The sequence below is a fragment of the Acartia tonsa genome, chromosome 2, assembly GCF_053477335.1.
Source record: "Acartia tonsa isolate MP-2025a chromosome 2, ASM5347733v1, whole genome shotgun sequence".
NCBI lineage: Eukaryota > Metazoa > Arthropoda > Copepoda > Calanoida > Acartiidae > Acartia > Acartia tonsa.
Window position 1 is genome coordinate 4,370,554 of NC_137261.1, and position 69,125 is coordinate 4,439,678.

The 69,125-nt window shown below is 33.3% G+C and overlaps 2 protein-coding genes across 6 annotated transcripts; one reads left to right on the forward strand and one right to left on the reverse strand.

Annotated features, from left to right (window-relative positions):
• Nucleotides 1-4,697: 4,697 nt before the first annotated feature.
• LOC145334272 (uncharacterized) lies at nucleotides 4,698-58,585 on the reverse strand. Of its 5 annotated transcripts, XM_080179694.1 has the most exons (4): nucleotides 17,535-17,620; nucleotides 7,946-9,633; nucleotides 7,826-7,882; nucleotides 4,698-5,638 (listed from the first exon to the last, which is right to left on the reverse strand). In XM_080179694.1, exons 1-3 carry the CDS (start codon nucleotides 17,552-17,554, stop codon nucleotides 7,836-7,838), a joined length of 1,755 nt encoding a protein of 584 aa, XP_080035820.1. In that variant the 5' UTR covers nucleotides 17,555-17,620; the 3' UTR covers nucleotides 4,698-5,638; nucleotides 7,826-7,835. The 5 variants fall into 5 exon arrangements, with proteins under 5 accessions (XP_080035820.1, XP_080035807.1, XP_080035792.1 ...); XM_080179681.1 differs by lacking the exons at nucleotides 7,826-7,882; nucleotides 17,535-17,620 and adding an exon at nucleotides 58,144-58,585; XM_080179666.1 differs by lacking the exon at nucleotides 7,826-7,882 and having other exon boundaries at nucleotides 17,535-17,605.
• On the forward strand, nucleotides 45,528-48,194 carry LOC145312364 (uncharacterized). Its single transcript, XM_080151603.1, has one exon. The coding sequence runs from the start codon at nucleotides 45,528-45,530 to the stop codon at nucleotides 48,192-48,194; it is 2,667 nt and encodes an 888-aa protein (XP_080007729.1).
• Nucleotides 58,586-69,125: the final 10,540 nt, after the last annotated feature.

The window sequence follows — 69,125 nt, forward strand, 5'->3', positions numbered from 1 at the left end:
GTTGTCTATAATACGATTCGATTAATAACTATTACAGAACACAAAAACATCGCCAAACTTATGTGTCAGAATAATTCTTATTTATCTAGGTTTGGTGATTATAATGAAACTTAAATATAGTAAAATACAAGGATGACAACATCCATAAGTAGCAAAGCATAAACAATTAAATAAGAATTTAGATATTAGTAGACAAAAGCATGTATATTAGGAAAAAATCACGAAACCTTTTCAAAATTTGTTTTTAATTTCCTAATATTTATTTATATTTCAGTACTATGACTAACAGACTGACGGTCTAAGTAAATGACATACTGGATGCTCAGAACAACGGGAAATTTAATTTTGATATGTTTAACTACAAAAATTTAAAAAAAACGGACCAAAGATATGAAGAAAATGTGAAAAATATAAAAATAGCCAAAAACCTGCAAAAAGGCAGTCTGACCGCCATTGATGTGTTCTTGAAACGAAAGAAAATTTAATTTTGATATCTATAACTGAAAAACTTTGGAAATTGGGCCATAAACACCAAAGGTATGGAGAAAAATGTAAAAAATACAAAAATAGCCTAAAACCTGCTTAAAGGCAGTCTGACCGTCATAGTTGTTTTCTTGAAACGACAGGAAATTTAATTTTAATTCTTTAACGGAAAAAATTTTGGAAATCGGACCATAAACACTTAGAGATATAAGTTTTCCGGAATTTTAATGTAGGGAGTAGATTTGAAATCTGCATCAAATTTTAAGGATTTTTTATAAAATTCGTTTTTTGTAAAATTCTTTATCTAAAAGCGGAAATACATTTTAAGTTATTTAATTTTGACCAATAGGATAGGTGGATTTTAAACTACCTGCGCTCTAATTGGTTGAATGATGTACGACATCCAATCAGAGCGCAGATTTTTTAAATCCACCAATCACAGATGCCAAAATTAATTAACTTAATTTGTATTTCCGCTTTTAGATAAAGAATTATACAAAAAACGAATTTTATAAAAAATCCTTAAAATTTGATGCAGATTTCAAATCTACTCCCTACATTACAATTCCGGAAAACTTATATCTCTTAATAAACACCAAAGATATGGAGAAAAATACAAAAATAGCCTAAAACCTGCTAAAAAACGGTCCTATCGCCATTGATATTTTATAGTTAATTGTGCTCCTTGATAATGGAAATGTTGTCAAAAAATTCAGCCTTTTATCTTTTATAGGAGCCGAGAAAATCACGTTTCCCCCAAACTAAGACGGACATTTCAAATTATAGAGTAGCTTCGCTACTAATAACTAAGTCACCTTACTTAAGTCTCACATTGATTCTAAGGGACCTCTGTCACTGTTAAAGTAAAGTCTATTCTTTATTATTTCAACAATATATTGGTACGGTGTTATCCAAATTTAGATGTTGACACAGCTTGGTTATAACTTGCTGTTGAAACCATGAACGTGCAGTATGGATGTATCAATATTGTTCATTAAACACTCCATAAATTAAGAAATTGGGTATGACAGCACGCCAGTGATTAAAACCAACGGCTCTGTCAAGGATGTAATTTCAAATCTTTTCAGAAATCTAGGAAAATTCACGAGACTCAAATCTTCTTCAAATATAACCTTTTCGGAAAACAAGGAAGGGGAGTTCTAGCGTACTTGTCAAACTATTGAAAGTTGTAATTAATGCTTCGCCTTTTTCAAAATGTTAACATGCTCAAAAATCTGATTGAAGCTCCCAAATAAAAACAGCGTTTGCCATGATTTTGTGTCTGAAGTGAACGTACCAAAATTCAAGTGCATAGACGACTTTAAAATACTGGATCCTTCGCTTTATGTAGAGGGCTGGAAGAGAGATGACTAAAACCAACCTAAGAAGTTGATAAAGCAACACATCATCCGATCAAACTTGAATATTTTTTTTAGCGCGTAGACTTTTTCGTAGCGGTTCTTTGCTGGTGGTCGGACACAGCCTAATTATAGAGCAGCAAGCTATTAAAAACAAAGAAAACAAAAACAAAATTCGTCAAAGAAATTTATTTGACTGTAATTTAAGTAGATAATAGCAAAGGTCATAATAATAATAATTATAATAATAGCGATAATTAATCTTACCAATAATATTAAGAATTTTATCATCAATTATAAGTGAGGTTTTATGTTATTCATAATGGAGTTACAAAAAAGTGGAATGATTTCAAAACTGGAAAGAATAATTTTTTATAATAGTAAGAATAATAAAAATTAACTACAATATGCAGCTTTTAATTATTAAACAAAATATTATTTCTAACAAGGTATTTCTAAATTATATAACCCATCAATTTTAGAAATCATGATTTTTCAAAATTAAAAGGTCTTATAATTTGAATTTTTTAACTTTAACAATGGCTGAAAAATGGAAAAAAAGTAAAAAAATCAAAGTTTAACCCGTAAGAACAAGGAAGTATTTTTTTCAAACTTTTATTTGATACTTTTTAGTATCTGGAACTAGGGTAAAAACTCTTTTTCTATTAGGCTTTCAGACATAATAAAATCAAATAAAATAATTTGTCTCGTTTTGGAAAACTATTTAACATTAACATACAAACAAGTTTTCATATAAAAATGAGAATATTAAAACTATTCTTTATTTTGATTTTATTACATCCGTCTCTCTATATGTGTTGATTATTTGACAATATATGACAGTTAGGGAGTTGAATCCATTTTTATAAAAGCAGAAATATAATCTATGATTATGGTTTGGACCCTCTAAAACTGTAATCTACCTTTCCACTTTCCCCTCTCTTGGTGAAGATATCTTCAACGCCGATACGATTTTTGAAATATAAGATTCTACTTTCCCTTCTCTTGGTGAAGATATCTTCAACGCCGATATGATTTTTGAAATTTAAGATTCCACTTTTGCCTCTCTTGGTGAAGATATCTTTAACAAGAGAGACAAAAGTGGAATCTTATATTTCAAAATCGTATCGGCGTTGAAGATATCTTCACCAAGAGAGGGGAAAGTGGAAGGGTAGATTACAGTTTTAGAGGGTCCAAACCATAATCATAGATTATATTTCTGCTTCTATAAAAATGGATTCAACTCCCTAACTGCTATATGTGTTGATTATTTGACAATATATGATGATAATAAATGGATAAATCACAGATTTTTGGAAGAAATTAAACAGAATTCTTGATATTTATTTATGAGTTACAAATTTGTTTTTTTTAATTGTAATGGTGAAAAAAATGTTTTCTTCTATTTGATAAAAAAATTCACAAATCACAAGAAAAAGGGATCTCCATTTTGTCGCAGATTTGGAGATTTTAATGAACAAGAAATAGTAAAAGGGCAGAAATTATAAAAAAAAGTTACTTTTATGAGATTCTCAACTCCCTAAAAAAATTGCATAGATTTTTTTTTTATAATTTTGCATATTTAATTATTAATTTTTGTTTAATTATTATTGCTTGCTATCCAATATATCGGCTATTTATTTAATACACAATTAAACAAATTATTTTGATGATATGCTTCAGAAATAAATATTCACATTTTAATAAAAATCAAATTTAATGCCGCGGGTTTATAAGCTTCAAATAAAATGTCAACTATGACAATAATTACATGGTTTATGGAATAACTTCTATACCTAAATTTTCAAGTATGAAATAAAAAGAAATGCCCAAATGTAGGTAGTTAATTAAATAGAATAATATAATTTGATATTTTAAATAGGAAAATAAAAAAATAAGCACCTAATTTTCTATTTCTATTATCTAGATCTACTTCAATAAGTGAATGATATAGAATGATAAAAATTGTTAATATGACAATAAGGCTCCAGTTTTTTGTCATTTCTACTAAAATATTTCTAACTGATCATGATTATCTTTGAGGTCTTGAAGTAAATTATATTTAGGTTACAACCAATTACAGAACTATAATATAAAGTTTATAATAAGAAGGCTTAATATTAGGAAAATGGCACATAAAAAGGTCTTGTGTTCTGTGTTATTTATTTTTAACAATGCGGGTTTTTAACTGTTTTTTTTTTTTATTCAGAAAAGTAATTTTAAATATTTAACTTTTTAACAATTTTTAAAGGATAACAAATGAATAAAATAAAATTAACATGCATTGATTAATACCCAAGTCTAAAGTAGATATTTAATTGAAATAAATATTTTAAAATCTAAAATAAGCAAACTTTAGTAACAATATTTTTTTATGAAAAAAAGTGCCCTAACTACATGTAATATCAGTTTTTTAAAACTTTGCATAGTATAAGGTAATCAAGTCTCATATTGTGATTATGAATATTATTAAAGGGAAATAAAGGCACAATATTTAGTTAGATTTGGTAATATCTTCGGCTTTTCTAAGGAAGACTATATAGCAACTATTTTGATTTTTTTTAAAAAACCTAGATCCAATATGAATTATAGAAATGTGTGATTTTAACTCTTGCTTAGAAATGTGAAGAGAGAAAGAGAGAGAGAGGTATATAAATAGATAATACAAGCACCTGGTACTAATTTAATATTATTTTAACACAAATATCAAGTATCAAAAATTATAGAAAAACAATTGTTAAAAACTACAGGGAAAACAGGTGGTTTGGGGAATTTTACTTACTTGTACATGGTCATTTTTATATTTTGTTCACTAGCTTTACATCGGGTTCAGGGGTGGGGGGGGGCGGGGGGGTATGTTTAGGCAGGGGGGCGGCCAGGGGTATTTATAACAAGTTAATAATAAAAATAGAGAAATAGAACGCAAGGCTACGAACCCAGCACAGCCTTGACTATTGTCTCGTAATTGCCAAGGGTATTAAAAATCTGTGCCTCAAGGCATTAAAACACTGCTCCCCTCCTTCCAAGCAGGCCCTTTTAAGGGGAGGGGTATGGGGAAGGAAGCGGTCAACTTTGAAATGAGGTTTCGTGATGATTGTATTTACAGAGACAGGCCAAACTTTTTAATTTTATAATAATATTAATAGTTATAATTTTGAATAATATGCAACATTCTAGAACTGGTTTAAGTGCAAATATAAAGAATTTTCTTTATCGTCTGTTTTTTGTTTGAAAATAAGAATTAGGCTTTGCCGGGAAATATTCATTTTTTTCTGTCTGGAAGTCAGCCGGTTTTTCTTAGATATCGGCTGTTTATTGTTCTTTAACAGCCTCTGATTGTATATTTGCTGGTCAGACTTCTAGTATTTACATTCTAGAAGATTTGGCTGGTCACATATATTTTTGTGGAAGTTTCTAGTGTGTAAAATAGAAGAGCCTGTTCTAGACAACAAGCGCGGTATTGAGCTGAGGTCGGGCAGCGGGAGCAGCCGTCGGATAATTATCCTTCTCATCTCCCTTCTCCAGGGTGATCACCAGCTTGTTGGTCGACTCCAGCGCCTCCAGGGGTGGCGAGGGCGAGTTCCTGCCCTGACCCTTCTCCTCAGCAACCATCTTGAGCATGGCCTGGTGCTTGGCCTTCCACTTGTCTATCCTGGACACGTGGTTCGTCGACAGACCCTCGGGTTCAGGGCTGCTCAGGTGACCGTTGTTGGTGCCCGCGGGGGTTATGCTTGTGGTCACGGTCACTGGCGAGTGGGAGGGGGAGCTACTGGTCAACAACAAATTTCCGGTTGTACCTGAAAATTAAATATTATGTTAAACTTTTCCAATTAAACAAACACATTTCATGGAGAGATAGGATATTTAAAAAAAGGAATTTATCATACATTGTCATATCCCTAATTCTATTACAACAAAAATTAAAATATTAGGTAGGTATATTAAAATTATAAATGTACCAGATCAATAAAATTAAATTTGTTAGAAATGTTAAAAAAATAAGCGAAAAAATGTGAAAAGGGCGGAGTGAAAATGCCTTAAAAATGCATAAAAAATGTTGAAAAGAAACTAAAAACGGCCTATAGGAATGTTGGTGCTTATTGCAGCCAAGGATAATTTACTAAACATTGAAAAATAACGCAATAGGCTGTTTATTGAAAACAGTAAAAGTGTCTGACTATGACGTCATAAAAAATTAACAATTAACCAATGAGAGGCCGCTATATATTTTACCATTGTGAATACTGGCTTCTCATTGGTTAATTGTTAATTTTTTCTGACGTCATAGTCAGACACTTTTACTGTTTTCCTGTTTATTTCATTTTGCCTGTAAAGCATATTAGGATGTTTTTGTCCATTAGTGGCGAACAAACTGCAATGAATGGCACTAAATTAAAATCCTTGTGGCATATTTAGTGAAGGTAAAGTTTAAATGATAATTAATTCAGTTGAAGCAGTATCTCTTCCCAATGCAAAGTATTTTACCGGAGTGTTGAGTTCACTTTTAGAGTAGCTGCACCATTGATACTTAACTATAAAAATATGACATGTTGTTATTTTCCAACTGTTTGTAAAAACACCTTTGACTGCAGCATTATAGCATAGCACAGGATATCTGTTAGCGTGCCCATTTAAAAAATAACCTTAAATTCACGTATGCACACCCACTCACACCCACCAACGCACGCACGCACGTACACGCCCACACGTGAATAAACAGGACCCCGTCCTTTAAATCTGGCGCAGCCACTCTTTAGCATATTTTTTTAAGGATTCTTTTATTTAAGTTGTATAAAATTTTTCAGCGCTAGGACATTGGACAATACAATATACTGGGATTTTATTTTCCAGTACCCCCTTATAACCGATTCAAATCCGCTGGATTAGAACAGGATTTCAGCCAAACTTAAATTCATGTATAACACAAAATTACAGACAATTTTCCACAAATATTAAAATAAAAATCTTAAAATTAATACTAGTTTTGTTAGCTAAAACATCTAGTTTTAATCTTAATTCTTAATTTCAATATTCCCGAAAAGCTGTCTATAATACGATGAGTTAAATAACTATTTTTTTGTTTCTGAAGCTTTCTTGAAATGGAATTTGCGATGCTTGTTAAGAAACGGCCCAACCTATTTTACGTTAAACATAAAAAATGCATAGGATATCGGAGAAAGCTAAAAAACATTTTTTTTCTTAGCTCATTGTTTAAACTTATTGTTGCGAAGCTAATGAAACATCTATGGGAAACTTTTTAAAATTATATAAGTAGGAAACTCAAATGTGCGCAATTCTTTAACTAAATCTGTATCATTAAACCCAAAGCAACATTTACAAAATATATCAATACTCGTTCTCAATCTCCTGGAATTTAAAATAAACTTATGCTACAAAATAATTACTTAATATTCTTATGAAATTATGTTATTTTCAAGAAGGGATGGTACATTGGCAAGTAAAATTACACAAGTTCCCAAAGTTCTATAACCACGTCATTCTATTTGGGTACTTTAATTCAATTTTGATTGGTTGATTTCAAACTGATAATGTTCAAATTTTGAACCAAAAATTTAATCTAAAGAAGGGGTAATCTTGATTATCATCATTAGAGATGTATATCAATCAATTTTTCGTCTACTTTTTATCCTTTAAGATTATTTTGTGCTTTTTATTTTAGCAACTTTTATATAAAAATTTCCATTGTCCACCTTAACGTTAACTGCAAGGTTAGGTACTTTTTTATTTTAAATATTCCAAGGTGCACAAATGTGCCCTATTACACGCCCAACACACACACACACACGCTCACGCCCAACAAAAAAAAATATCTAAAGTTCGCTCATTGATATTTTTTCGCCTAAAATATTTAAATTATATACCCGTGGACTTTTGCAGTAAAATACACTAGTTAAATTAAAACAAATTATTTATAATTTTAAAAAATCCTCTTGCCTCGCTCAATTACTAAAATGATTACATACTTAGTATTTGCTACCATCTCTTTCCCATCCATCCCATCTCTACCCTTTCATCACAAACTACAAATAAAATATTTCTTTTTATGTTTAATTCTAATATGATAAAAAATGTTTAAAACTTACCAATCATATGACTATAAGGAGAAGATCTATCCCTGGTGTCCTCGACAAATGTATCTCCAGCCACAGAAGCCAACCTGGCCAGGTCCACCCCGCTGTAGATAGTGGCCTGCTCACCGGTCGTGCTGTTCACCAGTGTACTCGACACAATACCCGCGCTACAAGAAACATTTACAGCGGCTGCTGCTACCGCGGCGGCTGCTGCAGCATTTGCTGCTGCTGAGGGTGGCGGTGGCCGTCTGTGGGTGTCCATTTGGCAGCGGCGATGAAGACACTTTTGGCGCAGTCTGTTTTGGCCGCCGAATTTTGTTTTGTCACGGCAGTAGCGGCACTGACCACAATCGTCGTTTTTCAAACAGCCAGGGCAGTCGCCGCAAAACACGCGGTTCCTAATACCTTTGCCGCCTTTAGTAGCTTTTCTAGTGGGTGCTGTTGAGCTGCTGCAGTCATCCGGCGAGGCCTGTTTCAGTCTCTTGGCCTCTGGCGGACTTGAGTCGCTTGTGATGGTCAGATCTCTGCTAATGACAGTCTTGCGGGACAACATGGAAGGTGAGTCGTTGATCAACATCTCTTTTGTAAATGGCTGCAGCCTGATTGGCTTGATGGTTGTCTGCGGCTCCAGAATAGTCTGGTGGTGCTCCATGTTTGTGTTGGTGTGCTGTTGATGATGCATCTCTTTCTGTTTGTTGTTGGCAGCTGTCGAGTTAATATGATACTCCTCTTGAACTGGTTTCTGTTCTTGTCTCACTAGCTTGTGCTCATTCTGTTGTTGTTGTTGAATATGTCCATTAAGAGCATGTTGATGCACTGGGGAGGTGATGTTCAATATCAGCTTCTCTTCAGCAGCCTGTTGTTGCTGCTGTTTTGTAATATTAACAAGGGTTACTATTTCTTGAAGGCGGGAAAAAATGGCGCTCAGTTGACCGTCCACCTTGCTCTCTACAGCCTTGTCGGTCAGTCCGTTTATTGAGAAGAGAAGTGCATTGAGCTGTGCAACAATTTGGCCCGCCAACAGCGGAATTGTCGACGAATTTTGGCCGTTAATATGAGGCTTCAGGTTGACAAGGCCGAGTGGGGAGCCGTTTGCTGTTAGGCGGCCGCCGAGACCCGAGTCTGTGACAGTTGTGGTGATTTTATCAGAGTTGTTTGAAGAGTCTGTCTCCAGCTGCTGAATCTTGCCCATCAACAAGTTTTGTAGGAGGTATGAGGGGGGCAGAGAGGTGAGGCTACTGGGCAGGGAGGTGAGTGTGGTTGGTAGTGAGGTCAAGGGAGAGGTCAGGGGAGAGCTTGTGGACAAGCTTTTAGTTGTGGGAGAGGTAGGCAGGGGGAACAGTGTGTAGGGGCTCTGAGACACGGTTATACCCACTGAGGAGGAGCTTACTTTGTTATTATGTATTGTTGAGCTGGTTTTGTTTATATTATTATTGTTGTTGGACTTGGATAAGTCGATGGCAACATCCGGATCCTGGCGGCTGATGTTGTGGACCTGCACAGAGTTGTTGACAGCCTCCTTGTGCTTCTCTGTTGTTCTGGAGGCGAGGTTGAGCAGCAGCGTGGCTATCTCATGATTCACCGCGTTCTCCTCCTCCGTTCTGTCCATCATGGTCGTGGCAATTGTGGGGGATAGCGGGGCCGAGTATGGTGTGTGGGAGGCCCGGGGAAGATTGATCCACTGCTTCAATAGCTCAGCTCTGAAAATAGAAATATTATTAGAAAAAAATAAAAATAATGTAATATAATAGTTATAGGTAAAAAGTTCGAGTCTCTCACTTATTTGTGATGATATGAAATGCTCTATTTATTACAATGTTGGGTGATATTGAGTAAGCAATTAGGATCTGACATTTGAGGTTGAATCGTCCATCTTATTTCAGGAAGTGGAGCGAAAATCATTCCTTTATATCCTATGTTTGTATCTTATTCCATTTCCATTTCACGAAAACGGCATCAAGCAATAACTTTAAATCATAAAGCTGGTAATACATATAAAATGTAAAAAAATCAAATGTTTTATGTATTTGTTTCTTACTTTTGTATGAGATAGATTATAAACAATAATGTATTATACAAAGTCTAGCCGCTACTTTTACAGATATTTTTATGAATATATCAAGTATCATCAAAGGGTGGAAAAGAATCATTTCTATACATAAAACTTTTTAAGGGAAAAAAGATCTTGTATTATTAAATTAGTTTTAAATATGCAGCTATAGATCCCAAAAAATGCTGGTTTCAATGGGTCGAACTTTTCAGAGAGGCCTTATAACTGTTTAAAGGTGGTTTTAGACTATTTTTATACCATCCCCCCCCCCCATTTCAACGTAATATTATTTAAAAAATCATATTTTTATAACCTTTTAAGTTACTTGCGACGACTACTTGTTTTTGTAACCTTGATTCTTTTGGCCAAACAACTAAAGACAATTTGCTTACATGAACAATAACATATCAAAGAAAAGACATTTTTACACAAGTCTAAGAAATAACATTATCAAAAACTATTAGAAAATCATAGCAGCCATATATTTTTTATAAAGAAGGAAATACGTTTGTTATATTGTTAATACATCCCCAATGCTTATAAACAAAATTAACCTTTCTGTAGATAAGAATTATTGGTTGAAAAGTTTTGAACCATCCAATCAAAATTAACTAAAAGTGCTCAAAGTTTTTGAGCCAACGAATAAGATAATGGGGTTATACAACTTTGGGTACCAATTTAATTTTCCTAGCTCAATTTCTACAATTACTTTATAAGTATATTAGTTGCTTCACCCCTAGCATCTAGGGGCTCTATTCCGAAGGAATATGGAAGGGCAGAAAAATAGTCTAAAACTATACCTAACCAGACTTTTTTATAAAAGTAAAATATCCTAAAACCATCCCGAGACCTATAAGTAGCTTCCCTGTAAAGGAGGACCATATCGGTTCAGCGGTTAGCGAGATCCTTCGCTACAAACAAAAAAGGTTACTACTTTATATATACGAATATGAAGCCTATCATTGAAGAAAATAAATAAAAAGAAGTGGATGTTGCAGATAGCTGTAGAAGAAAATAAGACTTAATATTGGGAATGAAGAAGAAAAAAAATCGCTGACAAGAATTTTGTTTTACTAAATTTGTACGGAGATCTTTCAGGGAATGGGAGGGGTCAATTGTGGATAAAACCATCCACAATCTTTTCTTTCAAATAATTCTTTCTTTCATTCTTAATATTTGGAAGAAATGATAATTTATTGTCTTATCCCCAAGTCCCTGTTCTCTCTTTTCTTTACTTTGCTGACCATGTTCATTAGATAAATTGTTGCGGTCAATCAACAAAACTTTTATATTTTGTACAACAATTCTTCGTGATAATACTTTTTTTTTCAAAGCAGTCAATAAGCGTTCCGATTGTTAATGTCATAAGAGGTTAAAAATATCATATAAATGGGGGAATATACACTTAAAATATCAGATATCTATCTTTAAACGGTAAACGAAAAAAAATTAATTTGAGTTCATATATCCACAATATATTGTTCGCAAGTTTTTCGTCGTAATACACCTTAACTCTTTAGTAAATTTGAAATGGGGTCATTTTTGTTTAGGACCTGTAGGGTGTATTCCCCCCCTCACACACACACACACACACAACCAGCTGTCAAATATCCCCCTCCACCCACCCTAGCTTAACTTGTGTGTCCTAATATTAGACCTACATAACTTTACCGGGGAAATATCCGCCCTCTCTTTTTCTTGTGTTTTTCCCTATTGATTTTGTTGTAGTAGTAAGTATGGGAGTTGTAATAGCACAGTTTATTCTGAAAACCAAGTGTTACGTGCTATTGGGTGTGCCAATAATGTTGCATATATGGTTCCGCGCATTTTGCAACATAATTATTTTTTACTGGTGGGAAAAAATATCGAAGGATTATAGAAAACAGAAGGTTTAATAAACTAATTGGTTTTATTTAAAATGCCTTACAAACGATTAATATTTAAAACATAAATTGTCTTACAAAGACTAGAACTTGTTTTGGATCATGATAGGAAAACGAAGTAGCGGGTTTCGTCGTATTTTCACAGTAGCTTTTCTTCTATTTCCAGCCTCTGCGGGAAGCTCTAAACCTGTGAGGCCTATTTCCTAACTCTGAAGGGCAATCATTAACATTTACCTTACCTAAAATTACCTATTAAAAGCTGCTGTGAAAATACGACGAAACCCGCTACTTCGTTTTCTTTCCATGATCCCTAATTTTTTTATCATCATAAAATTTAAGCCCCCTTGGTAGTTTATAAGAAACCACGTTACAAAATCAGATTTTTTTAAATATATTTTTTTCTAGTTTTGAATGAATACTGCGTGGTCCCTCTATGTCGAAGAATTCTTATAGAAGAAAAGTAGAATTAGGGAGATTTTGTTTCGTAGGGGAGGATAGGCTCTGACATCAGAGTTGGTAATATACAGGTTAAACAAAAGTTTGTAGGGCTGTCAGGGAATATTATATTACTATCATTGCAAGGACAATAATCTTCATAAGTAGCGCAGTATGTAGACAAAAACTGTTGCTATTATTCATACACTTGGAGAAAAAACACTCAAGATAAAAGCGGCAAAAAAGCAGCCAAAAAGATCTTCTATCTCCCATAGAAGCAGAGAAAATATAATTTTATAAGAAACCCGGTTTTGATTGACGAACAGAAATACTGAGGGCTATAGGGTAGATGCGATACTAAAAACAAAGTTAATAACAGGTATTATTTAGTATTTATATAGGGATTGGAAAATAAACAATTATAATAACTAATACAAATAAACTTTAAGGGTATGCAAGGGAATTAGGATATAATAAAATATTTCTTTCTTAGTTTTACAGCCAGTTGTCCGTGGATACATAAATAAAATAAATCAAGGGTTGTTAAATTTTTATTAACTTAAGCATTTTGGACAGTTTTCATGCCGTTACGCAAGGCATGGTTTTTCTACACGGATTTTATCTAGGCATTTCAGAGATATTTTTGGTATAAGATTTCCAAGTATAATGTTTAACCTTAGGTATTAACCGTGGCTGTTCTCAACTAATGCATTATGGGGGCGATAATACGTAAGAAAAGAGGACATGACTAGGGGGCAGGCGGACAGGGGGACGGGGTTTACCAGGGACTTTTGTAGGGAGGGGAATAACGTAAGAAGTTTAATACTTCACTCTCTCTCTCTCTCCCTCTCTCTTTCTCTCTCAATCTTTCTGTATGGTAAGATTGGAAGGAATTAAAAGGGATACGGTTCTATTATATGAAATACAATTAGTACTAGATCATTAAAAAAAAGAATCAAGTAATGCATGCAAAGAGATTGTACCTAGCAATATTAAGAATACGTTTTTTTATATTTTAACTTTTTTGTGTCACCTATATTAAATAGATAATTAGTGGTCATTGCTGATATATTTTTGACATGTCGTTATACCTCTGACGTGTCTTCTAAATGGAATCAAATAAAGTAATCACTAGTTATATGTCCCCTATAAATTTTGAAATGTTTATCAGAATACAAATGCCTTTCCCTGAAATTAGTGGATGGTAAAAGTCTGCAGTAACGGAGTTTTTTTCTCTCTCTCTCTTACACTTACTTACTTTACTATAAAGTAGTAAATATTATGCAGGGCTTTTATTAATTAATAATCAAAATTTAAAATGCAGTAATTTCAAAGCATTTAAACCAATTTCATGAAATAATGAATAAAAAACTGGACAGTCTAAATAAATGGATTAATCGCTAAAAACTAAAGAAAATAAATGAATAAATGTCAGTTAATTTCACTTGAAGACGTGTTGATACTTGGATATTTAGCACAACATTTGTTGAAACATAAAAAAAGTAAATTAACTTGTTGTAATTTGATACGGTAAACACATATTTACAAATTTGTTTTTTTGTTTAGATTTAATACAAAAATAGAAACGTTCATTAAAACTTATTCAAACATTTAAATTGCTATGTTAATAACTATGACTAAAAGAAGCTACTCTGTAAAGAATATAGCTAAATTGACTTCAAATTTTAGTAAACCATACATAAATATTTTACTATTCATCACCTAGTACTTTAATTGTGAACAGTTAGACTTTAAAACAGCATTCAATATAATATTCAAATTCATGGTTTATCTTTTCTTGTAAAAGCTAACAGTTGGTGCTACTTGCAGCCCGAAACCGGTTTTCAACAGTAGGAAAAAAAAACAATTTGAATATTTTTGAGTTAAAATTAATTGACTTATTTTTCATTTTAAATGAATTTAATTTTAGATGAATTGATGGTTGTTCACATGTATAGAACAAGAAATGCGCATTAAAAATTTAGGAAAGTGTGACTTTTGACCATTTATCTTCCAACCCTTCTGAATTTGTGTAGATGTGCACAGAAAACACACACACACAAAATTGTTATCTCGCTACGTATGGTGCAAAGGGCGCGGACACACACACAGACACACTGGCACAGAACCATACCTGGAACCTGGTGGCGTCCTGCAGTACTACTACTCCTGGTCCCATCAAATACATCCACTCAATTCATTATAATTATTATCACAACAACACAAATTATATCTTCTTTACACAGATAAAACAGCCCAAACACAACTGGATGCTGGAGAGAGGGGAGAATAATTTACGTGTGTTTTCGTATTACGAAAATTTACTAGCAATTAAAACACTGACTTGGGAATGCAGGATAAGCGGATTCCAGAAATTTGTGTATTATACCTGGACGATGCTATTTTATCTACACATTTAAAAATGCACACACTCTCCCGGACACATTGAGTGTGTCACACGCCGGATGGAGCAGACGTGTGGGCAGCTTGACGTGATGTGGCAGACTAACTACACAACTAAAGTAAGAGGAAGGACCGGGGGGGAGGACCACCGCCGTAGGGAAATGTATGGGAGGGAGGGCAGGAGGTTATTATATATATACCGTCAGTCACCGGTAGTGCGGTCTTAGGAGGATCATACGCGCTAACTGCCACAGTTCTCTACAACCCCCCACAAAATACCTTAATATCTTCCCTGTCCACTCCCTCCCTTCATCCCAAGACCCGCTACTTCCTTAATCTATCGCTCTCTACTGTCCTCTCTCCTCTCTCTCTACTTTTCTATTTATATGTATATATATAATATATAATGTTCGCTACTAAGGCAAATATCGAGGGAGGAGGTTGGTGGACATGATCAAAAAATAACGCCAGAACACACTACAGGGAAATTATGTCGGAGATTTACAGAAAGGGAAAGTTTTAAGAAGGGGAATTTTTATTGTGGTCAACTAATATGTTTGATAAAATAATGTTGCCTGTAAAACCCCTTCTATTTAGAAAGTTTATGCTATTTCTATCAGTTGCTTAAAATCAAATATCGTTAGAGACCCTTTGGGGTTTATAAAATGAATATGACTCAAATGAGTTTATAATATAACATTTGCTTGATTATGTCTAAAATTACTTATTTGACTTTGAATTGAATAAAAATGGTCTAACATTAAGATTTGGATTTGGATATTGGATTCTGGTGTTTATTTGCTTGCAGTATATTTCGTCCGCGTATAAAGAGGGCCACACACACACACACACACAATAGTGGATGTAGTAATTTGGGAGGAGCGGAGGTTCAGAAGGGAGAGATAGATAGATAACCCTAAGACACGGATAAGAAATACGGGAAAAAAACACTTTAAAACGTAAAGATTATGCTAAATCTATAAAAAGCTTAGTTTCTTTTTTGTTGTCCCTTAAAGATTTAAAGTAAAAAAGTGAATCAACCCCTAAAGGAAAAACTTTATTAATCATACAAACATTTTTTTCGAATCTATTTGCCTATCGCTAGAAAATATATTGTAGAGGTGAGGAGAGTAGATAGATAGATAGGCAAGAGTAGATAGTAGGTAGATAGATAGAGTATGTCCGGGGACTTGAAGAAATATCATTGAGGATGCTCGAAGCTCCTTCCTATATACATATACTATATATATATTTGTATGTAAAGCATGTATATTATATATAAATATATGTAAATATGAGAAGAGAAGAATAATTATATGCACAGATTCTTTTTCCTTTTAAACACTATAACTACTAGAACCATAACCCGGCTAAGAAATAATAAATTATTTGGAAATTGAAGAGTTTTTCAGCTTTTCAAACAGTCCAATATTAAAAGACAGTTGATTTTTTATACAACAAGGATGACAACATACATAAAAGCGAAGCTCTGAAACGGTAGGACAAACGGACATTAACACTTGTATAATGTCAGAACTGAATAATTAGAATGCGAATGTATAAGAGTCAAAGCAAAATTGTAAGTAAATTTGTTGAAAAACTGCTTGATACAGGATAATGTTTATGGACATACTTACATTTTTAGGACTTGATTATAGAGTTGCTTCGCTTATAATATTGTACTTTGTTGTCCCAGGAATCAGTATACCAAAAATCAGACAAATCGGATAATTAGGTCACATATAAATTTGTTGTTAAAAATGTAAAAAAAATCAACATGTTTAAAATAGACGTACGGACATTATGGTGATGGTTATAGAGTTGCTACGCTTTCTAACTCGTACCTAACTATTATAGGAATCACCATGCAAAATTTGAAATCGATAGGACAATTCTAACATGCCTAAATTAACGAAAAAAGCTATTTAAAAAGTAAAAAAATCAACATGTTTAAAATGGACGTAGGGACATTTTGGTAATGATTATAGAGTTGCTACGCTTTCTAAATCGTACCTAACTACTAAAGGAATCACCATGCAAAATTTGAAATCGATAGGACAATTCTAACATGTCTAAATTAACGAAAAAAAGCTATCCGTTACGGACGGACGGACCGACCCTAATTATAGAAAAGCTTCGCTTTTAAAAAGTATCATACAAATAGACAAAACTTAATTAAGGCACATATGAAACTTTCCTGAAAGAAACAATCCGTTTGAACTCAACATTTCCCAAATATTTTGCATACGACATAAGATATAAGACATGCTAAATATAAAGCTTTACTTTTAAATCCTATTACATAAAGTAGTAAGGTTTTTTTGTCTGTAGCGTAAGATTTTGATTAAAATGGTTTTAGGATATTTTTTTTATATAGAAGTTTTAGGTTGGTTTTATGCTTTTCTGCCCATCCTCTCCCCCTTTGAATGCAGAGCCTCTAGATGCTAGGATAAAGTATTATACTGAAACTATTTCTAGGTGAGGGAATTAATCTAATTCTAAAAAGATATTAAAAGATATGAATCATTGTGATGCAAGCAAGGACAAATATGTCCAAATCTAGAATATATGTATGAAATTATTTCAATTTTGCTAAAATAATCCAATAAAGGTATGAAGCCAACTAATAAACGATCCTAAAAAATGCCTATTGAACTGACGAACATTTTGTATTATTGAGAAGCTTAACTCCTCAATAATTGTGCATGTGTTTGTGTAGGCAGAGAGTGTGCATTGTAAGATAATTGAAATGCAAAAAGTTGATCAGCTACGTTGCATCTATCCATCTATCTTTCTATCTTATTGTATACTCTATCTATCTAAAATATACCTTATATCAGAGGGTAGCATTTTGTCGACTTTTGGTCTTTTTTAGGTGTAAATTTAGGTTTCTTTTCTCACTATATTTCAAATGTTATATCCAGTTGTATATTGTCACTTAACAAATGACATCACGTAAGTATATGTGTATGTGTAAAAGATGTAATGTAAGTATAAATGTATGTATGTATGTATACCACTTAATCTAAGTAACTGGCTATCAGATACCAACAAAGTATATGGTTACGAATTTAATCAACGGCACTTAATCCGCTTAAAACCCATGTTTGTGGCTCTATCCAGCCAGCTAGGACCACACGGTCAACATATAAACCTGCCTTCCCTCTTCTAGCCTACCCCCCCCCCCCCTACTCTCCTCATTCCCACTCCCGTACGGGCAAGTCGTAGCGTAGCGGTCAATCGTTCGGATTAGAGATTAATGGTATTTGTTAGTTAAGGGCGGAGACTTTTTTTTCTCACATGCGATGTTTAGTTTTGGGGTGGGGCTTGTTAGGAGGAGGAGAGTAGGACAGGTATGCTAACGTAATAATTAGATTGCATGTTTTTAAAATATAACAAATATTTTTTTGCGATTCTTTATGTCTGTCTTTACTAAAAACTTGCAATAAATACCTTTACAATACACATAAATCAATATTGAAGGATTGTTTTATTACGAATTATTTGATATTTTTTCAATTCTTATCAAACAGCAAAAGAATTTTTTTCTAAAATGTATGCACACTAAAAAACCTACTCAGGTGCAGTGTAAAATAATAAGGAATTAGGGTGTTCATTTAAAAAATACAAAAATTTTATTTATTAATAGCGAATGAACTTAACACTAATCACATAATAATGACAATTTTGTTAATAATTAGCGCAGAAATAAAAAACATTTTACTCTATTCTAAGTCATAAGGTTTTTTTGCCTATCAGATCACACAGGCCCGGTCAAGGGAAGGTTTTTATCCATTTTTTTATTCTTAAATTAAAGATAAACTACGGACTTTAACTTCAAATTTGTCAAAGTGATAACAAACATTAAGCATACGTATGGATGTACTCTTGTTATATATTACTGCTCTACTAATATGTTTTCTTTTAAAGGAATTAATTTGAGGTATTGTAAAAACAGAAGTTATTTAAAATAAGACTGAAGAAAGGACATGAGATAACAGCGATAGGCTACAATTTAGTACGCTGACCGTTTTACTGTTTTACAGATAAAGTTTTTTGTCTAATTAAATTTTATCTAATTCTAATTGCGTAGTTATCGTATACTTAATATAAACAGGGTTTGTCCGTCTGACTTCAATACGCTGACCGTTTCAATTATAAAGGATATATTTCTATTTTAATAAACATTTCTGATAGAAACTAACATAAATCCCTTGTTTAGTCCCAGAAGTTTCATGACGACGTTTTCTTCTTCTATGGCTAGACAATTTAGGGATTTTTTATTAAATTCTTTATTTGGTTCATTAAGTTAAGTGTCCAAACGATTCAACAAATGATTGTAATCTACAAAAGGGGTAATTTTGTGTTATCGGCCTTTGTTCTAACCATTTAGATTCCTGCTATATTATAACTGGTTTTACTATTAAATATTAAATAACGGTTGGCTCCCCTAATTATGGAAATAACTATACATGTTTTTTAAACATTTTAATAAAAATTAGTAGATTTTTTTGCATTCGTTTAGAAGTACGTTTAGATACTTATATATTTGTAATTCGTAATTTTTCATTAGAAAAAAACACATTTAGAGTACAGATTTCAGAATAAAAAGCAAATCTGATCTTATACTTTGATTTTTTAGTTTGTTAAATAGTGACTTCTTCCCTATCCAATAGGGGATTTGACCATTTAAAAGATTGAGGTTTGTTTTGGACGATATTTCTAAAAAGTGTTGACTTATCCCACCATCTCCCTTTGGGAATAGCCTAAAACCTTACAAGATCTCTAATGACAAACAACAAGCTTAATAATAGATACTTAAATATTTTTCAAAATCTTTGTTCCTATTTCCGATTTACAAGAAATTTTCAGTGCAAAAATGTTGAAAAAATGTAAAAAAAAGTGTTGGGCTAATTGGCGTAGGCCCCTACACAAGTTTACGAGTTCAACAATTCAAAAAAACTTCAGTCTTTTTTAAAAGGAGAAATTTTAGAATATTTTTTTAATTTCCTAACACAGAAAAAGCTGTAACAATTGATGTCTTATTTGATAATTAAAATTCGCATAAGTCATAATCAGGTTTTATGCCGTTTTTGGCTCAGGTTGACTATCTAAAATGATTTCTAAGGGGAATTATTGTCCATTATCCTATCTCTTTATAGCCTAAAACCACCACCAAGACATAGATATGGCTTCACTGAAAAGTTATACCGATTCGGTCCAGCATTTTTCGAGATCTTTAGCTTCAAACAAAAAATCTTACTTTTCAATTATAGGATATAACTTTCAGAATAGACATACGGACAATACAAGTTGTACATCAGCTGTGCCTGTAAAAAGGGAAGTGTAACAATTTAGTGCAGAATGTGCGTATAAAGAGAAGTGCATATTTGCAAATATTTTCGCAGGTGTGTATTCACTTCCGCATATGATATGTTTTACAGGGTATTATTTCTATAGCAAAAAAGCAAATTCTTTCTGTTCGCTATAAGTCTTTATCCTATTAAGCTTTTTTGTATCTCGCTAACCACTGAACCGATATGGTTCTCCTTTAGAATGAAAAACTTCTTACAGGTCCCGGGATGGTTTAAGGCTGTTTTATTTTTTTTTATAAAAAAAGTCGTTTTATGGTTTTTAGCTATTTTTTGGTCTAAATACTAGATTCTAGGGATGCAACCGCTAGTGTGAATATAAAATAATACTATTCTGATAATATAATATACGGAATTCAATGCACTCCATATTCGCAACATTGCAACTTTATTTTTACTATTATTCGCATACTTCATTACAACTGACAAATTATTTACATTACATTTAATGTAGGATTAAGTGAATCTTTTTATACGGAAAATACTTTTCTAGTTGCGTTATTACTGACTCCTATTATCTAAGGATAAATATTCGAAGGAGGTACAGAAAACAGCCCAAAACCTGCCCAAGACATCAATTTTACAGTATTCTAGCTTACAAAACATCACAAGATCTTTATGAAGCTTTACTAAAATTTTGGAAAATAAACAGTCAACTACTTTAAATAATTGATGGAAAAGTTTGGACACTCAAGGACGAATTAATCAAGTTTTAACCCAAAGTACCCAATAAGTTTAATCAGAGTACCCAAAGTTTTAAAGCCAATAAACCAACACCTATAAGACAAGATGCCTCTTTGTTTGTCAAAAATTTTTTGCCCAGTTCACAAACAACTTTTAGAGGTCAACCGATTTATTCTGCAGGTCAACATAAACAAGTACAACTAATATATGCCTTTATAAAATCGGTCAACATAAAGCTTCTTTAGGTCGACCTATGTCTTTTGTGAACTAGGCTCATGTTTCTTAAACGACATTGAAAAAAATCTTTTTTTTTCAATATCACATACACGAAAAAGGTATATATTGTAAAAGTTATGATGAATTAAAATAGGCTTACGATTAAACATACACGCAATCCTAATATATCTCACCAGGGGTTAGGTAACAGTCATTCTAGTATATTTCTAAAAGTTTTACAACGAAGCTTTTATATAATAAGGATTGGTCTGTCCGTCTCAAATAGTTAATTTAGTTATGTTAAAATTATTTTATCGATTTCTAACTCAGCATGGTAAATCATATCACAGTTAGTAACGATTTTTCAATGCTATGATAAAAAGTAGTAGGGTTTTCTTGTCTGTAGCTTAGGATTTTGATAATTACAAACTGATTGAGTTCTCCATTTAAGAGAAGCTTTACGTAGCTCCTTTGATTCTATTTTAAGATTTAAGTCTTGGGATTGTTTGCCATTTTTACCCTTTCCTACCACTTCGAATACAGAGCCCCTATATCCTAAGGACTCTGATGGTGGTCCAGTTTAAATAACTAGCGGCATCGCCACGGGACCTGTGAGAAGCTACCCTGTAAAGGAGAACCCGATCGGTTCAGCGGTTAGCGAGATCCTTCGCTACAAACAAACAGACAGACAAACAAACATCGTTCTACTTTGTATTATAGATAGATACCAGGAAATTACATGTTTAATTTATTTATAAATACGGCAATATACTTCTTAATAAATAAAAAATAGTTTAGGCTTCATTTTAAAAGACATAGTTTTAAAGGTGTCAAATTATTTTTTTCGTTATATTTACTTAAAACTTTATTTCTGATTATACTAAAATACGATGAACTGAAAGTAGTTGCCGAATGTGTACGCAGTTTCCTGAGTGTTTCCTCATCCTAGCTAAATATTTACTACTAGCTAAAAAAGCTTCAAACTTTTCAAAAAAAAATCCAAATTTTAAAAATTCAAATTTATAATGTATAATGTATAAATCGTTTATACATTTAAATTTTGAATTTTTTGAGGAAAGTTTGAAGATTTTTAGCTAGTAGTAAATATTGAGCTAGGATGAGGAAACACCCAGGAAACTGCGTACACATTCGGCAACTATTTTCAGTTGACCTAAAATACAATACACTAAATGTAAGGTATATTATATTCGTAATTAATCATTGATTTTTCTTTTTTTTAAGAGCATAGCTACTATATGACAAGCTATCTACAATTGATAAAATGATAAATTTTCCTCTTTTTTCTTTATTTTTTTCTCTTTTGATTTTTTATCTTTTTTTCGTAATTATCCTTTTTCAACAGTAAAGATACTTTACGAAAAAAAGATTAAAAAAAGATTATACTTTTTTTATTATCGAATACTAATTAAAAGTCGGTTATGATATTGCATGATAGATAATGGTACAATCAAAGGACTGTACATTTTGAATAACTAAAGAATAATCCTATTATAGAAAGTACCAGCGCTTGGGCCACTATCATCTAGGTGCTCAGTATTCTAAGGGAGTAAAAAGGTAAGAAAAATAGCCTAAAACCATCCTGGATATTATGTAAAGCTTCCATAAAAATGAGAACTTAATATTGCATTATGTTTTTTTTTTGTCTAAAGCTTAAGATTTCATAAATACTGAACCATATAGTTCGCATCAAAGGATAGTATTAGCAAAACCTTTTAGGAAATTTCTAGATCGCAAGATAGTTTGAAGATATTTTTCAAATTGCATTGAAATAGATGCTATTGGCGTAGTCGCTAGTGAATATTTAAAAAATATTCTTTCTTTTTTACCAGACAATAACTTACTGATTGATTCCATTTTGAAATATTGATTCCTAAGAAAATTAGGCACGATGTTAAAAGGATAGTAAAACTTTTTTATATGAAATGGTTGCATCATAATATCGATTCTTTTAATGCTATAACATGTCAAAAATCTTTTATAAAACATAACTTGAAAACTTTAGTATTTAATAAAAGGAAAAACTACAGTCCTTTTACCAGCAATTTCTACTTTGTCGTATTGACGGTTTCCCCCCTATTGGTGATTATTAAAACTTTTCGACACTTTCCATAAGAATAATTATTAGGCAGACACTTCAATAATTATTACACAAACTTATATAAAAGTGTCAGGTACGTAGATAGAAGACACAGTTGATAATAAGGAAAAACAACATAAATGGACTTGACTTGAATTGACAAAAAAGATATATTCAATACAATATGTAGCGACATTATAATTATTAACACCGAAAAATCATGTATAGCATCGCAGTATGGACAATTTTCCACAATTATTAAAATAAAAATCCCCCTGGATTAACAAAACTGGTTTAAATCTTATGATTTTTCAATTTAATATTTGCTGAAAGCTGTCTATAATATGATGCGATAAATAACTATTATTTTCATGTTAAATTTACATTAATGGTTTAACGGACCGACTTGAATTAGACTTTTGTTAGACGGTTATTAGACTTTTAACATTAAACTTTAAAATCCGCTAATAAATAAGAAATATATATTCACTATATTATTATTATCATTCTTGGTTTAAATTTTGTGTAATGGAAACCTACCTATATTATTATTTATAAGATTTAGATTGTGCCTTGATTAAAGTGCCATAATGTTTTGCAAGTAATAAATAGATGTGCAAATATGCTTCTGCAAATCCGCCTAAAAATCTAGCAATTTTTAGCATCAAAGCTACTCCTTAACTACAAATGTTCTTCCGTCTGTCTAAAACTATTTAGGGTACATATGATTTTACTACTATTAAAGATAGTTGGCTCAAATTTTGTAAATAGTTGCTTTATACATTGATAATCTAGTCTATAGCTCACTTAGTTCTGTTGTCTGTCAAAATATCTATGTATGAAATTTGTTTCTATATTTCCAAAAAAGGTTTTCCCTTACCTACTCCCTAATTAATCAGGAACTTTGTCTAAACAGCCAAATCCGTTGTATTGTGCAAATTTTCTACCGTGCAAAAATACGTGCAAAATTGTATACACAACCATCATGATGAATTGCATAGAAACAAAACTTTCAACGATTTCGCATTCTTTATCACCTGGATCCTGCAGCACTTCTTCCAGCAAACCTCCAGAAGAAGGTATATCAATTTATTTACTTTAATGGTGGAAAATTAAGTGGTTTGATAACATTACCTGAAATAATAAAAAAAATCATCAATTAAAAATTTTGTAGGTACTATAAAAATTCGAGCTTTTAAAAAAAATTGTTTTATTAGCATTTATTTCAAAACCTTTATGTAAATTTCTTAAACTTTGAAGAAACTTAAGTTTGTAGTGAAATTGTCGCAACGCACAAAATTTAGAAAGTAAAGAGCGCAGCTGTGCTAAGGTTTATTTTGTCCGCATGCCATAAAAAAGTGCAATTAATTGCAATAAATTGTAAAAGTAAAAAATAGAGTTTTAAACTTCAAACGTTTTTCCCCTTTTTTGCAGAGATCAAAAGGGATAAGACAATGGCCGATAAATTGATGTACATCCCCAATGATGATACAAAAATTACCCCTTCTGTAGATTATAATTAGTGATTAATGTTTGAACACTCAACTCAATGAACCAACCTAAGTGTCCAAGGTTGTTAAGCCAACAAAAATGAATATGTTATATTAAGACTTTGGGGACTAGTATAATTAACAGCCAAATGTCACCTCCCTCCCTGTTTTTTTGTGTGCAAATAAGTAAAATTTTCGTTTAGCTTGCAAAATAGAAATTTATTTCTATATATAACATCTCTGAGTAGGTGGGGTTGGTAGATGTTGGGGGTGGGGCTAAAAATGCGATAGGAGGGGTTAAAGGGGTTGTGCATTTTTAGGTATGGCACAGGTAACTAAAAAGGGAGGTTCGTAGCGTTAAGGTGATATAGAGAAAATAGAGTTGAGAGTGGGGTTGGGGGCAGGGTAGTATATTATATATCCAAACCTAACGTGCAGTTTGATGTTCATGTAATGCAACAAAAAAGTTCATTATCAAATAGCTAATTATTATTAACAGAGAAATGATAGTGAATTAATCTTTCATCCTAATGTTATCTGTGAAACTCTGCTTCTTATAACTTTATTTTTTAATAAGAAAAAAAAACTATAACAATTTTGTTTGCATTATTGAACGCACAATCGCCGTGCAGTTTTGCTGTAATGGTTTGCAGAAAACTGCTACTCTAGGCCCGTTCAGATAACTTCAGATATTTGTACTACATGTACAATGGTGATCACATTAATCTACATTCTTTCCTTCCCAGAATAGTTATCATCTACCAAAGCTAGAATTAGAAAATCATTGTACCATACAAAAATCCTGATTTCATTACCCTGCACAGTTGGAACTTTCAGACAAAGGTCGTGTAATCAAAGAGTTGGTTGTCTGATGGGTGTCACTTAAGGTAATACCCCGAGCGTTTGGACAGAAAATGAGAGATTTGGCTCTCCTTATTCATATTTGTTTGTTGTACCTAATATTAGAGTGTCTAGGACAGCATTCTCGCCCGTATGAGTTAAATGATAGATAATACAGTACAAATCATGAAAACCAGCATTGGTCAACCATGCACACACATACACACCTCTGAAAGCTACTACTAGGCCCATGCACCAAAGTACATCTTCTTTGGGTCATGTTCCAGTACAGAAACCGGCTCTCATGCAAAATCGCCTGAATTTATAGATTTTAAAGTGTGGGGCGATCTTGCAGTAATAATTAGAAACCTGATAACAAAACTTTAAAAATAATGATTAAATAATAGTCATCTTTATATGAGGATGGATGTTTTTTAAAAACGTAATTACTAATTTCACAAATTAGAGCCAGGTTTGTGTGCTGAAACCTGGACGAATCCTGCAGTACCCTAATGCTCACTGCCACACAAATTCAGGGTCACGTGCACCAGAGTCACGTGACGTAACACAAATTTTGTTGGTAGTAGCGCAACTATAAAAAAAAGTTTCGTTTAATGCGTTTTTACGTCCTCTCTGTTTGTTTCTTAAATTTTGAAAATTAAGGAACTAAGGTGGTATAAAATTGGTAACGAATTTTAAGGAGATATAAAAATAGTAACCAGTTTTATAGGCCCAAAGACTCATAAAAATGGCCCCAAAACCCCGGCGTTGCATTGCAAAAAGGGGTCGCAAAAAAGGGAATATAGAGATCTTTTCAACAAGTAAATAAAACTTTATTTACTTAATAATAAATGTTTGTCTTTTTTAACAAAAAGGACTAATTAAAATTTTTAGAATTCTAAATGACAATCTTAATTAATTTAAAGAGAAATGTGTCGTATTTGTATATTTATTAGCTGCATAGAAACAGAGAAATAGATAGATAGAGAGAGAGAGAGAAAGAGAAAGGGCTAGCTATGCAATGCATAAAATAAAGTGGGCCTAAATTTTAACTTCCGCAGGCCCCAAAACAGAGAAAATGATACATAAAAACTATTTGTATTATTAACAAGAAAAGTATTTATAAAAACTTACGCCTTTGTAAGTGGGAAAAAAAGCCAACCTTGCATACTCTACAGAACATGCGATAATCTTATTTAATAGTCTTTGATAAAACTTCAAAACTAAATTTTTCCTACTCTTTAAAAGGGATGACTGTTTTAGAGGTCTTTATTAATACCATATACATCAAAGATGAATATTATTTTTTTTAAATTGGAAAAAAAAACTACACGTCTTTTCATTAAAGCCAAAAAACTGGTAAAACCAAAAGGCTCTTAATTATGAATTTATTAGTATATTGTTCCAATCTAATCAATACTAACTTGATTTACGCACGCATAGATAAACTACTCATATTGAAATATATATGCACGGGCCTATTGCTGTAGTAGTCGGGGGCTGCTATTCAGCCAATTAATTCCATTTGAAATTGCCGAAAATTAAGTATTCTGTTGGCGTAAAACTTGTTTTTTGTATATCACTGATGGGAAGTGGGTAAGAAGGGGGGGGGGGGGAATAAGGGAAGGGGTTTGTAGGGAAATTTTCACATAGAATTGTTTGTTAGAATCACATTCCCTTTTCCCTAGTAGTAGTATACTATGCATCTTTATTTACAAATTTCAGCAATTTCTTTTTTATTTCATTTAGTTTCTAAAACCTCTCTCAATTAAGCCCAAAACGCGTCAAAAACAAAAGAACTTTAGGTTGCTATGCCTGGTGCTTATCATACTAAAAGTAGGGGAATTTAAATGGTACAATACATCAACATGCTTAGTTGATACTTCCTGGCAAAGGTGGTGCAATTAAAGGTCTGTTTGTCTGTAGGACTTTTGACAACCCATTCATGTACAAGGTACACCAACTAAGCTGCCATATTAATGTTGTCCAAGAAATGTATCTTTTTAAAGCAATTGGTTGATAAGTTTCTGTTTAATTTTGGGCTTATATTTAACTATAGTCAATTGGTTAGAAAAAATCCCAGCCAACTTCAATGGGAAATCGATTATATGTTCTAGCCTTACAAATTATAGAAACGTTTTGCAGGGCCTATCACGGACAACTTTACACACAGGCAGTTTTATGCACAAAAAAAACAGAAAATTTTTAAAAATTAAGATTTTTACCTAGTGTTTATTTAGATCAAATTTTGTACTTTTTGTTGTCAAATTTGTAGAAACTCTACTCATAATTTAAAACAAGTATGACAAAAAATATTTCAACAATACTAATAAAAAGAAAGAAAATCGGACTTTCTGATGTGTCAAAAATTGCATAAAAAGTATGGATGTTTAGAAGGACGTACATACCTTTTGGTTATAATTAAATTATGTATCTTTGACTCACGATTTTATAAAAATCGCATTGAAACAAAACTGCAAAGTTTCGTAATGATCAGATAATCCTAAATTTGTGACAACGTTCTGAAGTTGTGAATTACAGTCCTTAATTATAAAAAATCTTTGCTTCTAAAAGAAAAAAATTGGCATAAAAATAACGTACTTTCGTTTTTCAGTTATCCTTAATCATGGGCTATCTGGCGGACGCTGAAAAATAGGACAAACGGCAAACACTAATTATATTTCCCCTACTATAGGCTATTAAAATAAAAGAATAAAATCTTTTATGCTTTCTACGTTTTAACTTTTACTTTCTATAAAGGCGAAGTTATTTGCAGTTGCTCCACAATTCTTATTAGTCGTCCGTCAATTATTCATATTAACAGTAATTTAAAAAATGCTTGATTTTTAGGAAGGAAGGGGACAATTGACTGTTTTTATAACACTAGTCCCCAAAGTTTTATAACAACGTTTTCTAATTCATTAGCTTAACAACGTTGGGGACCATCTATTGAATCTTGATTGGTTGGTTCATTAGGTTGAGTGTCCAAACGTTTCAACCACTAATTTTAATCTATACAAGAACAAATTTTGTGTATCATCATTGGGTATGTACATCAATTTATCGGTCACTATCTCAACCCTTTAGATCCCAGTTGTTGAGCTAAGTTAGGAAATTTAAAGCAGATATAGTGAAATAGCTGCGCTATTTTACAATCATTCATTCTTGTAAATTGTTAAAGTTGTAAATTTTGTGAAGTAGGTAAACAAATTGTTACACAAATGTTCACAAAACAATCGGACAATGTTTCACAAATTTCATGGATTTTCTTTTAAATATCTCATACTAAGGTGGATGTATCATATAACTATAACATGTGTATGTCCAGTAAGATATTGTAAACGGCAGTAATGATCGTTCTGCAAGTAAGCTTGAAGTAGTGGCAAACCCCATTACTAGTAAAGTGCCCTTTGGAAAATGTGACGAGGGGGGTTAAATGACTTATTTTAAATTCTAATTTAGCAGCTCTTTCACTCTTGATTATTTCATCCTTGTTCCAAGAAAGGGGAGATTTAGTTAATTATCAAAGAGGGCAGGAACATTGGACTGAAAATTAAATAAGAACCCAAAAATGCAAAAACACATTTTCTTATTCGTTGGCTAAAAAACTTCTTTTGATTGTATTTTGCATGGTTGGTTCCAAACGTGTAGTGTTTTAACTATTTAGTAGCGAAGCTACTATATAATTCACAATGTCCGTCCGTCCGTAATTATTTAACTTATAATCTCATTTAGAGAAGGTGTAATTATGTTTATCATATACAAATTTATCTTCAATTGTCTTTTCCCTTAAAATCCCTGTTAATAATGATATATTTGTGTATCACTATTACATAAATGATTCTTAATAATTTATTTCATTTAAACACAAATAACATGAAACAAACTATAATATTTTTGGATTTTTATGTTAAAATACAGAAAATTATTCAACATTACACAGATAGTTATGTTATTAAAGTTCAGTTGATGTTTGATGTTTTTAAAATGATTTTTATTTTATGTAAAAAAAAAATCATTCACAAATTTCATAAATACATATTAAAAGTTTTATCATAATATTATGACAATCTTATACCTAAACTCTGGCATTAATTGTAATCAACAACCTTTCTTCTAAGTTTAGAAAATGATAGCGGGGACATTGGACTATAAATTATTGGTTCCCAAAGTTTTATATTATTCGTTGGCTTGAACACTTTGGGGACCTTAATCTCCAAAGGATTGTACAAACATTCAGTGTTTAAACTTTTCAATAAAGTATTTTAATCTACAGAAAGGGGTAATTTTGTTTATTTTAATTAGAGTTCATTGTCTTCTACCTAAATATTTCTGGTATATGACACAATATGAATCATCCCGTCCTAATATTTTTCTGCCGATAATTTCTGAACAAAAGTTTTGTGGTTAGGAACGAACCCCATCCCTCAATGAGTTGTCCTTAACGGCTACGGACGAAGCAGACGTATAGATGTTACGTTATTAAAAGCGAAGCTTTTCTATAATTAGGGTCGGTCCGTACGTACGTACGTCCGTCCGAGATAGATTGCTTTTATTCGTTAATTTAGGCATGTTAGAATTGTCCTATCGATTTCAAACTTTGCATGATGGTTCCTGTAGTAGTTGGGTACGATTTAGAAAGCGTAGGAACTCTATAATCATTACCAGAATGTCCGTACGTCCATTTTAAACAAGTCGATTTTTCTACTTTTTTAACAACAAATTTTTAAGTGATCTAATTATCCGTTTGATCTGATTTTTGGTATATTGATTCCTGGAACAACAAATAACAATATTATAAGCAAAGCAACTCTATAATCAAGTCCTAAAAATGTAAGTATGTCCATAAACATTATCCTGTATCAAGCAGTTTTTCAACAAATATACTTACAATTTTGCTTCGACCCTTATACTTTTATGTTCTGATTATTCAATTCAGACTCTATACAAGTGTTAATGTCCGTTTGTCCTACCGTTTCGGTGCTTCGCTTTTATGGATGTTGTCATCCTTGTTTAACTATGATTAAAAGCCTAGTATATTCCTTGAAAATCCCAACTTGTTTCCCGCAAGGGAATAGGATCCAACAAGTACGAGGGAAAATTTATAAATACGAGGAGGGGTTACATTATTTTCTGGTGGGTGCTTATTCTAGAAAATTGTTTATGTTTATGATTTGTGTGTGTTAGAATGTCCTATTGGTTTCAAACCAGTTATTATTATAACATCTAACAAATTATTTTGATATTTTGACACAAGTTTTTGAGAAAACCTTATGGATATGATGTTATGTTTGTGTGCAACAATTGTCATTGAATTATTTGTAAAATACTTAAAATCGACAATACAAATTTACACACAGGCAATCAAATTTACGATTCAAGCTTTCCCAGTAGCGTCCAAGTCCGTATACAAATTCCAGCGATTTAACAATTCCAGCAATTCATTCCCCGCGTTGCTTTGCAAAATGGACGAGCAATTTTCGCTCAATTTTCCTGCATACTTCGGTGTCAAAACTATTTAAGTTTTTATGTCTTTTGAGATTCATCCCCCCGCTCCCGCCCTGCTTACTTAATCAGGATCCCCCGCCGGCAATTCCTTAAAGACGTGTTCTTGAGGGGATGGGTGGGAATGGGGGAGGGGATGTTGTAGGGGAATCCGCGAAAAAATGTTGTCAGAGCCGAAGGGAGGATTTTCTATATACTACGTGTCCTGCTTATTAGCAAGGATAGGAATAGACATTTCTAAACAAATGCAAAAAAACTCAATTCTATATCTATAGAGTTGTTGCACTTCATGTAGAATAACTGAAATTATAAAGCCTAGTCTTAGTAGCGGAGCTACTCTACAACTAAAGTATATTCTTGCTGCTATAATTTTAAAAACGACGTTTCTTTATTTCATTTTAGCAAAAAAAATGTTACGCGTCGTTTTACACTTAAATTAAAGTTCGCTGTAAATCTGTAAATGACCTTAAACCGTTCTAACAAAAATTTAGGTTAGGTAAGTAGGTTCAAAACGTGTTAAAATACCACTTGGTTACGATTCTCCATTTTAGGTTATATACATGGGAATTTACAATATAAGAAGTTGGAAGGGGTGGGTTTTGGTATTCCCTTTTTGAATATAAGATTATACTATTTTTAGGAATAATTTTCTGTGTCCAAGAAAATATACCCTCGGTGTATTGAGGTCAAGTAGATAGATTAATACACTATACAGCAGGTTCTACTGGTGTTCTGTCACACCAGTAGATAGATTAATATACTATACAGCAGGTTCTACAGGCGTTCTGTCACACCAGTAGATAGATTAATACACTATACAGCAGGTTCTACAGGCATTCTGTCACACCAGTAGATAGATTAATACACTATACAGCAGGTTCTACAGGCATTCTGTCACACCAGTAGATAGATTAATACACTATACAGCAGGTTCTATAGGTGTTCTGTCACACCAGTAGATAGATTAATACACTATACAGCAGGTTCTACAGGCGTTCTGTCACACCAGTAGATAGATTAATACACTATACAGCAGGTTCTATAGGTGTTCTGTCACACCAGTAGATAGATTAATACACTATACAGCAGGTTCTATAGGTGTTCTGTCACACCAGTAGATAGATTAATACACTATACAGCAGGTTCTACAGGCGTTCTGTCACACCAGTAGATAGATTAATACACTATACAGCAGGTTCTACAGGCGTTCTGTCACACCAGTAGATAGATTAATACCATACAGCAGGTTCTACAGGCGTTCTGTCACAACAGTTTTTCATTTGCCTCACATAACATCTGGGATCTTAGGGGATAAGACTGATATACATCACCCATAATAATTAACAAAATCAACCCTTCAGAAGAATAAAATTAATGGTGGGAAAGTTTAAACACTTAATAGTTTAAAGGAACCAATTAAGATTTTGTAAAATTAAGTAAAGGTTTAGTCCATTAAATGAGAGGTGTAGAAGTTCAGAAAGAGCAATATACTTTGTAAACCATTATAAAAGTTAAGCTCCTCAAAAAAAAACTGTTACTGAAGGTGTCTAGAACCCAGGCTTATTGCCAGGGAGGAAGGGGACACTGGACTTAAAATTGTACTTCTACCTAGTTTTTAAACATATTCTCTTATCTATTGGCAACAAAAGAGAAAATAATTAGGAATGTTCATCAATTTATCATCCATTGGCATATCCCTTAAGATTCCAGCTTATTACACTTAATCCGTTCTTAGCTAATATTCATCAAAATATATTTTTATATTTACTTCATCGTTGTATAATAGATTAATTTTGTTATTGCATACAAAGCTACTCTATAACTTACATCGTTCCGTGCATCAAAAATAACGTAGGTGTCTTTCCAGTAAGGCTTCGAACCCGATTAATATCCGTTGAATCAGAACCGGTTCCCGGCCATACGGAAAAATCATGTACTATCGTATTACAGACAAGTTTCCACGAATATTAAAATAATACTCATTAAATTTATACCAGTTTTGTTAGCCAGGACCTTTGCCCCTCGGGCCTAACAAAATTGATTTAAATCTTATAATTTTTCATTTTGATATCCGCGTAAAGCTGTCTATAATATGATGCGAAAAATAACAATTCTCACCTACAAGTATTTCATATTTATGTATTCATTGTCAATATAATTGCCAAAAACATCCTATTCACTAATTTACATTACATTACAATTAAAATTAAATGAATTTAAATGCCTAGCTGTGTTTGGCGAAGATTCTCGCCCTCCGCTCAACCGATATGGTTCTCCTTCACGGAAAAGCTTATTATAGGTCGAACAAAATTTTTGCTGTCTTTTTCTTTTTGAAAGTTGAGGGGTCGACTTCCCCCTCTTCAAGTGCCCCTAAAGTCCATGTTTAAAACTGATTTTCAATGTGGTTTTAACAAAACAGACAACTTAAAAGTAGCTAGGTACACTTTTAAAAATACAATAAATAAATATATAGATAAGCATACTTTTGAAAATGAAAGAGTAATCATATTTGATAATTTTCACTAAACATTAAAATACATAAGTTCAGCGTAAGCAATTAAGGGGGGTGTACACTTTTTACTTTTAACATAAAAAATAATAATTAAAATTTTAAATTTTTTGAGAGATTTTTAGGTGACTTGATTTTCTCAGCTGACAATAAAGATAGACGAATGAAAAATTATATTCTATCTACTCTATAATTCACTTTATTTGTCCGACTGTTTGACTATTCTTATTTTAGTAGACTGTTTCATATTTATATGGACGTTGTCATCCTTGTTTTAAATATGGATATTATGACAAGGGAAAAATCGTCGTCAATTTATGTTGCTAAAATGATCTAATTTATTGGTCAATTTGTTTATCCATTAGGAGGGAGGGGGATGAGGTAAAGAGGCTGGGTTGGAGCATTGTTATTCTAGCCTACTGCGAGTTTCACTTTATTGGATGTTTTACCAGATTTTTATATTTTCCAATAAAGTGAAACTCGCAGTAGGCTAAAATAACAATGCTCCCACCCAGCCTCTTTACCTCATCCCCCTTCCTCCTAATGGATTAACAAATTGACCAATAAATTAAACCATTTTAGCAACATAAATTGACGACGATTTTTCTCTTGTCATAATATCCATATTTAAAACAAGGATGACAACATCCATAAAAATGAAATAAAAGTAATAAACAGCTGTTTCATATATGTTTAAAAATTATGATATATATATAGCCCTGTAAAATAAAGTTTCGTTGGAAACACGTATGCGTCTGTTCACTTAAAAAAATATTAAATGTAAAGACGGGGTTCAAACTTCTTACAAATTCAGAATCACAGTAAAATCCAATAAAAGCTTACATGCTACTCTACTGTGATAATTAAAAACGTTTTTTTTAGAAACTCGTATAAAATACGTCAAAATGATATAGGACTAGAAATCAAGTTTTAATTTTAAATTGTAAACAATTTTTATATAAAGTGTATATAGGGTTGGGCCGGATATTTTTTTGGCCGGATACCGGATATCCGGCTGATTTTAAATTCCGGATATCTGGTAACCGGCCGGATATCCGGCAAATATCCGGTTATCCGGCCAAATTACCGGACATCCGGCCGGATAACCGGCCAAATTACCAGATATTAAAGTAGTAAAAAAAAATTTCTTCAGAAATCTTATATAAATTTACATAAAGTTAAACTTAAAAAATGTTCTTCTAGCTTCAATAATAAGAAAATTATAGCCATTTAAGATTTTAAAAGCAGATTTTTTGGTGTAAAGTATAAAAAATTATAGAGCCGGATATCCGGCCGGATAGTTTTAATATCCGGTATCCGGCCGGATATTAAAAATGGCCAGATATCCGGCCGGATATCCGGCCACACCGGATATCCGGCCCAACCCTACTGTACACCATATTAAAAAGTATAAAGTTACAAAGTTTTTTTGTTTTTCTGTTATTTTTATAAAAATAAGACTGGATTCCTAATTGTATTCAACTCGTTTTTGTCGATGATAAGTCAGTCGAGGTTACTTTTATCTATTAAAACAAAAGAGTAGAAAGATACCAATATTACCATTAGAAAAAATAACATGTCAATTATATGTCACCTATGATTTTATTTTATTGTATATAGTCGACACATTGCTTTTAACTTTAAAATGATTGTTTAACGTTTTTAACAGGTTAGGTATGCTCAATAAGTATTGCGAAATACTCTATAAATTTGTTGGCTATTATTCTGTCTGATCTGAAAACAAAAACCGGGTATAGTCCCTTTCGTAACATCGCGCCTTAAGGGGCGATTCTTCATATTTTTCACAGTAGCTTTTCTCCTATTTCTAGCCCCTGCGGGGGGCTCTAACCCTATGGGGCAATCACCTAACCCAATATAACCTAACCTAACCTAAAATAACCCATAAAAAGCCATTTTAAAAATACGACAAATCGCCCCTTATGGGGCGATGTTACGAAAGGGACTATTCCCCAAAAACCTAGACACACATGAAGACAAGACATAAAAACAGACAAACACGCAACCTATTCATATTTTATTTAAAATATTGTTAGCACAATATTATACTTGTAAAGAAAATTAAACAAGCTTGATTTGGTTTTTATAACACGCAATAATAATTGTCCTTTAAAGTATTCATGTCATAAACAAATACTAAATATAAATGAAAGAATAAAAAGATAAGCTATGATTTTCCAGTATGGCTTCCAAACCGATTAATATCCGCTGGATTAGTACCGGTTCCAAACCATACTGAAAAATCATGTAGGGCATCGTGTTGCAGACAATTTTCAACGAATATTAAAATAAAAATCATAAGATTAATACTAGTTTTGTTATCCCGGCCCCTTGGGGCTAACAAAACTGCTTTTAATCTCATAATTTTTCATTTCAATATCCGCGGAAGGCTGTCTATGACAGACACAGGGATGATTTTATTTGGAGACAAATGTTTTTAGGGGCCTTACGAATGACAAAAAGCAAAGAATATCTTTTTAATTGCCGTAAAAGATCAAAACTAAATGCCTTTTTTAAAACTAGCGGCTTCGCCCCTAGCCTCTAGGGGCTGTGCCCCTAGAGGTGACAAAAAAATTTTTGGTGAAATTCGTAAAAAGGACCAAGGAAATCTTCAAAAGAAAAAAAATGGGGGATTTTTTTGTTTTTGGGAGGGTTAGGGGTCTCCCACCCCCAAGAAAATAGCCTTAAACCACCACAGGACCAGCAGGTATATTCCCTGAAGTGTAGACTCCGATCGGTTCAGTGGTTGCCGAGATCTTAAGGGACGGACAGACATCATTCTACTTTGTATTATAGATTAAGTCTATATTGTTTTATTGTGTAACAATTAACATGGTTTATAGAATATTTTTGTATCATAATGTTCTTTATATTGCAACACATATAAGAAATAGGATAAAACATACATAAAGCGTAGCTCACCTATTGAAAAATGTAATGGATAAATATACAAAATCCCAAATTACATTTAAAGTTTTATAACGATTAGATTATTCTTCCTTACAAAAAATGCTAGTCTCCATTGCCCCAAACATACAGACCCTAATCAAAAAAAGAATTGCTTTAAAAAATATAGAATACATTGCCCTAAACGTACTCTATACAACCGATCATTGGTCGCCAAGATTTAATATAAAAATGTAGACAACGTGTACCTTTTAAAATACAATTCCCCCAAAAATATTGAAAACTTAAATATTCTTTGTAATTAAAAAGAAAAATATAATTAATAACTATTTTTCTGAAGTACGTTTTTAAAATTGTACACATGTCGTAGGTATTTCTAGGCAATCTACTGCCTAACCACTGCGCTAAGCTAGCTTCCTAAGTTATGCTCATAATGTTTATAGAGGCGTGGCAACTCTATCATTTAGTTTGGCTGTTTGTCTCTAGTTCTAGCATACGTATTTTGTAATGATGTAAATATTTCTTTTTGTATTTGTCTAATAAACACACAAGGATGACAACATTTAGTAATAGCGAAGAGAAGTATTTATATATATTTAATATTCCTATTTTTGAAACATGACAGGTAGACAGACAAAGTAAATTACATACTGAATGCTTATTGGTTTAGGGAAAAAATCAGCCATCTTTCTTGATAAACAGCTAAGAAAATCACATTTCCCCCATAGCGTTATGGACGGAAGGACAGACATAGTTAATTACAGAGTTACTTTGCTACTAAAAAAACATATGTATTTAGAAATGAAAATTAGACAAAGAAAGAAAGAAAGAAGGGGCCCCATAAAGACCTTTTCATCGGGAAAATACGTTACGAAAACGTAAAACTAGAATGGCTACATGTGGCAGGCTGAAACAAAGTGTTCATTCATAACAAACCACATTTTAAAACAGCAAATTTCAACAAATATAAAGCTATCACACATTAAACAAGAACAATGCTTAATAAATATCTTTAAAAGAAAATAGAACAATAAAACACACTTGTGAGTAAGCCTTCGTTCTTTGTTGAGACATTTTTACAGAAAGATGTCGCATTTTTCCTTTATTGTGAAAACGTCCAACTGCCTTACTACACTATAGTACCCCCTTAATTTCCTAATATCCCCCCGGCTGCTACAATTCCCTCCCCCCAAACCCAACCACCCACCCCCCACTGTTATGTCAGGATTAATTGACCACCACCCTAATATATTTAAAATGTGAGCGGGGGGGGGGGGATTCAGGTCCAAGGGTGATAATATTGTAGGAAGTTATATAAAATATATGTATTTAACTTTTAATTCGAAGCATTTCAGATAGATTTGTGGAAATCACAGTAATTTTCATTTTTTAACCAAGCCTAAAATGTCAGTTTTCTAAATTATCTTACCATAAAATTTGCATTAATCAATGAGTATTAATACAATAACAGCAAAGCACTGCATAACACTATTATGTTCTTTTTTCATAAAAAAAATATTTAATTTTGATATTGCTGCAAAGTAAAAGAATTCGAGGCGGCATGTGCTATATGTAACTCCGCCCAAAGGGCGTTGAGTCGGCCCTGCCCCAATTTTGTATTGGATCTTTGAAATCAGCTAATAGCGTCAGAAATATAAACACAGCCGTTTCAATAAAAAAAGAACTAAAAGCAATTGGCTCACATGAAGGAGACTAGCACCGAGGTTAGTTTCCTTCATTCTACACCATTTGAGGCTAGGGTTCTTCATCAGATTTACAAGATTTAAGATAATTATTAATTTATTATTATGTTCATTATTTTATTTATTCTTATTAGATAGAATTTCCGGAGGCTAGCTTTCTTCACTTTAAGACATTTGAGGCTAGCTTCCTTCATTCTACGATTTAGGTGCTAGTCTCTTTCATGTGAGCCAAGCAATTTGCTAGCAGACGAAAAGGGTCTTTACCACTTGGGGCAGATGTAGTTGTCTGGAGTATACATCTATACATTTATTGTTACTGCGCTTATTGCGATCCAATTTGTCCCAAACAACCTACACAAAATTATTAGGACAAACAAACAATGTACGAAAGGACTTAGGACGAACAAACAATGTACGAAAGGACTTTAGCTGAACGAACAAAATTGTATAGAAATTTAAAAAGGGGGGAAATTACAACAACAAGGAGGAGAATGGATTATAAAATGGGCGAGGTGATATTAAAAAAAGTGGAAGGGGGGAAAGGAGACGAGTAGGAAAAATTTAGGATGGGTAGCAACAATGTTCAAATATATCGGTAGGGGACGTTCAGTTAAAACATCTTATAGCCAACAATAACTTATAGCCAAATATTAAAAGTAGTTCGGTAGTTTGTTTATGAATTAAGATCTCACTTAACACTGACCAGATTGGGTTCTCTATTGTATAGAACCTTCAAATAGGTCTTGTGATGGTTTTAGGCTATTTTTAATCTTATCTACCATTTGAAATACAGAGCTCCTAATAGCTAGGGGCGCAGCCGCTAGTTTTACTTAGAGCACCAGTAACTGGAGATTTTGAAGAGTTTCTTACATACCTATAAAACATATATTAATTAACATTTAGTTCAGTCAAAAATCTAACGGCAACGTACAAACACCTATCAGTAGACGACACAACCATATAGAAACCATGTTGGATAAAAAGAATTTTCTGGTTTGAAGCCATTACTTCAATGGTTACATATTATAGCATTAAAATAAACGACCAGTTTTTTTCAATACGATCTTTATAGAACGACAATTTCGTAATTTTTTGAACTTTTTTTTTCAAAACACATAAGTAAGAATCATTTAATAAGGGCCCTAACTAAATCATGTACATACATTCAAGCTTCATAATAGTTCTTTATTGGTCACTGGTCGCCGGAAGGGAAAAGCAGTTTTTTGAAACAGGCTCTCTGAGATTATTACAGATTCTGATATATACATATAGAGACGAATGAAAAATGCAAAAAACGAAAAGTAAAAGTTCCGCAAACTGCAATTGGCATTATTCAACATTCACAAAAAATTGCAATAAAATAAAAATATATTGCGAATTATTAGAGAAAGCATACGGTAAAGTAAAGAATTGCGATTCTAATGTTCAATATTTTGTGGAATTAATTGCACATCTTTCGAGCTAGGCGTAATTTTTAAACACACACACACACACTATATAAGGAAGAGGAGAAAGAGATTTCAAGGGTAAATGGGGGAAGAGTTGCGTTTCCAAATAGTTGGGGATGGTTGATTAATCATTTAGAAAAGGGAGTGTAACTTTACGAGTAGATGGATTGATGAATTGGGGAAAGAAATTTTGGGGAGAGGGAGGGGGGAATGGCTTCAAGCCACACGATGAACCTTTTATTTTTTAAGCTGCTTTTAAAAAAAAGTTATTTTCTCAATTTGTCCACCCTAGAAAATTAATTAGATAGTGGAAATTCTTTGAAAAAAACGTTAATTGCATTTTAAACAAATAAGAAATGGGCTAATATATAATTGTGCAGGCTTTTAGCTATTTTATGCCTTACAAAAATTTCATTTAGAATAAAATAATGCTGTTATCGATCCCCTTAATATCCTTTAGCATATTAATAAGCATCCCTTGGGAGGGTATGGTCCTAAAAGCAACAGTTTTAGATTAAATCAGGGACAATGGAATATGTAACATTAAAAAAAATGGAAATTTAAAAGTTTCGACTGCATATATTTTTCTGGCTCTCATGAAGATACAGTTGAAATTTAATTTGTGACAAAAATAAAAAAAAATAATCAAATATTATATCAATAGGTAGTTATTTCTTAAAATAATTTGTCTATATCTACTGTCTAACCGTCCATACAAGATTGACTTCTGCAGTTTATATAAGCCAGCAAAAGACTCAGTTATGCGTCTTTATTTTCTTTGTTATAATGTAAAAACTTTTATCCACAGGTGAATAAAAAAACTTAAAAATAAGGGGTTTGGGGAGGGGCGTAAAGGAGATACGGTTATAAAGCTGGGCAACTTATCAATAATAAGGCATTTCATTGGTCAATAAAATGCAGAATATCACAGCTAAATAGATAGATCATCATGGTTATACCATAATGTAATTCTCATAAAAAATAGGAATATGAAAATCTGCCAATTCATATTTACAATAATTTGAGGATAAACAAATCTATTATCGCATAACTTTGGGATTATATGGCAAATTACGTGATAGATACACGTCAATTTAGATTCACACAAATACAAATAAAATATGGGCGTTATTTTATTTATTCTACAAAATATACATTGAAATAATCAACATTTTCAATTTTAGTACCTATTTATTTTAAGTGTTATTTTTTAGAGGTTTGTTAAGACCATAATAATTGATAAAAATTAATGGATAAAAAATATGGATGTTATGACAGAGAAAAATTGTCGTTAATTTATATTGCTAACATGAATATCATTTGTTGGTCAGTTCGTTCATCCAGTAGAAGTTGAGGGGGTGTGGTATAGGGGGGTGGATGGAAGAAACTTTATTTTAACCAGCTACAAGTTTCACTTATCAGAGTATATGAAAATCTGGTGTAAGATCCAGTAATAATAAATCTACTTAAACATTTGTACAAAATAACAATTTAAAACATAAAATGCAAATGACTTTAATTTAGTTTCAAAGGTCAAAAGACTTATCTTAAAACTAGGGATTGGCGCCCGCTTAATATTAAAGTGGCTCGACTGCTTCAGGGGCCCTAAAGGATAAGACAATGTACGATAAGTTAATATACATCCCCATTCCCCAATGATAATAAACATCTTCTGTTGATGAGAATCATTGATTGAAAAGTTTGGACACTTCTATTTTGGAATCAACCAACAAAATCTCAATAAAAGCTATCAAAAGTTTTTGGTCCAACGAATAAGTAACGTTGTTATCAAACTTTGGTTACCAGTGTAATTTATATTCCTATGTCCCCTCCCTCCCTGCATGACTGCGGCTGCAGATCGCCACAAAACAGCACGACATGAGTAGCTGACTTCCTTAGGGTGTATTGAACTTAGCAGGCGGCCGCGGCTGGCTATAAAATTGACGGCCTATTGCAGTGCTCAAGCCTTCCCTATGGGCCTTTATATTAAGTTTACGTCTTAAACAAGACGCGACAACAACTAAATATTGTTTACAAAATGATAACAGAATATTTATTATCTAAAACTTAAGTAAATTGTAAAACACAAATGCAATTGTTGTTTTTGCTATTAAGAATATTTTTAGCCTTAAGCTAATAACAAACTTTTTTAATGCATAGCAATTTTATAAGTTTACATCTACGTTCGATTATTAAGTCGCAATTTAAAAATTTTGTTAGAGCCGAAGGCTCGGGCTAACAAAACTGGTTTTGATCTATAATTTTTTATTTTAATATTTGCGGAAAGCTGTCTGTAATACGATATGATAGATAACTATTGTCTATTGAAAGAAAGACAATTATATTAATAAGTTGTGAATCAATATCATGTATAATCAGTAAAAAATAAAAGTATAAGTTTAAGACAGGTATTGTCAATAAATTTCTCAATACGACATGATCATTTTTAGAAAAACTAATGAGTAGCCCAAAAGGAAAAGAAATGTAAAAAAAAACTAATATATGCCTTTTACTATTACATATATTCACCTATTGGTTCTAAATGGTTTGCCGTATATACACCTCACCCTTCCATCACTATTTTATGTTGGGGGGGGGGGGGGGGGGGAGGTCCATCGGAGAACCCTCCCAAGAGTCAAGGACATAGGAAAAGATTTTAAAAATCTAATAAAACAGAACATACAAATATATTTGTGTAAATGTTAGAAGAAGGGAATTCAACAACAACTTTACTGTACAAATAAAAACCAGTTTGTAGAAGTACTCTTGTAACGATTGGGCATGATTATGTAGCAAAGCATCCCTACAATTACGTGCATTAAGACGAGTGTGTCTACATTAAAATATTAAAAGTAATGTATTTAAATAAGTTTTTAAAGGATAAACAACAAAACATTGTTATAGGTATACTGTTTTCTTTTAAATCATTTCTGCTCTGCCTCTGTAATTGTTAATGTTTGTCTGTATCTAAGCTCAAGAGCCCTACAAATCCTCTCCCTTTGACTGAAACCAAGGGTGTGCATTTAAATCCACACAAAATCACATCCGAATGGTGCTTCATATTCGCAAAAAAAGACACACCAGCAAGTTATGATAGCGAAGCTTAGAGGAAAAAGGAAGATTGAGCTGTCATTTTATAATATTGATGTAGAATATACGTGGATGTTATGACAGGGGAAAAATTGTCGTCAATTCATTGGTCAGTTCTTTCATCCAGTAAGAGTGGAATCTTAGCCAGATAAAAGTTTCACTTAGAGTACATGCTATTATGGTGTAAGATCCAAGTAATAATAAATCCATTGCAGCTCTGATGATCATTACATACGCGGAAGTGAATACACACCAACCCAAGGCATCAAATAATGCGGCAATTCTTGACATCAGTTTTTAAACAAACTTTGGAACATATAATTCTTGCATACAGGGATCTACAGGGATAGGACAACGGGTTATTGACTGAGGTAATATTATTGATTATTGATTAAAACATTTTGACAATGCTGACAATCAAGATTTAATGAAGGTTAAAAGTTAAAGAGAACAAGTCTATAAAAACTTTGGGTACCACAGTAATTAACAGTAGAATGTTTGTCTGTATTATCATATTGTAATTGCATTGGTAAGGTTTCAGGCTGTTTTAATCATTAAGAGTTTAAAAGTAGCATCTTTCCCATTTTATATACAATTCAGGTATTCTAGAAGCTAGGAGCGCGGCCTATTATTTCCAACTCCAAAAAATTATCAGAAAAATAAGAAATTCTCATTTATCAGGTAAAATTCCCCACAAAAAGAATGTTTGTAACATTTAAATATTTTTTTTTGAAAAGTTTAAAACTGTTCCCTACGGAGTTAAGAGGGTTCATACTTCCCCTACACCCTACCTCCCTCAAACGCCCTCTACTTCTCTACGTCTAAACTGACCAAGCTAAATTTGCTTGATTCACTTCACTAAGAGAAGCCGTAAGCCCAGTTCCAGATAATAAAAGTGCTTTTTAAATTGTGAATAAAATGTACGGGCTAGGCAAAAAAATGAGAGGTACAGAGCTTGCTGAGTGATACACAATAATTTCTTGTTGTGATGCGTTTAGCCAGGAGGCTATACAGCCTGGCGAAAGAAACCTAGAACATTAAATTTTTAAATTTTGATAGTGAATATCACTCAGAGTTGCAATAAATAATTATCTGACTAAAATAGTTATTTGCGGCAAAACTGGGATAGCGTCTGGGAAGCTTTGATAGCCCAGGAGCGTCTTGGGAAGCTTTGATAGCCCAAATTCTAAATTTAAAAAAAAACAGTTTTAATTTTTACTTTATGTACCAAATGATAACCATAATTGTTGATCTAAATCTAACCTGCTAACCCTACTAACCAAAATAATTTAAGTATTTACTGGAGCGTATGTAGTGAAAGTAAGTACTACTAACATTCTAACACCCTAACTTTTTTTATATATCTGTCAATTATTATGAAATTAATTCATTTTTTTAACTTGTTAGTTGATTTGTTATAAATATTTAATTGTTTAGTACAGTGCACCTAATAATAAAAAAAAAATATTGTTCCCTACTAAAAATAAACAAGAACAAAAAAAAAGAAAACAAAAAAAAAAGATACAAAACAAAAAAGAGAAAACAAAAAAAAAGAAAACAAAAAAAGATACCTAACAAAACAAAAGAAAAAAAAACAAAAAAAAAGCCTAACAAAAAAAAAAGTTTTTCAAAACAAAGTAAGCAAAAAAAAAAGAAGTGCACTTTTAGTTTTGTATGTTTTAACTTATTGTGATAGAAAACTCTTGTGATTTTATTTGTACTTTATTCTCACGGTGATCCTTCGCAGGGCCACCCTTTAAGGTTTCTTTGAAGCCTCGTCTAAGGGGAGAAGAAAAGTACTTTTATATTTATTTGTTGTATAATGGCGAAGGGAAAAAAAGAAGAGTTCCTCTGCCTACAATGTCATCAAAAAGTAACAGAAAACCAACACTCTGTTTGTTGTTGTATCTGCGACAGATGGATACACAAAGATTGTGGACTTGATGATGATGAATATAAACTAATTGACAAAATGTTCAGAAAAAAAGGTTCTCATTGTTGGTCCTGTGATGGCTGTTCACTAGGTCTCTCCAAGCTTCAAAAAATGATTGTCAATAACACCAGAGAAATCAATACATTGAAGCAAAGCGTAACTGATCTTGAAACTACGAGAGATAAGCACAGGGAGGATATAGACTCTAACACCACAAAAATACAGAATCTTGAAAAAGATGTTAAGGAGTTGAAGGAAAGTGAACCTGCAGCATGTTCAAAAGAGGATTTTATGGATGAAATTGATCTCAGAGAATCCAAAAAAGCCAATCTAATGATTTTCTCCCTGCCTGAACCTGATTCCAGTTTTACAAACAAGGACAAAAAGAATGCTGATACAGAAACTGTTGTCGATATATTCAGCTGTTTACATGTTGATGTTGACAGTCAAGCTGATATTAAATTCATCTACAGGGTTGGAGAACCTGGACCTAAGCCAAGACCTCTCTCTGTTGGCTTTCGTAGTCCCCAGATAAAAGATAAAATTCTGAAGAATGCTTGGAAACTTGAAAAAACACAATATAAGAAGATTTCTCTTGCTCCAGACCTTACCCCCCTCCAACTTAAGAAAGAGAAAAAAATGTTAGCTGAGGCAAACCAAAAAAATCAGGAGATGTCGGACACTGATGCAAAAAACTTTACATGGAAACTGGTCGGAATGAGAGGACATCGAATGCTAAGAAAGGTAAAAATAAACCAGCAGGACAATCCAATGAGAGAAAGAACAGCCAGCATGAGAAGGACAAGATCGGAAATGGAGGAGGGAGAGGAGGAAGGGGAGGGGAGAGTGAGCAACTCCAAAAGAAACAAAAGACAATGTTGAATGTTGTCTATCTAAATGCAAGAAGTTTATCAAGAAAACTTCCTGATTTAGAAATCTTAGCTGCAGACAAACAACCTGACTTAATTCTTATTACAGAAACCTGGTGTAATAGTGATATTCAAGATGCTATGCTCAGACTTAAAGACTATTATTTTGATCCTAATCTTCGTGTTGATAGACATGACACGCAAAATGGAATTGGTGGAGGCCTTATTATTTATGTTAGACATGGACTAACTATTTTACCCTGTGACAATAATTCTGAATTTAACCAGTTTGCCAGTTTCAAACTTTTAGATTGTGACAATACTATTGACTCTATTTTTACTCTAGTGTACAGATCTCCAAATTCTAACAGTGATAATAATGAAAAGCTATGTGAACTTTTTAACAATTTTGACGACAATGTGACAAACTTTATTGTTGGTGACTTTAATATGCCAGACGTAGATTGGAAGTTGTTATCCAGCAGTAACAAGCATAAAACTTTTTTGGATACAGTGATTGACAAAGCTTTCTATCAACTTGTTGATTTCCCAACACACAATAAAGGTAACATATTAGACTTAGTGTTTACTAACTGCCCAGACAGAATAGCAAATATCGAAAATATTGGAAATCTTGCTAATAGTGACCATTGTATACTGAGTATAGACATCCTATGTGATTCTCCTCCACTCGAAACCTGTGATATGATACCAAATTTTTATAAAATGAACACAAATGATTTTGCTAATTATCTTGAAAATCTGGATCTTGAAAACAAAATTAAAAATTTAGACTGCAATGAAGGCTGGAATGTTTTCAAAAACTCAATTTGTGATGGTATTGAAAAGTTTGTTCCAAAGCAAAAAAGAAACCTTAAATCTAGACCAGTTTGGATAAACAAACATGTGATAAGATTGTGCCGCCAAAAAAGACGTAGATTTGCAATTTATTGTAAAGACAGAAGTGATGAAAATTTAAGAATTTACAGAAAAGTAGAAAAACAATGCAAAAATGCCGTTAGAAGATCTAAAAGAAACTTTGAAAAAAAATTGTCCCAGGATTCAAATAAAAAGCCTTTTAATGCTTACATGAAATCTAAAACTAAGTCCAAGTCTAATGTTGGTCCTCTCAAAGTTAATGGTAATGTTATTTCCGACAGCAGTTCCATGGCCACAATATTGAATGACTATTTTTCTAGCATTTTTACTCAACATCACGACAAAACTATTCCCGACCTTCCTCCTCAAAACTTTAAAGATGAACTGAAATTACTGTTTATAACTAAACACATGGTTGAAGAGAAGCTAAAGAAACTGAAAGATTCTCCTTCAAGTGGCCCTGACTGTATTCCAAGTTTAATTCTTAAAAGATTTTCTTCCTTTCTAGCTGGTCCACTAGCCATCATCTTCAACAAATCAATTCGTAGCTCAATAGTTCCAGAAGATTGGTTACTTGGAAATGTTACTCCCATCTACAAAAAAGGATCAAAATGTAAGCCTGAGCATTACAGACCTGTTTCCTTAACGTGCATTTGTTGCAAAGTTCTAGAATCTTTTATCAAAGATTGTATAGTGAAACATATTCAAGAAAATAATCTGTTGAGAAAGACCCAACATGGCTTTCTTAAAGGCCGTTCCTGTACAACAAATCTTCTTGAATTTTTAGAACAACTTATAAACAGCCAAGAAAATCTAGAACCTGTTGATGTTGTGTATCTTGACTTTGCCAAAGCTTTTGACAAAGTCCCCGTTTCCAAGCTTCTGGCCAAGGTAAAAGCCAAAGGAATATCAGGCAACATTTTTAATTGGATAAAAAGCTGGTTGACCAATAGAAAACAGAGAGTTGTTTTAAATGGTAAATTTTCATCCTGGCTGGCTGTTCTGTCTGGCGTCCCACAAGGAAGTGTCTTGGGCCCATTACTGTTCCTGATATTCATTGATGACCTAGATGACTTTGCCCCGCTGATAAACATTCTCAGCAAATTTGCTGATGACACTAAGCTTGGCCATACTGTTATTAGTCAGAACGACAAAGAAATTCTACAGTCTCAGCTTGATTCTTTAACTAAATGGGCAGATAAATGGGGAATGGAATTTAATGTCTCTAAATGCAAAGTTATGCACTTAGGTTCCAGAAACAATAATTTTACCTACACTATGAAGGGAGAAATCTTAAGTGTTGTTGATCGTGAAAAAGACATTGGAGTTACATTCAATGAATCCCTGAAACCAGGCCTTTACTGTAAAGAAGCTGCCAGAATTGCCAGAGGAGTCCTGTTCCAGATATCCAGATCCTTCCACTATCGTGACAGACATGTATTTTTAAACTTATATAAAAGATATGTCAGAGTTCACTTAGAATTTGCTACACCAGTATGGTCACCATGGCAAGTTGGAGATATTACTACACTTGAAAAAGTTCAACAAAAAGCAGTTGGTATGATATCTGGACTGAAAGGTAAAACATACGAGGAGAAATTAAAAGAACTTAATCTACCTACACTTGAGAAAAGGAGGTACAGAGCAGATTTGATTCAATTATTTAAAATTTTAAATGACATTGACTCTGTTGAAGCAAGGACATGGTTTCAGATAGTGAACGAAAATAGGCCAAATACAAGAGCCATAAATTCTGACCATGGAGTGATAAGCTTTCAAATTCCAGTGAAAAGAACAGAACTATCCAGAAATGTATTCAGTGTTAGAGCGGCTAAATTCTGGAATGATCTTCCTGTTCATGTGAAAAAGGCCGTGACTTTATCTACATTCAAGAAAAGACTTGATAGTCATATTCAGACTTTGGCCTAGATATTCAGACCTCTTACTATGACCCTACTTGGGTTCTTAAGAGTAAAATAACAATAAACAATAAACAATACTATCTCCCTCGCTCGCTGTAGACATATACCACAAATTATATTTATCGGAAATTGAACAAAAATAAATGGAAATCGACAAATACAAAGTAATACACGTAATCTATGTTATATAAGATAAATATCTTTCAATTCAACATATTGGAATAGTATGTTTAAAACCTTATAATTATCAAAATTCATACAATAAGTAGTAAAAATAGTAAAAACTTAATAATTTTTCAAACAAAGAAATAATTTAATCTAAAATGTTCACAAATAACAACTTAGTATTTTCCTCCATGGCGTTACAGAATTACATACAGACAAAGGTAGTGAACAATCAAATTAAATCCGCAGAAATTCTAGATATTTTCTTATCTAAATATTCCTACACCCGTTTATCAGAGTGTAATCTAGCTAAGAAAACTCTTATTTAATTATTCCTACACCCGTGCAACTGTCTGTTTCTCAGAGTGTAATCTAGCTAAGAAAACTCTTATTTAATTATTGCTACACCCGTGCAGCAACTGTCTGTTTCTCAGAGTGTAATCTAGCTAAGAAAACTCTTATTTAATTATTCCTACACCCGTGCAACTGTCTGTTTCTCAGAGTGTAATCTAGCTAAGAAAACTCATATTTAATTATTCCTACACCCGTGCAACTGTCTGTTTCTCAGAGTGTAATCTAGCTAAGAAAACTCTAATTTAATTATTCCTACACCCGTGCAACTGTCTGTTTCTCAGAGTGTAATCTAGCTAAGAAAACTCTTATTTAATTATTCCTGCACCCGTGCAACTGTCTGTTTCTCAGAGTGTAATCTAGCTAAGAAAACTCTAATTTAATTATTCCTACACCCGTGCAGCAACTGTCTGTTTCTCAGAGTGTAATCTAGCTAAGAAAACATTTATTGACGTTTTACGAATTTTATCTTAAATAACAAGAAGGATTCTTTCACCTTCAGTTTTATCTCATTTTCTCTCTCTCCTTCTTTCTTTTTCTTTTCCTCTTCCTTTTTTTATCCCCTTTTTCCATATCTCTGTCAGGCCTTCTAACATTACCACCACTAAGGTGCTCATATAAACTTGCAAATATTTTTGATTTAAACATTACAATGACAAATATGTCATAATGAAGCGAATCTAAAAAGCAAAAATAAATAAAAAACAAATGAAAAAAAGGGATTTTTGCTATAGCTTATGATTATTTATATTTAAAGTAAATTAATCATAATTTTTGAAATGATAAAAACATATCAACAAAAAAGAAATTATGCTTGTTCTTGAAAGTATCGCCAAGTATAACTATAGGACATACTGACATATCTTAGTTATGGAGAAGCTGCACTTTAGGTAATATTATTTTAGGTTAATTATTTTTTCAATTTATTTGCAGTTTTCTTGGAACATGCTGGGTCGATCTCCCAAGGGACCTGAATGCGACACGATATTTGCTAAAGTGATGCTTGCAAAGGGGGGGGGGGGGGGGGGCAGGAGTTATGGTAGTAGGGTCAGAGGGCAGAAAAAGGATGTTTCTTAAAACAGATTAAAAAGTAAAAATATCATTTTAAAGAAGAGCTGCTTCGTGGTAAGGTCTGCCTTCTCCTTTTTACCCCTTAATGGTTTCTCATTCCCCCGGTGAATCGCTGTGCACGCCACTGTACTTATCCTATCCTTATACTTAAGTAACAGGATGTCTGTGTGACTGTGTATCTGTGTGTCTGTGTGTTTGTACCGAGGGATCTCGCTAACCGCTGAGCCGATCGGGTTCTCCTTAACAGGGTAGCTTCTCATAGGTCCCGGGAAAGTTTATAACTATTTTTTTTTTACTTTTTCTTTAAAAATTTAAAATAAGAAATTGGGTTATTAAATTTGACTCTCTCCTCCTCAAGTGCCCCTAGAGGCCTCTTGGGGCGTAGCCGCTAGTAATATATAAAGCAGTAAGGTTTTTTTTCTTCTGAAATTTGAAGACATATATTGAACAGATTAAGTTCTCAAGTTTAGGGAAGCATTACTGATGTCGCAGTGTAGTTCTAAGCTATTTATTAAAAACTTTAATCTTGGAATGGTTTTAGACTATAGTTCTGCTACATCCCTAACCCAAGACGATAAAAGTGAAGTGGCTAGTATTAAAAACGATATGTAATATAAAAGTTCTATATTTGATATATTATATAATTATATATATTTTCTGTCCTTTCATCTCAATTACTTTGCTTTAATTAACACAAATGTGACTCTTCCACTTTTTAGAGAAGGAATTATACTAGGGTTTGGCAGCCGAATTTAACCGTCCGTACAATTTTAAATGAACCGCTGCCGAGCCATAGATTTAATCTTTGATTTAAGTTTAGGAGAATTGGAGGGTGAAGATTAATTTTACACTCCTTGTAAGTTGTTTGTTTCATATAAAGCTACAAGTAGGCCTAAAAATCTTTTTTTAAACAATGATCCCTTCCCTCTTGTTTATAATCTAATGGTCCTATTTGCTTGGCAAAGCTTTTGGTATTGTTGTTGAATTCTTGATGGATTTCGTCATACAAAATACTAATAAGACAAAAAAAATAATTAATAGCAGACTATTTCCTTACAAATATCATAAAATATCAGCTGTTTATGCTCTTTAAAACTTTAAAAAAGTAAAATAATTAATTTTATTTCCATAAAACCCCAAAAACCAAATTGAAGAAAAATGGGCGAAGATTACCCCAAACCTTGAAAATCCCTCTCAATATTAATGGCTTGGCCTTGTATAACCATAGGTGCAATGAACTTTTACCTTACTAAAGTGACCTCGCCACAACATATAACAAAGAAAACGTCATTTAACTTATTTTTTATAAATTAAGACTTGAATTTTTAATAAAAATCTAAAAGAATATGCGATTTTTAAGAAATCGGAGAAATAAAGAAATTATAACAAAGAAGAAAAAAAGCTTCAATATATTTTTTAAAAGCTGTTGTATGTATTTTAAGTCTGGTATTAGCCGGCCCCCAAAAATAATGGGTGAGCACGCAAAGAAAATGGTTAGAAAGCGCGCGCGCTTGCTCAAGTGAAGACCAAATCTTACTTGCGTCACCCTGTGGTAGCTATATGTACGTGTACGTTGGTCCTATATGTGGTCCTTTTCAAAAATAAAGGATAAATAATTAAGTTAAAAATAACTCTATTTGATACTTTAAACTTTAAAGAAAAGATTACTTATATGTACAAAAAATCTATGAATTACTCGACCATTGACATTGAAAAGTGCTTATAATTACTTGCTTGCACATCCCTTTATCCGTGGGTTCTACTTGCATTAGGAAGAAAGCCACAACGTGAGCGCAAAAATGGCGCGTAGCTTTTTTACTAGCATAATGGTTAGTCTCGCCGTGTGTGTGTGTGGAGAAATAAAACTGGTTTACACATGCTTTCCTCCCCCCCCCCCCCTTGGTTAATGGTTTCTAAAATGGTTCTTCTTGCGTTTTACTCCATGCATGTGTCGCTTATGTATGGTGTGCCAACACCTCCACATTTTATCATATTTACAAAGTTATTCATATTCGTAAAATAAACAACAGCAAAGGATATAGCATATACGTTGATTTTTGGACAAGGGTAATTTGTTATAAATTTTGGTTGCTAACATGGACATCTCTAATTAATCAGTTAGTTCATCCAGTATAGGGGAATGGGTTGGGGTAATAAAAATATTAGTTTAATAACATGATTCATTTGGCGACAATGATAACACACCGTCGCTCCAATCCCCCCTTTCTCCCCCAATTTTCACATTACGTCTACGCTGCTTTTTAACAACCATTTTTCTACGCGCGCACAGACAAACACACACACACACAAGCACGCACAGGCCAGAAAAACTGCTATCACGAAAAGCTGCCGCTTCATGCCTGGATTTTTATGTAACCGTCGAAAATTTAAGACCATTATGGACGATAATGATTAATTTTACTTTAAAAATTTGGTTGACAGCCGCTACAATAAATTTCTTAAATATTACATTTAAATAAATGATTTATTAATGTATCTAAAAATCAGAGCTTAATGATTTTGGTTAAGTAACAAAATATAAAATCAAGTTTTTTATTGTTAAGCTGCATGTGACCTAACAAGTAAATTTAAGTACCTTAAAAAAAAAAAGCTTTTATCCACTTAGGAGGTGTCAGTCAATTCTTGATCGTTGATTTAGGTCTGATAGAACCAATGAATCAATTTTAAACATTGAATTATGCTTCCTGCTACGATGAGGTAGAAGCTTATATGATTGTTGTCATCCTTGTTTTAAATCTAATAAAAAGTACGTACAAATAATTGTAATAAGATATCATATTGATAATAAAAAAATATATTAAAAAACATTAGAATATTAACAAGTCATTTTTTTCCTATTTTTTTATTTGTCGTCAATTAAAGATTCGATGCGGAACGAAAAGTAGTATCATGTTTTTTTTCTCTATCTTTCTATCCCAAAAAAATGTTTCCCTATTTTTTCTTTCTTTCCCCAATTTTATATTTCTCGGCGCTGCTTCAGGTATTACGCAACCATGTAAATTTTTGTCATGTCCCTCTATATGATTTTCAAATTTTCATAATATGCAAAAATAACAAAAAAAATGTTGGAATATTTACTTATAGCGAGCAATATTCAAGATTTATGGAAACTACATGCTAAAGTGTGCATGGGGTCGGTTGGTCTGTAATTTCGTAATGCAACACGCGGTAAAATGGTTATACAGAATTTATCTTTTTCATGGTAAAATGGTTTCATAAATATGTTTTTCTATATGAGATAACCAGGGACGTCCAAGTTTTTATTTTGAGGGGGTAAACGCCCTTTTACCCCGACCCTTGGAGCTAAGAAAATGAAATGTTGTCAAAATAATAACACTTGTTTTAGCAAAGTTACATATATCCTTAAAAAAGAAAATATAATTGAAAAATAAAATAAATTAACCTAAAAAAGTTGAAACATTTTTTCAGCATTTTTCACGAAAATGACAGTTAATTCAGAATCGTACACCCAAAAGGCAAACAAGTGTGGTGTGCCTTCACTTGCGCATATTAACACATGCGCATATTCTGTTTAATATTTGCAAAATTACACAATCCTTAAAGAAAAGCAACAGGATATGTGTTTGTTTAACTGTCCCAAAGGATCTTGCTAGCCGCTAAACCTATATGGTTCTCTTTTTTTTTTATAGTGTAGCTTCAAAGGCCCTTGAAAGGGTACCACCACCGTCCCAAGAAAAAATCGCCCCCACCTCAAGTGCCCCTTGAGGTATTGTATTTATCATAATTGTGGGTGTACATCAATTTTTCGTCAATTGTCTTATTCCTTAAGAGGACTGGGTTCTAAATAAGGGGGGGGGGGGTTTAATGCAACCATCTCGTAATCAGTGATTAAATGGCACTTAGAATTCGAATTTCGATCTGAACTTTTGCATGAGTAATCCTTAGTAGGTCTATTTTCCCTAAATTGAACAAAAAGTTGGAAAAGTAACGGCTGGCGGCTCAGCCGTTTAGCCGTTTTTTGCCTATTTTCAGGGTAAATTCATCATCAATTACGTAGGAATCAACTTTTTGAAACATATTTTTGGTTTAATTCATGTTGAATGATAGCAATAACCATTTTTAAAACTTCTAGTACCTACAGCTACTGTCTAAAACCGTTTGATAGCGTTTTGGAGTTGAAAAGAGTATTATGTGAAGATAGGTTTCGTGACTAATTCACACTACAGATATCCAAGATATGGCAAAACGGCTGAGCCGCCAGCCGTTAGCCGTTACTTTTCCAACTTTTTGTTCGATTTAGGGAAAATAGACCTACCAAGGATTACTCATGCAAAAGTTCAGATCGAAATTCGAATTCTAAGTGCCATTTAATCACTGATTACGAGATGTTTGCATTAAACCCCCCCCCCCTTTATACGGAAGCGCTTTCACACTAACAAATACACATTCAAGAGCATTCAAGGCAAATTAATAAAGACCAGGGACAACTAGAATAATGCTTCTCTGAAATTAATAAAGGCCAGGGACAACTAGAATAATACTTCTCTGAAAATTAATAAAGGCCAGGGACAACTAGAATAATACTTCTCTGAAAATTAATAAAGGCCAGGGACAACTAGAATAATGCTTCTCTGAAATTAATAAAGGCCAGGGACAACTAGAATAATACTTCTCTGAAAATTAATAAAGGCCAGGGACAACTAGAATAATACTTCTCTGAAAATTAATAAAGGCCAGGGACAACTAGAATAATGCTTCTCTAAAAATTAATAAAGGCCAGGGACAACTAGAATAATGCTTCTCTGAAAATTAATAAAGGCCAGGGACAACTAGAATAATACTTCTCTGAAAATTAATAAAGGACAGGGACAACTAGAATAATACTTCTCTGAAAATTAATAAAGGCCAGGGACAACTAGAATAATACTTCTCTGAAAATTAATAAAGGCCAGGGACAACTAGAAGAATGCTTCTCTGAAAATTAATAAAGGCCAGGGACAACTAGAATAATACTTCTCTGAAAATTAATAAAGGCCAGGGACAACTAGAATAATGCTTCTCTGAAAATTAATAAAGGCCAGGGACAACTAGAATAATGCTTCTCTGGAAATTAATAAAGGCCAGGGACAACTAGAATAATGCTTCTCTGAAAATTAATAAAGGCCAGGGACAACTAGAATAATACTTCTCTGAAAATTAATAAAGGCCAGGGACAACTAGAATAATACTTCTCTGAAAATTAATAAAGGCCAGGGACAACTAGAATAATACTTCTCTGAAAATTAATAAAGGCCAGGGACAACTAGAATAATACTTCTCTGAAAATTAATAAAGGCCAGGGACAACTAGAATAATGCTTCTCTGAAAATTAATAAAGGCCAGGGACAACTAGAATAATACTTCTCTGAAAATTAATAAAGGCCAGGGACAACTAGAATAATACTTCTCTGAAAATTAATAAAGGCCAGGGACAACTAGAATAATGCTTCTCTGAAAATTAATAAAGGCCGGGGACAACTAGAATAATACTTCTCTGATAATTAATAAAGGCCAGGGACAACTAGAATAATACTTCTCTGAAAATTAATAAAGGCCAGGGACAACTAGAATAATGCTTCTCTGGAAATTAATAAAGGCCAGGGACAACTAGAATAATGCTTCTCTGGAAATTAATAAAGGCCAGGGACAACTAGAATAATGCTTCTCTGGAAATTAAGGAAATTTGAAGGAAAAAAGACATAATGATGAATTTACCCCATTATCTATTTTTGGTAATCTTGGATTTTGTTTTTAAGAGATTTTTGGGGTTCATCTACAATTAATTTCCTTTCCCTGTAGCTTAAAACCTGCCCCGTATTATATATAAATATTGTAGAAATCTTACAGATATAACTACATCATACATGTATCGACAATAATAGTATGCAGGATACCCTACCCTGTCCCTAGAAAAGGCCAAAAAAATAAGAATGCGACTGTCTTCTATCTACCTATCCCTCCCCTCCCCGCCTCTAGGACACCCCGCCCTGTCCCACCCAATGTCCTCAGCCCGTAATACAAAAAAATCTCGGTTCTTTAGGGAAAAGAAAAAAATAATAGGAAATATGTCATGCATGCATGTGTGTGTGTGTGTGTGTGTGTGTGTGTGGGTGTGTGTTAGCATGAATGGGGATAAGGATACTTTTGTCAAACATCAAACATAACACACAAAAAAAAACAGATGGATTTACATGAAACTTCCTGAAAAGCATATATAAATGGGACTATTAAGAAAATACCTATAGGGTATCTTTTCCTTGTGATTTAGAACCAATAGTTTTTTAATAAGTAATACATCAATTTAGTTTTAATAAAGATACGGTAACAATATCCTGTGTTTAACCTTACCGCAATTTTTTTTTCTCATAATGTTATTCCGTGTTTTAAAATATGTAAAGTAAATGCAATGAATCGGGGCGGGGCGAGGTAACACGCTATTTTCTGTGTGTGTGAGTGTGTGTGTGTATACCTGTGTAAGGGCCGGGCACCGCGCTAGCCTACCGGTCGACACATACATTTTTGTGTGTGCGTGAAGCGTTTGTGTGAGTGAAATTACGCGTGCCTTACCTAACCTATTATTCTATAGTCCTATTATTATATTCAGAAAGTGTCCCAACTTTGACGTGGGTTCTTGACCGCAAAAAAAGTTATAACTTTGTTCAAATCTAAGTAGAAAAACTATCTAAATGTTCGAAGATTTTGTTTAATGGTAAAAATAAATTAAAACATACATAATTAATACCTATGCTGTTTTCATATTGCTGATTTTTATCCAGGAGAAAATACGCTTTAACCCACACCCGTGTGTTAGGTGTAGTAAGGTCTACCCCACCTAAATACTCCCATAGGAGCGTGGCATGCACGACATACAGACACACACACACATACATACACACACACATATACACACACACTCGCATACCTGAACGTAAAACGAGGAAAATTTGTGCTATATGGAATTTCTACAGTTATTCCATACATAGCTATCACAGTAAATTTTAAGTACTTGCTAGAAATATGTAATATTATTAATACAGCACAAAATAACGTTAGAACCCGGGTCAGCTATGCTCTCTAGGGTTTGTAGGATACTTGTTCTAATTTTAGATAAATAGAAAGATAGTTATTTGGGGTAGGTTAGGTTAAGTTAGGCTTATAAGCCTAGAAATATTAACATATCAATTTAATGGTTTGTGTTGACTATACATAAAAGTACATATATCAATTCGACATGATTTTTAAAATAACTCTACGTCGACATTGTTTCCAATAATAGTAAAAACGTTATATTTTTAACCTTCTATTCTAATTATTAGAAATGTCCTTAGTATTTAAAACTAATTGAAATAACGAATTGACAAACGGACATTGTAAATTATATGGCTAACACTCAAGGATCTAAAGGGATAAGAATAGGACGATAAATCTATTAAATCCCCAATAATGATACACAAAATTATCCCTTCTATAGATTGAAATTAATGCATGAAACGATTAGACACTCAACTTAATGAACCAACCAAAAAAATAAGTAAAAGTCCCCAAAGTTGTCAAGCCAACGAATAAAAGGAAACGGTATATAAGACATTGGGGACTAGTGTAATAAACAGTCTAAAGTCCCCAGCTTGCCTGCTAACGCTATAAAATTGTAATTTGTATGTATTTGAAATATATAAATTGTCCTTATCTAAGTTTAATTGATGTCATTTTAGTTGGATACGTGTTCCACAACTTTAAAGTGCACTTGGATTTCATATTGGGAGCGTATCTACTCTATATTTATGGCTAAAAAAATGGATCAAACGTCGTACTGGCAGCCTCAAAAAGACACAGGTGTAAATTTAATATTAGCATAGTCAGCAGGCAAACTTACCAGCAGCTGCCATCAATGCGCAGCTGCATTAAAGCAGCTAATTAAAAAAGGACGGCTGCGAACCGCCAACGTTTTCATCCTTTTTTCTTATTTACAAGCAGTTAAAGGCGTATTAAATAATGCCTTAGAAAAAATGTATGTATATTAGGTATAAGTATAAAATTACAAAAAAAAGCTAATATATGTGTCTGTCTACATCGGTTATACCTATACATGTAAACAAGGATGACAACATCAATAAGTAGCAAAGCGCACATGAGACATGGAGAAACAGACAAAATAAATCAGCAGTATAACTTTAATAGCAACCAGCAAAAACATTTCCAATTGCGTTGTAAAATGAACGGACAGGCAGACAAAGTAAATTATAGAGTAGCTTCGCTTCTAGGAATGCAGTTATAAAATACGTGTGTGTAGGTGTATATAATTTTCTCTATATCACGCACTAAACAAAATCACAATAAAAAATTCCTACCTTTCAAACTGTCAGGCCAAAAAAAAACTCGAGAAAATAATCTAAAAATCACGCAAGAACCGCCGAAATAAGATCACTCGCCAAAAGGGCCTTTTTAGGGGCTTGTGAATTTGTCTTAATTAATAATTTCACGTTTTTTTATATTGTCAAAATCACACTTTAATTAAGTCTGAATTAACTTATTAAGACACTTTGTTAAAATTGTTAATACGTATACACTAAAGTTCACTTCAATAAATATAATGTTTCACGTCGCGTTCAACCTCCCCTTTCGTTCTTCCTATCGAAGTAAAACTCAACGACAACAGAAAACCTAACTCTTCCTTCCTTCACTATAATAATGTGTTCACCAAACACTCACACACCACCAGACAGCGTGTGTGTGTGTGTGTGTCGTGTATTAAACAAGAACGCTTATGCTTGTGTGTAGCTTTGCTTCGCTGTGTTCGTTCGTGTTGTATTAGTAAGTTTTTCTTCTTCTCTCTCTCCTTCCCCTTCCCCTTGGAGCCTTACAGTTGCCTTTTCCACAGGTCCTATCTGTCTCTCTCCCCCTTCTCTTTTTATCTCTCTCTCTCTGATCCTCTTTCGTCCGGGACATTTGCGGCCAAAGATGAAAATTTTTAGAGAAACTGGGAGGGAGAGGAACGAATATGAGATTAGGCTCTGAAAGGGAAGGTAAGGGGGAGAAAGGGTGAGACAGGAAGAAGAGTATAGGAGGGTATACGTAATAGTAAGTGTGTTGATACATCTACAACAGATAAAAATTGATAGTTGCTGTTCTGTCATCTTAAAAATTTTGTTTTCAAAATCATTTATTAGCTCATTGTAATATTGTGATGACAAAAAAGGAAAATCTCTATAAGGTGGGATATAACAGTAAACATATTTAATTTAAGTTTGAAAATTAAATTTCAATAATTCTATTATTCTATTATATAAAGTACTATAATTCAAAGTAGAACGATGTCTGTCTGTCCGTCTGTCCGTCTGTCTGTCCGTCTGAAGCTTAAGATCTCAGTAACCACTAAACCAATTGGGCTCTACTCTTCAGGGAATATACCTACTGGTCCTGTGATGGTTTTAAGCTATTTTCTTGGGGGGTGGGACACCCGCAACCCCCCCAAAAATGAAAAATACCCCCACCCAAAAAAAAAATTTTTTTTTTACTTTTTCTTTTTAAATCTAAAATACGAAAAATTAGGTTGATCAAACCTCTTGGGGCATAGCCCCTAGAGGCTAGGGGCGAAGCCGCTAGTTCTATTATATAAAGTAATAAGATTTTTTTGTCTGTACCGAAGGTTCTCGCTAACTGCTGAAAATATATGGTTCACCTTTTCAGGGTAGCTTCTTATAGGCCCTTGGAAGGTTTATAACTATTTTGGGGGAGGGAAACACCCACTCCTAAGAAAAATGACCACTAGAAAAACTTCTCCCCCTCCCTCCAAACTAAAATTAAAAATAGGTGTGTGGGGGGGGGGGGCGAAGGTAAAATCTCCTCCCTAGAGGCCTCGAGGGGCGTAGCCGCTAGTGGTAAATAAACTATATAGCCTTTTCCTATTACAAATAGGGTTAGAAATTGGTATAATCCTCTTGGTTTTTTTTCCCAAATTTGAAATTTTTTATACCAATAATGACCATTGCAGCGGCTCTCGGACCCTGGCCTGTCTAGCCGCAGCGCTCGGCCTCTTAGCCTGTCTCGATCTAGACGCGGTTGCTCGGCCCCTTTTGTCATATAACCTAACCTAACCTAAAAATTGTAAAAAAAAAGAGTTAATGAATCCGGGGAATGGGCTATAGATATTTTCAAATTAAGAAATTAAGTTTATAACGCCAGAAAAGTAGTCATTTGTAGAAATTCAAGGCACTTTTTAGGCTTAGGTATTTTTAAACTATTGAACAAAATAAAATTTTACTAAATTTATCGGTTGTTAATTTGTCAGCGCTCGATTACAACAACGAAAATAACGAGAAAACGCGCGGAAGAGTCGAAAGGGGTTTTGCCTTCCCCTAGCCGTCACCTATACCTCCTTATTTACGCGAATGGGGAAGAGAAATTCTGGGCGTGTTAGGGCTAGGCAAAGGGTGTGAGGGGTCAAGAGCATGTTGAAGCAGCGTGGCGGGGATGGGGGGGAAGAAGGCAGATGTAAGTATTATATCCTAGCTAGGAGGGAAGGAAGGTGTGCATTGCTCAATGCTATATACTATGCTTTGCTTCAGTGGAAAAATAGGAAACTTTGGGAGATCAAGGTGAAAGGCGCCTCGAGGAAGAGAGGAGAGAACAAGAAGAAGATATTGTACCGGTGGGGAGGAAAGGGGGAGAATATACGTGTTTAGATGGGTTGGAATTCAAAGGATGGTGGGGAGTATTTATAAATGGACAATAAGAGTAGCGTTTGGAGGTAGTTAGGTGGGATGGGTGGGTTGTTGGGCAGAGTGTGACGGGCCGGGTTATTTCAATACTTTGGGACAATAATAATGTATGTGTAACGATTACGTTGTAATTGTTCCAACTAAAAAAAACGCCTTAAACCTAAATTTTCAACAGTGCCCATGTTTAAAGATTTTTTTTAAAATAATCTAGGAATTTCCTGAAAAATTGACTGTGGACAGATGCCGATAGCAGACATACACACAATTATCTTACCACTTTAAAACAAAGCTTTTCTATAGTTTAGGGCGGTCCGTATTGTAAAGGATAGCTTTTATAATTAATCTAAGCATGTTAGAATTGTCCTAACTCAACCAAGGCAAGATGAATCCTGTACATCAAATAATTTTAAAACTGTAGCAACTCTATCTATAATACAAATTAGCTTGATGTCTGCCCGTCTGTCTGTCTATAATTCAAAGTAGCTTGATGTCTGCCTGTCCGTCCGTCCCTTAAGATCTCGGTAACTACTGAACCGATCGGATTCTGCTCTTCATGGTATATATCTATTGGTCCTGTGGTGGTTTTAAGCTATTTTCCCCAACCCCCCCCCCCAAAAAAAAAAAAATCACCTTCATTTTTTTTGATGCTGCAGATGATGAAGATGCACCACATGTACTACATTTTTTAAAATTATCTCTTGGGGCAAAGCCCCTAGAGGCTAGGGGCGAAGCGCTAGTACTTTAAAAGAAATTAAGTGTACGTTCGCTGTTCATTTAAAACATTTTTTTTTTACTATCATAAACGACTTATCCATACAATGGTTTTCAGATTTTACACTTTACATTTAAGGAAAGGTATCTTATCCTCTGTAAAATAGCTTCAAACCTGACTAGGACCAACGTAAATCTGCCTTGTGATCTATGAACCAATCGATTTAACTGAATCCAAGATTTTATTACCACTGCACTGGACAAAACTAAAACGGAGCAATAAAATTTAGGCGCAATTTTAGAGAAAATTCCGACAAAAAGACCTTCTTTTACGTATTCAATTCCAATGTTAAAATTTTTTAAATTTATTTTGAAATTATTTTAGAATATATTTTATGTATATACGCATTTTAGGATCCTTATTTTTAAACGTCCTAAAAACGTCAAAATTGTTAAATTTATTATAATTTTAAGTATATAATTGATTGCAAAAAAAATAGGTAAGAAATTAGGTATAAGCTACATAGAGGATCTAACTTGTCAGCTTGCTACCATTACAATGAGTTTGAGTCTCGCCCACAATACGTCATTGGTACCTATTGCTGCGATGTATAGATCAATAGAAAGAACTTTGCATATTAAGTCAAAACTTTCATACAATAGTTGTGCAATAAAAGGACTGCTCATGTTAAATGTCTGAGTTGTGAGAGTGCTGTGCCATTTTGAAATTTAACCATACAACGTAAATTTGACCCTATCTCCTTTGAAAGACAACAACAGCTAATAAGTTATAGAACTCGCCTTTGACAGGTAAATTTAACCATATCCCTTATCTTAAATGGCCAACAATGGCTAACTTACCATAGATCTTATATACTTGAAAGCTGTTTTAAAAGGTAAATTTAACCTATTCACTGGTCTTTGCAAGATGAAAATTATGGCTGACAACTCATAGAGACGAAGCACAAAATACATAACTTTTGCACCACGTCGTCTTCCTGTAACGTCATAAAATGAGGGAGATGAGAGGAGAAGTGGGAAAGAAAATCCCTAAAAAAGAGATGAAGAATATGACGTCACAGGAAGACGACGTGGTGCAAAAGTTATGTATTTTGGGCTTTGTCCTCATAGACCTCGAGAATGACAGCTAGGTAAAAACAAAACAAATGTTGAGCTTTTACATGGCAGTGATATGTCAGACATCAAACTGACAATACCACCAAGAAAATGGAGGTGGTTGAGGCACACTCTAAGGAAAGGACATGGTGATCTAACCAATCAAGCCTTGACATGGAATCCCCATGAAAAGAGAAAACCAGAGGTGAATTCTTAAAAAAACTTTTGCTTCACTAAAATCAGTTTGCCTCAGTAAAATTTTAGTGAGTCAAAATTATCATCTCTAAATTTTTGATGAGCCTCACTGATTTAAGTGAGGCAATTTTTTAAAAGAATTTACCTTAGGTAGACCAAAAACAACCTGGAAGAGATAACTCCTATATAAAATGCAAGAGGGGAAAATCTCATCTCTCAGTGATGCCTCAAGTCATGCTAAAATCAAAGAAGATAATTGGTAATGATGATAAAATTTGACGCTAGTTTTTGAAAGGTGACTATTATTGTAGGGTAGCTTTACTATGTACTAACTTATTTTGTTCTAAAATTAGTATATTAAGATGTATGTGTAGGATGAGTTGGAAAAAACTGTTCCGAACCTGAACTTTAATAATCATTTTGCAATTATTTGTAATCTTAGGATGTGTTTTTCGTCAGCGTAGCAACTCTTTATAAACAATTTTATTGTCTCTTATTAATACTAATATTAATATATAAACAAACTTTTATCCATTATGTACATCCTTTTTTTTGTTCATTTAATAATTAAGTTCAACAACTTTTTTCTTTAATATTTTTTGTACTGAATATCATGTATGGACTTAATGAATATTTTCTCAATAATAAACTCGTGTCTTAGACGTATTAGCAATCTCCCAGTGACATATGTAATGCATCATTAGCAGGGATCTAAAGAGATGTGACAATGGCCAATGATTTAATGTAAATCCCCAATGATATACATTCTGTTGAAACATTTGGACATATAACTAAATGTTCCGACAAATCAAAATTTAATAAAGTCCCTAAATTTGTATCCAACGATTAACGCTGGTATATATTATAGGGCCACTTCAAGTAAAGCAGAAATTGGCAACTCATGATTTTTTTTGCATGTCTATGCATGTGTGTATTTGATAATATGTGGGTCTTACTCATAATTATTTAATTCTTTACTTTATGATTTGACTAGCGGCTAGGCCCCTAGAAGCGTCTAGGGGCATTGATAGGAGGGGGAAAAGTCGACCTCATCCCATTTTAAATTTTTGTTTCAAAAGAGTTTTTTTAAAAATATTTTTTGGGGGGAGGGGGTGAAGACACCCTCTCCAAAAATAGTTTAAAACCTTCCCAGGACCTATAAGAAGCTTCATTGTAATGGAGAACAATATCGGTTCAGCGGTTAGCGAGATCCTTCGGGACAGACAAAAAATGCTTACTACTTTATATAATAGGATATTTCATTACTTGGATGTTACACCAGATTTGCATAAAGTGATGCTCGCAGCTGGCTAAAATAATAATTCCTCATCCACACCTTTTACCCCACCCCCTACTGGATGAACGAACTGACCAATAAATAAGTTCCATATATGTTAGCAAGCTAAGTTGAAGACAAATTTTCCCTTGTCAATATATCCACGTATATCCTATATCCATTAATTACTTTATGACAATAACATAATTTGTATACATAGTCCTAAGCAGCACTATGTTTATTAGAGCCTTCATCCTAGTTCATAAACGTGCAGAAGAGGTGTGTGGTGGTGTCTATCCCCCCCCCCCCCCTCCTCACCTAAAGAAATATAGTAGGAAGAACTGCATTTCCCTATTTTTTAGCCTAATAAAGGTTTTACAACCCCGTGCACGCCACTTCCCTAGCATATCAAGCTTCGCCCCAAGAGGATTGTTTAGCTACCACTGACCAATTAGGCTCAGGTTTTCTGACATATTCCTAGACTTTAAATCCAGAAACTAGATTATTATCATTGCTGCTCTAATATCGACATTAATATTCTTGTTAGTTACTAAATGCTTTACTGAATTAAAACTGGGAATTTCTGTCAAATCTTATCCTTTCTTAAATTCTTATACTTTCTCAGTAAAAATTCTTTTAGTTTTAATCCTTACACGTGAATACAAACATGGAATAATATTTTGGAAAATGGCTATCATGCCAAAGTTGTAACTCACATGGTCTGTCGGTCAGTCGATAATACAATTTGTCTAGCAAAAAGTAATTTACTTGGTTACTATTAGAGATAAATGCTGAAATTTTGTAGAAATTATTATCCAATGGACATCTTCTCTGTTATTCACCTTGAATGTCTGTCCGTCTGCTTTTCGAGAAAATATGATTTACTTATCTGCTGTATGAGATAGAATCTTGAAATTTTGTGTAAATAAATTTCTGAATAATTTTTATTTACTATGTTACTCAATTTGTCTGCCTGTCTATTAATATCTCACGCATTATATGTTACTAGCGGGCCTAGCGGCTTCGCCTCTAGGGGCTTTGCCCCAAGAGGTTTGATCAAACCAATTTTTCGTAATTTTTTATTTTTAAAAATAAATTTTAAAAAAAAAATTTCTTCGGGGGGGGAGGAGAATTTATTTTTTATTTTAGTTTTATAAAGAAAACTAAATTTTTTTTTTTTGGGGGGGGGGGGGTATTTTAAATTTTTTTGGGGGGTTGGGGGTGTCCCACCCCCCAAGAAAAAAGTTATAATTCTTCCCGGGACCGATGAGAAGCTACCCTGTAAAGGAGAACCCGATTAGTTCAGCGGTCAGCGAGATCCTTCGCTACAAACAAACAGACACACAGAAAAACAAACAGACACACAGACAAACAAACAGACAGACATCGTTCTACTTTGTATTATAGATTCTATGAAATAAAAGATATTGATGTTGTATTTAAATGTTCTTTTTTTCAAAAAGCAATATGCATTCATATATTTCTTTTTTTTTGGGGGGGGGGGCGACCTTCTAGTTTTGATTTTAGATTTATATGAAAAAATTAAATGACATTTTTTGCAGGGAGTAAGGGAGGGGACAATGGGCAATTAATTCAATTTAAGAGTTTTCAAAGAAAGGCTATGATCCAGATTAATCCAGAAAATTCGGAGGAAATTGTTAAGGGATTGTTAGTTAAATTTCATAAACTATAAACTAAGAAAAAAAGTTCCAAGAAAAAAAACAATCATTTCAAAATTGGATTATCAGTATATCAGACTGAGGTGACCATTCTGTAATTAATTACTAGAAAAATCTCCCTTGAACTCTCCAGATGGCAAGGAAAGGGAAAAGAGAGTTGGTGGCAAGGGGCAAGTTATATGAACAGGGAAAAAAGGGGACAGGCAGGCGAAATCACAACTTGTTTTTAATGAAATATAATGAGGTTTAATAGTGTGATTTTTGTATTACAAGATTATTGGACCCGGAATACATCTAGCTGGCTGGGAAAGAATATCCTGTCTATTACCCTTGGCCCTTGCCCCCCCCCCCATCTTATCCTTTTGCCTATCGTCTGCATTAAAAAAGGGAGGTTGGGGAGAGGGAAGTGAAATAGATTATGGGAGGGTGGCTGTGTATTCTTACCTTTTATATTTAAACTACTCTCTGTCTGCTTTATTCAAAACGAGTAGCGGCATTACATGCGCTAGTACCCAAACTCAGTCAGAAAGTACTAAATTCTTGTACATTCCCTTTAAGCCCGTACTCAAAGTCTGAGAGTCCTAAAAATTGAATATTCGATCCATTGTCCCCTCCCCTACTCCCTGCATTTTTTGTGGGGGGGGGGGGGTAGGTTCTAAGATCGATATCCTTTTTTTCTGAAATGGGGGGGGGGGTATATTGGACATATTCCTTTTTAAAAATTAGTTCCCTCGGCCTGTAAAATGCTTCAGATTATTTATCCTAAATCCTACGCGCTGCGCGTTTACTTATTCCTTCGTACACGTGAATATTTATAAAGTTTAATTGGAAGCGCAGCTATTCTAAAACAACTGCGATCTTATTATATAAAGTAAGCGAAGGATCTCGCTAACCGTTAGACCGATATGGTTCTCTTTTTACAATCTAGCTTCTCATAGGTACCACCAAGAGAAATCGTCCCTAGATTAAATATTTACCTTTTCTTTTTAAAACTAATTTGAAACTGAGCATTGGTCTACAATCACCCTTCCCACACTCCTCTAGCCTCTAGCTGTATAGAAAGAAACGAAAGTATAATAATCCTATGCCAGTGCTTTCATACACTAATAACAGCCCCCCCCCCCCCTACCCTTTATTTTTTTTAAATAATGGAAAATAAGGGGTAAGTAGTAGTTTTTTCCCAATGCCTAACTTCTTCGGGGCCTACACCTTTGGGGCTCCCAATATAGCCTAACCTGTCAAGACCTAAGGAACCTTTGACACTTAAAATCTGTTATTACTGTGTTTATTTATGTCTAGCTGTGAATATATGCATCCTTGTTATAGATTTGAATTCCTTAATTAGAAAGTTTCCTAAGCAAGTGGAAAAAACAAAATCTGACCTTTTTCCAAATAATGATGTAATTATTACTAGGCTCGGCAGTTGATTATTTTAGGGTGGAACAGCTGCTGTTATTTCAAATGCAAAAAAGTTTGGCATAGTGGCGGCTGTGAAATAATTTACCTTCCCGCAGTTCCAATTGGCGGCTGCATTTAAATTTCCGCTGTCAGCAAACCTTTTTTTGCTGACTCATGTTTATAAGTTGACAACGTTTACTACTGCTTTAAAATTCGGCAAAACATGTATGCTGCTTATGGTGCGGCTGCCGAGCCCTGGGGTAATAATTGTTTTATAATTTGTTTACATAAGTTAAAGTACTTAGGACTAGGAGAATAAATAATTTAAAGACGGAACATACCGAGAGATATATTTAAATAATATTTTTATTTTTATATACATATTTGTATTTCATAAAATTAATATTTTGAATGTGATTATGTTTTGTACCTAGGCAATATCTTTCTTAAATGCTATATACAAACACAAGGAAGTCTAAGCTTTTTTATTTTTTTTTTTGGGGGGGGGTGGGGGAGTGGTAAAAATAAAAAAATTTCGGGGTGCCTTCCAAATTCATTGGGTGTGTGTGTGTGGGGGGGGGGGGGTGTAGAGTAATTAAATTGATTTCAAATTTCACCATTTTAAAATGTCCTTTCGATATGAATATTGCACATTAATTCCTGTAACCATGAAGTCAAATCTAGGACGCGTAGCAACTTTATAATTATATGAGGGATGTTCATTCAAGATACTTAATATTATTGCATTGTTGTCTATATAGCTCAACAAAGCATGCATTGCTTGTACTAAAAGAACTTTTTATATAGTTTTTTGAATAATACTTAAATCTTTACCCCACTGTAGAGTGAAATGTGCAAAGGAAAATAACACGCAACTAATCTAAACCTCTCTTGCTAGAGCTATTGATGCATGGGGTAACATGGGGTAATATTGTTTCTCGTATTCATTCGAATCCGGTGGATAGGAACCGGTTCTCATCCATACGAAAAAACTATGTCTAGCATCGTATTATATCCAGTTTTCTACGAATATAAAAATGTACAATCATAAGATTAAATCTAGTTTTTTTAGCCGGTGCCTTCGGCACCTCAGGGCTAAAAAAACTATTTTTAACCTATAATTGTACATTCTATATCCGCGGAAAGCCGTTTATAATACGATACGAGAAATAACTATTATCATATTCTAATAGTTATTAATTACATCGTGCTATACACAGCTATCCACAGATATTAAAATAAAAAATTATGTGATTATAATTAGTCATTATAACAAAGGGCCAACAAAGCTGTTATTAATTTTATGATTTTTATTTTGATATTCGTGAAAAATTATCTGTAATACGATGCTAATTATAACATTTAGTATTACTGAGAACCGGTTCATAATTAGCGGATATGAATCGGTTATGAAGCCATACTGGAATATAAATTACTCCAAGCTACTCTATATGTTGGGCATTCATGACAGAATATACATGCACTTTTCAGAAATAAAGGGAAGTAGTTCAACAACTAGTCTTTGCAAGCATGTGTCTGTTTAATTAAGACAAGTTTGCTACGCTTTTACAAATATTGTATTCTTTTCTTCATGACAGCTTTTGTATTAGTTAGGAGGGAAATTAAGCTGTTTATTACACTAGTCCCTAAAGTCTTATTATAACGTTTTCTAATTCGTTTGCTTATCAACCTTAGGGACTTTTATTGAATTTTAATTTGTTAGTTTATTTAATTCAGTGTCCAAACGTTTCAACCACTAATTGTAATTTACAGAAGAGGTAATTGGGAATGTACTATACTATACCGGTCATTGTATTATCCCTTTAAATCCCTGTTTTATAAGTTCTTAATCAAAAGTCCGTCCGTCCATACATCCATGAACATCGCGTAAAAATGAAATGACGAAATCTACTAGGGGAAGAAAGTTATTTAAAAATCAGCCACGTGACGTCATAAAAATGAGGGAGATTAAAGGAAAAGTGGGAAAGAAACCCTAAATAACAGATGGATAATCCCTAATTTTTATGATGTCACATGGCTGATATTTTAGTGATTTTTCCCCCCTACGAAATCTATCCATAAAAACTTTCTTGTTCCCTTTTCAAACAAAAATGTTGTTTGCTGGTCCTTTCTTCTCTACTTATGGATATTATTATCCTGGTTATTTTTAATGTTGTTTTATTAACACACTCTGCTACTCATTCGCGATGCACGCAATATAAGTCAAAGTATTTTAA

Excerpts from the sequence above, each read along its gene's own strand:
- LOC145334272 (XM_080179666.1), bottom strand. The coding sequence starts at position 17,554 with ATGCTACCCTCTGATATAAG. Across the intron at positions 9,634-17,534 it reads ATGCTACCCTCTGATATAAG|AGCTGAGCTATTGAAGCAGT; the intron begins GTATATTTTAGA and ends TTCTATTTTCAG. Across the intron at positions 5,639-7,945 it reads TCCTTATAGTCATATGATTG|GTACAACCGGAAATTTGTTG; the intron begins GTAAGTTTTAAA and ends TTTAATTTTCAG.
- LOC145312364 (XM_080151603.1), top strand. The coding sequence starts at position 45,528 with ATGCTCAGACTTAAAGACTATTATTTTGATCCTAATCTTCGTGTTGAT.